This window comes from Xyrauchen texanus, chromosome 38 (genome assembly GCF_025860055.1).
Source record: "Xyrauchen texanus isolate HMW12.3.18 chromosome 38, RBS_HiC_50CHRs, whole genome shotgun sequence".
Taxonomy (NCBI): Eukaryota; Metazoa; Chordata; class Actinopteri; order Cypriniformes; family Catostomidae; genus Xyrauchen; species Xyrauchen texanus.
In genome coordinates, this window is record NC_068313.1 from 16,046,060 (window position 1) to 16,118,148 (window position 72,089).

A 72,089-nucleotide genomic window follows, 5' to 3' on the forward strand; every position below is an offset into this window, starting at 1 on the left:
GTGCTCTGGGTGGTTGCAAGGTTTTTTTGGATGGTTGCTAAGTGGTTGCTTATTGGTCCATGTCAAAAGAGCCCACCACCAGCGAAAATTGCACATTTGATGATTGCTATGCTATTGCTATAATTTTTAGAGGTTTCTAGGGTTTTCTGAGTGGTTGCTAGGAGGTTGGTAACTAGTCCAAGTAAAAAGAGCCTTCCCTCAAAAGTTTGACGGTTATTATGCTGTTGCTTTGCTAGGTGGTTGCTTACTGGTCCAAGTCAACAGGGCCCAAACCAAGTATCTATGATGTGTAAGCATTTGGGAATTTTTCACTATTATATGATAACCTAGCGAAAATAAAATGTTTGGTCCCTTACAAAACTAATAGCACGCATCTGCTTGTTTGTTTCATGATTATTGTGCTTACCACTAATTAATAAATATGATTTTGTACCTTGTTGATTAAAGCCACAGTTCTCTTTTCTTAATGTATTTCTCACCATCATCACTGTTGTCATCCACCAAGATGATCTCTTTTAGGAGATGGGCTGGAGTGTGATTGACAGCCGAATGGACCGAACGCAGGATGACAGACAATGCTTCATTTACGAAAATGAAGATAATGGAGATCTGTGGTAAGTCACTGGGATAATAGGCCTTTTTGCATCTAAAAAATAAAATAAAAACACAAATAAATGAACAAACAAATTCATATTATCCTCTGTTTTTTTTCCTAAGATCTTTTCATTATCTATGAAATGAACAACCAGACTCCTCAAGCTTGGGTACTCCTTAAGCTGTTTCTTAACAAAAGTGAAGCCAGTTCTGGCATTGCTATTTTGCACACTCTAATGGTAACAATTACAGAGCACACTGAGGCTCGAATATGAAACTTATTTCTACTATTTACTTTACTTAGTTAACTCAAAAACAATAAATGTCACTTTTCTCTCCAATCTTAGGAAATTGTAAATGTTCACATACAGTGTGATCAGATTATTAGTGATTTTTTATATATATATATATATATTGTGCAATATAAACAGTCATTTAACTTCAGCAGTTTTGTATACATCTTATTTGCTATCATTAAATTGCATTACATATATCTGCCTACCATTGGCCACCTTGTTTTCTAGACATTGGTATTTCAACCAACTTAAGTACTTGACTGTGTCATGTTTCTCTGGTCCATGAAGCTGAATCCATCTTACATAAAGAATGACTGTAGCTTTAAAACTATAGGTCTGATGGTAATGTGATGCTCACTTGCTGGGCCGATAGTCAGGAATGGACCTATCCAAAGAGATTTTGTCACTCAGAAATGCATTGTATCCGTATTTCTCCCTCAGGTACTTGGCCTCCTTTTCTTCCGCCGGCGTAAGTGTTGCTGGCAGCCCGCCTCTACCACGGCCCCCAAAACCTTCGATGAGTCTAAGAGACTTGGACAAACCTGTTCAAAATCATTTATTCAATTAACACAATGGTGTTATTGTTTTGAATGGTGTTCTGCTGTATCTTAAAGGGTTTGTCCACACAAAAATGAAAATTCTCTCATCATTTACTCACCCTCATGCCATCCCAGATGTGTATGACTTTCTTTCTTCTGTTGAACACAATCAAAGATTTTTAGAAGTTTTTTCAGCTCTGTAGGTAAATACAATGTAAAATTTTTAAGCTCCAAAATCAACATAAGGGCAAAATAAAATTACTCCAGGCAACTCTGGTGGTTAAATCCATATATTCTGAGGTAATCTGATAGTTGTGCGTGAGAAACGGATCAAACTGCTCAGTCAATTTCCACTTTACTTTCACTTTCTCATTCTCCTTCTGTTTTTGGTGATTCACATCCTTCTTGCATATCGCCCCCTAATGGGCAGGGAGGAGAATTTATGACAAGAAATGACTTAAATATTGATCTGTTTCTCATGCACATCTATCATTTTGTGTACATATTGAATACATGGACATGGTCAAACTTTTGGCCACCATTCACTTGCATTGTGAGGACCTACAGAGCTGAGATATTATTCTAAATATCTGAATTTATGTTCTGCAGATGAAAGAAAGTCGTACACATCTGGAATGGCATGAGGGTGAGTAAATCATGAGAGAATTTTCATTTTTGGGTGAACAATACCTTTAATTGACTTGTGTTTAAATGCTGCTTTTTGTGAAAATTGTTAAATGTATCCAATCCTTTGAGGATTTCCAAAAATTTCCAGGACATATTTCAAAACTAATCACTGATGTTAGTACAATGTAATTACATATATATTACAATGTAATAACAATAGACAGCATACACTGAATATGTAACTATTTTGCTGAGCTTGAAATTACAGATTTTTCTTTTCTCTTGCATTTGAAATTATATTAACATGGGTACAACGGGCTAAAGGGGCCGTCTTAAAGGAACTGTTCCCAAATAAATGACAGAATAAATGTATTTCATTTACTGAATATTGTGTAAAAAGAAATGTAAACATTTTGTTTTGATAAACAATTAAGTAACTATAAGGTTGATTCTCATGTGACCAGTCAAGGAAAGTCCTGGTTTTATTTAACCCCAAATCCATGGCAAAAGAAATATGAAATTATATTTTGGATGAAGAAAAGGAATCGTCAAGAATGTTTTACCCCACATTTTATTTAGTGATAGGGTAGGCCTATAGTTAGGTCACAAGTGCAAATTGTGATTAAGGTCAAATTTTGTCACCATATGCAAATACTTTTGTTAAAGCAAGATTTATGTTCATTAAAATAATTACCATTTAGTTGTCTGTACACCACATCTTCTAGTGACCCCAGTCTCTTTAAGAGCACATCGTGAGTGATGCTAGTCTCCAGAGCAGATCCATTGAAGTGCGTCTGTTCCCTCCCAGCAGCCGGCTGGTGACCAACATCTTTAGCTGTGCGTAAATTGCACTTGCCCCAAAAAGTGATGAAGCCGGCCACCGTAAACACATTCAGCACCAGTAAGATTTTCCATCTTCTCATCACAAAGGCCATTAAGGATTTTGGTGTTCTGAACCCAGTGAATCGCATCTTGAAATACATTACACAGAGATTCACCTCATGGTGTGCGCAACGAAAAACTGACAGAAACAGATAGAAAGCCCAGTGAGCTGCGAACCTAAACCGCATTTGGCGCGTTTTTTGCCTCGTTTGTTCGACCGTTAGCGATGACCTACAATGTCACGCGCCTACGGTGCAGTCTATGTAGGCAGCTCACTAGATTTTGAGACACGGTTTTAGAATTTTTAAACGTGTAGTATCTCTAAATAAAATTAAAACAAATACTTTCCAACAAGCCCATTTGCTTTATTTGACAAATAACAAGCTATACGTTGCACAACACTTAATTAATTGAAACATATGACTATTTGTGGCACTTGTCATTTATGGCTGACACAGTTTATTCAACGAATTTACCACAACACTCACCATTTCGGATTGATAAAATGCATCCTGCACTGGAACATAGGGAATTCTGCCCGTGAGCTTTCATCCGTATTGGTTCTAGCGTTTACATGCTCTTATTCATAAAATCGACATGGAAAATGTATGCGCATACTTCAAAGAGTCAAAGCAAATGTTCGGAAACTGCAGACATTCATCACAGGGCATCTATCAGTTAATGACAAACACAGCTGTCCTCTGCTGGAAATATAAGATGATTCAAGAGGTCAGGCTTATGGGTCCTTTTCCACGATCTCGTATTGCTGTAGGAATTGCTGTGCGTATTTGCCCTGGATCAACAGAAGTACCTAAGAGCCCTCTACTTCAGCAATGAGAGTCCACACACGCAACATCGTCTCCAACAGGATTCAGCTCTGAGCTCATCGAACGCAGCGTCATTTTCAACGTGTTTTCCTATCGCGCCTTTAAGGGAGCGTTGATCCGTGAACTGCACCTATCTCCTGCCATCCACGTTGTTTTCTGCAGTTAATGTGCCCTGTTTAAGCGTTTTGTCCACATAATGCTGGATAGCGCCTTGGCTGAGGGTGATGGAAAACATGGAGTGGATGAAGCATGTGGATCAGACACGCACGCCGAGCTGTATGGAGGACACCAAATGAGCAAATTCTGTTTAGTGAAAATGATACAGAATTACTTCCATGTTTGATATAGCGTAGCAAAGACTATAGTTTACCCCAAAATGAAAATTCTGTCATTATTTAGGCTACATAGCAGAAATGACTAAATAAGCCTACCACGTGTGACGTATGTCTTCAGAAGCCATATGATAGTTTTTCATGAGTAACAACTCGAAACACAAGTCGTTACTACTATCTGAAAATCTTCCTTTCAGTTCTCAAATTTGCGCTTAGTGTCGCTTGGTTTTACGTAATTTTATCTCACGTGTCTCGTGACCAAAATAAATAAATTTCAGAGAAATAATGGTGTGTCTTAACTGTACGATTTATAATAGGCCTAGTCCTTTACGATTGTTGCTTGTCAGACTGTACGATTCTGAACGCATTGATATCACTGTGCAACATTATGTCAGACTGCACGATATACATTGTAGCCGACAGTCCCGATCAGTGAACGTGACTCACGTTACGGGAGTGTTGCGGAATAGAAGCAAAACGGCAAAATTTGCCAACCACAGACAGAGGAGGATATTATTTCTCTCTCTGTAAGTCAGGACATCAGCATGTCCATTGCTCCAACACCACTCCATCATAAGCATATGCTAACATTTACAAGATAGATGGATTTTGTCAAATAGGCCCATAAAAAGACAGCTTGAGCACAAATACAGAAAATTACAGATGTTGAGAGCGCGGGAGGTAGCCTACAGTAATAATGAGCTACTACATGCAAATATTCATTGTGGAAATAAAAAGACTTGTGGCACGAAATGTTACAAACTTCTCCATTCACATTGGAGAAAACAAAAAAGGTGGGTTATAGTAGGTCTACGTCTTTGTCCTCTTTTAGATTAGTAACCTAATGGCCATGCAAATTTTTAGAAAATTCATAAAGGTTGATAATACATCACGCTTGCAAATTCCCTATGGATGATGCACAAACATGACGTAGATTTCTATAATTGTATCCAACTGTATTTGCTGATCTGGAGTGATGTGAATCTTAACTAAAGACGTTTACAGCTGTTTAAAATAAATCTATTAAAAGTAAAATAGTAATTATAATAACGTTGTAAAGTAAATGCATGATAAATGTAAAGAAAAATAACGAGAAAATGCAAAAATGTATTTGTTTTCATTTTGTAAGCTATTTGTTTAATTAAAAGAATAATGCTTTCATATTGCTGACGTGTTACACTTTTCTCCAAGTATTTTCTGCTTATTTAATTATTAAAATATTTTATATAAAATGAAAAGAAGAAAAAACATTGAAAGTGCTTGAGAAGAGTGATAATTGGGCACAAATGTTGCTGCAGTGTTGCAAACACGGAGCAGGTTTCTTTCCAAGTGGTGGGAGAGAGGAGCGGAATATTTCATCATGTCCTAATAGCAGTCACACTATACGGCTACGATGCTAAATTTCAGACACTGCCAGAACTTCGCCGGAGGCTGAATATCATCGCAAATGCTATTAATCTGCCATCTGTGAACATGTCACACTGAACTTTGTAAGATTGCTGATTTTGCGGTTTGCGACGAGAGAAATCCTTTAGGATTCCCGAATTTTGTCTCAGTGGCCAAAATCGTACAGTGTGCACGTCATGTCAGAATGATCATCTTAAGTTCACAAGCTCACACGAACACCAAGTCATTTTGGGAAACGGGATTTTCTTTGAGCCCTGACTTTCCGAGTTCGGGCGTGTTGTTTAAAAAATCTTGGTGGAAGCAAATTGGTATAGGTAATAATTCAGTGTTAATTGTGAATTTTGATTGTACAGTTTAGTTTATATGCATTTATTTTACTGTTAATGAAGAGCAGCGATAGAGCTTGCCAAAAAATAAGACTCATTTAGCTGGTTTATGAAGCTACAGGCTTGTGCAATAAAACTACATTTCCCATAATTTATGTTGTAGCACCAGAATTATAAATAGATAGATAATGAATCAATTACACACCTAATGTACGGCTTTGCACTTTGTTTTGTTGCATTGGTGCTAAAAAAAGCTTCTGGTCTTTGTCAGTGAAAACATAAGATAAAGATATATGAAATAACAAAATGGGTGCATTCTTATTCCGACTAAATCACATGAACACACATGAAAGACGGTAAGTACAAAGAAAGACGGATTTTCAAATCTTTTTTTATTTTAAATCAAAGTTTGTAATAGCATGATTCACCTCTGAGCTGGTTGGTTTTGATCATGGATTAGAACTCTTTTAAGAAGGATTTTATGTTATCCCAATGGAAGAAATTAATGGGGAAATTGCTTCAGAAACCAAGATGGCTGAAAAAGTGGGCAGGCACATTTGCAATCTTTTGGAACACTGATCACATTCACAAATGCATTTATCAATTGAAGTAAGGAAGCACCTTTACATTACCATGAAATCTGCCCCTAATTCCAAAACTACAGCAAACAGGAGGAAATGTTTATGAACTGTTCATCATGTAGACTTACAGGTAACCACACAATCGAGATTACACGCTGTCAGCTTCGATAAGCATACTTAATGGCTGAATGGATTTTTCACTCTCTGTTGCACCTTTAAATTCTATGATTTTGGGAGGAAATAGGTCACACAAATAGTCTAAGGAATTGATGTGCCTAGCTGCATAGCGGTAACTTGGTAGATCTCAGCACACACTCACTTAATTCCCTCTCAACTGCATCATGCAACCTATGGTGCTTTTCAAAGTACTGACATTCTTGATCTTGATTATTTGATAAACAGGAAGTGGCATAATGAGTCTGAATACTGAGTACAAAGATGAAAGTGTAAGCGAGGTCCCCAAAAATGCACTAAAATAATCTTTGTGGCTACGCCTATAAAAAATCATGCTCTGACTGAGGTCAGTTTTGAGTCAGTTTGTGATCAGCATGATTTGATTCAAACATTGTCTCTTGTCATGTTCCAGTGGAACAGACTCAAGACAAGAAATGTGTTAAAGTCAACATGAAATCAAAGTGGCCCCTATGTAGTTGCTTATGTTATACCCATTCCTGGTCTTATTTTAAATGATTCAACGGTGCATGTTAAATCAAATTAATAAGAAAGCGAGTTAAATTGTGTCGTAATCAGATTAGGGTTTTAAGATGAATATTAGAAGGTTTTATTTAGAAGTCCCAAACCTAAAACTTTAACCTAAACTTAACCAATAGTGATCTAAAATCAAATGAGAGGTAGACACAAAACAGACATCCTTACCCGTAACAACACCTAAACATAACCGATAGTGTCCAAAAATAAAATGAGAAATGAAAAGCACATTTTCTGAAGCAACCACATCATCTTGTGCAGCTTCTATGACACTTTCGTCTCCCGTGTCAGCTTGTGTGCTTGACTGGTCTAATGTTCATTCTATGAGACTATGTTGCCTTATTCTGTTTGAAACTTAAATGCACTGTCAGGTCTGTCACCAGCTGAAGCTGTGGTTCTCTACCCATCTTCATTCACAGCAGCTGGTTATCAGGTTGCTTGTTCTCATGCTGTCAGCAGCAGGCTTGTTGTGCCAATACTTCACTGCAGCCCTTCATCCTAATCCCAGTAAGATGTATTACTCATATACTTCTCTAATGTTATTGATAGATCAATAATTTCATTAATGCCATATTGCCATTTTCCTCTTAACGTATAATGCATCTAAGAGGTAAAAGCTCTTAGATTGTTTTTTAGAAAGACATGCCAGACTTGAATTCATTAAAGGCTTTGTTTGGCTCTGTTACTTAGTCACTAAGTTAATGTTATACCTCAAGGCTTTATGTGAGGATGAGCAACAGCACTGCAATTCTCCACATCATCTCTTCCCCTAAGTCCTTAATGTTCTCTTATGGATATGCATTAATTTTATATAGGAATGACATGATGATCTACCAGCATTTAAATGAATAATTCACCCAAAAAATTTTTATTCTGGCATCATTAACTCAGCTTAATGCCTTTGTTTAAATTATTTTATAAAAAAGTATTTTGTACAAGTGTTCGGTATAAAAAGTCAATTGTGAGAAGGGGCTGTCAAACTCAAAGCACAGCAATAGTCCATACAACTTGAGAATTTGGCGACAGGAGATCGAAAGTTCTTCTGCTGAAATTGGCCTATGCTGACTGAAATTTGAAACACTGCCCCCCCAGGGGCCAAAGCTGGAAGTGTTGTTGAGGTGAAATGTCCACATGGTGGTGTCAAAAGCTAACCCTAACCCTAACCCTATTTTTAGTTGTAAATGATGTAATAGATTCAACATGTATGTAAATTTTGCTAACCCTTCGCCCTAATCCAAACCCAAACCTCAACCCTAAACCTAACTATTAGTGGAGTAAATCTGTAATCTTAAAGGGAAAATGCAGCCTCTGAAACTTATAATTGATTTGGTGAACACAATTACTTCGCAATATCTCTGAGGCTGCTCATGCAAAACGCTATCCGCAGGGCCACAGAATAAGGTAAACATTTTAATTGATTAATTATTTTTTAACAGTTGATGCCAATTGTCAGTAACTCGGCAGAATGGGGTCGATTTCAGAGTACCGGAACATTAGGTAACAGAATTACCTGTTTGATCATGTTGGTGTTTTGAACCTATACAATAGCTTTGTGTGAGGAAAAGAGCTAAACTTATGTCATTATTCATTGATATCTTCTACTCTTCCACAGCGCTTAAATGTTATTCACGTTCACATATATTCAGCACCTCAAGACTTGTCATGCTTGGGTTGATATTAAAGGAGCTGTAAGCGATGTTAGCCATTCTGGAACTTCTATTGGACTTTGAAACCGATTTTGACAATCCCCCACTTTCCAAAACCCCACCCTCTAAAGATACCGTTGTTCCATTGAGACTGTTATGATTCACAGAGCAGAAGAGCAGCAGTCTTCTTACAGTTGTCAAAAACAACAGTACCACAATAGTGCCCTCAATTGGCAAATGTTATGAATGCATTTTAATATGTCGTTAAACCTGAATGATCCACTTCAACTACTACAATGTGCAAAATAAATGCAGAAAGTACATCAAAGACTTCTCATAGAAATGTGACACACATTTTTATTAGCTGTTTACAAAGTCTAGTGCTGTCACAGAGACTGGTGAGATATCTCAGGACACTTATTTTAGTGATATTTTTCAAGAAGTAGGAACATTTTCTGCATACCACTCAACAAAAAAGTTTCTTGCAGTACCTATAATAATGCTGTCATTATTATCAAATGTATATATATATATACGATTAGAAATAGAAAAGATTAGAATAGAAGATTGCAACAGATGGCATGACCCCACAAAGCTCCCTAATGAACATCATGCCAGTCTGAGATTACATATAGAGAAAGAAGCAATTGAGACAGCTGAAATAGATAGAAGAACTGTGGCGAATTCTCCATGAAGCTTGGAACATCCAATCTGCCATCAACCAAGAAAAACTGTGTCCAGGTGTACCTAGGATAAAAGGTGGTCACAACAAATATTGATTTAGTTTTTTGTATGTTTACTCAATTTTGTATGACGTTAATTGATAAATGAAAACTATTTATGTCATATTCTCTTGGAATAATGTACAGAATTTGCTCTTATGGAAAGAAATTGGTACTTTTATTCACCAAAGTGGCATTCAACTGATCACAATGTATAGTCAGGACATTAATAATGTGAAAAATTACTATTACAATTTGAATTTTCTTTTCAGAACTTCTTCAGAGTTCTCATCAAAAAATCCTCCATGTGCATCAATGACAGTTTTGCAGATCCTTGGCATTCAAGCTGTTAGTTTGTCCAGATACTGTTGGTGAAATTTCAACCCACATTTCCTGTAGCACTTGCCATCTTGTCAGGTGGCATTATCTTTCCCATTATCTGTTGTCAAATGTCTGTGTTTCTTTGCCCACTCTAACCTTTTATTTTTGGTTTTCTGTTTCAAAAGTGTCTTTTTCTTTGCAATTCTTCCCATAAGGCTGCACCCCTGAGTCTTCTCTTTACTGTTGTACATGAAACTGGTGTTGAGCGGGTAGAATTAAATGAAGCTGTCAGCTGAGGACATGTGAGGTGTCTATTTCTCAAACTAGAGACTCTGATGTACTTATCCTCTTGTTTAGTTGTACATCTAGTCTTCCACATCTCTTTCTGTCCTTGTTAGAGCCAGTTGTCTTTGTCTTTGAAGACTGTATTGTACACATTTGTATAAAATCTTCAGTTTTTTATGGCAATTTCAAGCATTGTATAGCCTTCATTCCTCAAAACAATGATTTTATAATATACATTTATAATGTATTTAGAACCCCAGTGATCAAGCCGAAGGCAACTGTGGCAAGGGACCCAAAAAGATGTTGGTTAATGTAGAAAAATAGCACTGTGTGGGCCAGTCCCCCTCTGGCTAACCAACATGAATATAATGCCAATATTAGTTATTTGTGTGCAGTTTGGTTTAAAATGCTTAAACTAAGTAAGTGTTAAGGGTCAGTGGTTAAACAAAATTTTTTTATGAACTGTAAGATTAATGACTAATGTCTTTGAAGTCCATCCTGGATTAACTGCAGAAGTTTACAAACAGTAGATGCAATTGTCCTTGTTAGTTGGCTGATGCAGGGTTTTGTTGGCAATTATATGATAGTCTATGTATTCCATTCCAAGAGTGTAGTTCATTATTAGACCAAGGTAATGCAGACAGAGATCAGTAATGTGCATCACATTTCAACTGGCAGGTCATTTCGGTGAGGTTCAGGCAATGGCAATGGCATATGAAGTATCCCATGTCTTATGGTTAGAGTTGGCATCAGTTCATCCTCTGAAGTCCATCGTAATAGAATGAAGTGATGTCTGGCTGGCACCAGCTGCATTTAGTCGTCATCACTCATGTAGCAGTGGAGTCTGACACCAAGCAGGACCAGAGCTGGATCTGGACGGCTCTGGTAACCTCGGGATATGATTCCCCAGGTTGAGACAGGGAAAGAAATAGAATAATATTAGCATACAGTAGATGCCATTCAATTTATTGCAGACTTATAGAGTATGATACATGTTTCTGGTTCCGGCAGACTTAACTAAAGCAGCCTAATTGTGAGCAATTAGGGGCAATAACTGGACTAATTGAAAATATAAACTTGATTTAACCGTTGAACACTAAATATGCTATTTTCTACCCATTCATTCCTATTACACAACCACCAAGAGAAACAAGATATTTACAAATATCCACAAGAACAAAATGTTTATTAACAATTGCATTCGGGTGAATAAACAATGCAACAAAATAAATAGATTGCACTGATAATATATTGCACAGAAAATAATAATGTTAACAAATTCACAAGCAAACACAAACAATTTAAAGAAATTATCCTTTAGTCTTTGTGAATGTGTCCTTCATGTTTGTATAATTTGAACAGGCATGACACAGAAACTGCACTTTTGATATATCCTGAATACAAGATTGATGGTACCACCAAATGCAACAGTCACAGGCAATCTGAAATTAAGCAAAAAACATATTAACTTTCATCAATATGACATACAGACACTGTAACGGTTGGTTCACTGGGTACCCAGATGTTATCACCACTTCCCACCCCACAGGCATGGCACATCTGTCTTAGGACACCTAAACAAAAAATGTGAGCAGGATAACATGAATGCTTCAATCAATACACACTATGCATCACAAAATAAATTGGGCATCATTTTAAAAATTGAAATGGTACAGGTGAAGTTCTGCTGAACTAATCTAAGCACACTGGAAAATCAAAGTTTTCTCTCAAATACTTTAAACAATTACATTAAACATACAGCTTTTTTTGTAGAAGAGTTACAGCTATTGTCATCCTTATTTCTTACACTCCTTCTTTGTATTGAGGAAAACAGTTGTCTCCTATCTGAGAACATATTCAGCAAACTAAAAAAGAAGAAAAACATAAATTAGACCATAAACACAACAATTATTCTACATTGTGTTTGCCAAGATCATGCTTTAGGGCATTAGTTTAGGAGGATAACATACATGAGCTATTTTGCATCACTTACTTTCAAAGTAAAGACACCACAGGATGTGCATTCTTGTTGTTTCAGGTGAGGTAGTGTATTGCTTGACCACCTTGACAAATTGCATCCCTTTTGTTTAAAAATATCCCTGTAAATTCACCAAAATGTAAAATACATTTTTTGGTTTGTAATAACAGATCAACATATATGTGTCAAAAATTCTGGGATTCAAAAGGATTCTTATTATCCCCAGGCTAATGGTCTTGTTGAAAGGATGAATGGGACAATACAGAGGTACTACATGTATACATAATTTTTTATACAAAGGTACTTAAATTAAAAATTTCTGTTAAATTTGCCAATAAGAAAATATATTGTGGGCATTTCTAAAGCTGTAAATAGCATTTGTAAGAACTGATAAACCTAATGTAATATTTGCAATATAGATGTCCTCTGCTAAAACTATTTGTAATTTTAAGGACTCCCTGCAAATTGGTCAAAAAAAAAAACGAAGCAGTGGGATTAAAACCTTAATACAGTCATGTTCAGACGGAGGACCAAAAACAGATGTCCATGAAGTTTTCTCCATTTTATATGATGTTTGGTCGAGAGGCACGATACCCATCTGAGGTCAATGAACATTATAGGGTGGGTATGCATCGTGTATTGTTGTTTTGTTTCATTTTATGTGTATTTCAATGTTACAATAATAATAATTTTTATATGTTATGGCAAAAACAAAAGAGTATGAAGTACCATTTAACACGTGTGCTGTTACTGTATGGTAGGGCTGGACGAATAATCGAAAAGTAATTGGAACCGAAATTCAGAACCTCTAACCGAATACATTTTCCCATGTCGTTTATTCCATTTTTTTAAATCCTGTTACTACTTTCCCCTTAAAAACATACTACCGCGTGTGTAGACGTGTGACTCCGCCCCATCCAGTCAGCAGCATGGAAGCAACATGGAGGCAAACTCAAACATCGAGTCAACTGAGCAACAGGAGTAGCTTGTACCAAAGAAAAATACAGTGTCCATCATTTGGACACATTTTGGCTTCAGTAAAGAAGACACCGAATAAAATGAAGTCAAATGTGAACACTGCAGGAAAATCGTTCAATGACCAAAGGTAATACCACCAATCTGTTTCAACACTTGGAGCAAAATCACGTTACCGAATATTAACAGTGCATGGCTCAAAAAAAGAGCTAAACTGAAGTCTGTTCAGCACTTTGCAGCCACATCTGGTCAAGAAGGATGATGGACCCATACTTGGTACTACATTGACGATGAATGGAAGCTGTGCAACAGATGCCTTGAGACGGCATATTTTACGTCAATCACATGTCAAAGATGAATGCATGAGTGAATCTGCGTGAGAACTCACGTAAGAGAACCTCGACAACGGCGCTAATGTTGTCAAAGCTGCACAGTTCAATGGATGGACACGGCAGCAGTGTTTTGGACACTTGCTGCACCTTTCAATCGTTAATCAGGTTAATAGACGCAAAGTTATAATATCCAATAATCTAATTGGGCATATTTGAGTGGCGACTGGCTGCTATATTCTACTATTTTCTTTGTTTGTATGTGTCATTAATGATTATGTCTATATGTTTTTAAATTATATGTGTTTTTATTCTCCTTTTCTGTACTGATGTTCTTGTTAAGCACATTCTTACATGTGTTTAAAAAGGTGCTATATAAATAATATAAATACTAACAAACCAGTGAACTATGAGGGCAAAAAAAAAAACAATCGTTCATTAATCGTAATCGAGGTAAAATGTTCAATTAATTGAGATTTTGATTTTAGGTCATATCATCCAGTCCTACTGTATGGCATGTCATTGGTACAGCTTTAGCCTACTTAATTAACAAACTCCCTCCCTTGGTCTGTGAGTATGCGTTTTGGTGCCTCAAACTGATAAAAAAAAAAAAAACGAATAATGCAGTTTGTTACCTCCTTTGCAGACTTAGATCAAAGTTGATATGCCTGTGTCAATTTGGTTAAGTAAACAATTATCACGCATACTGATGGCCATTGTCTGTGATAGTAAGTTTCCAAGTACTATATAAATTGTACTTTTAATTGCAATGCCACACATTCAGCCATAGTAAAAAGAAGAAGAGTTTGCATCACGATCCAATTAATTTATGTTAACATATAATAGTATTATATTTCTGGCTTTTTTATGGTGGTTTTGGATCAGTAGCTTCTTCCTTTCTGAGCAGCCTTCAGGTTATGTCGATATAGGACTCGTTTAACTGTGGATATAGATACTTGTCTACCTGTTTCCTCCAGCATCTTCACAAGGCCCTTTGCTGCTGTTCTGGGATTGATTTGCACTTTTCGCACCAAATTACATTCATCTCTAGGAGACAGAATGTGTCTCCTTCCTGAGTGATGTCTTAAACGACTTGCCAAATCTATAGTTTGCTAACATTAAATTTGTGTAGTGGTTAAAATGTATTTTTAATGATTACAACCTATTTGTATGTAAACTTCTGACTTGTCTGTCTCTTTCTTCTGCGCTAGCTTCTATACAGCTTTGGCTACTGTTGGAACTTGCCAGTGCGATACTACAGATATTGTGGACTTTTGTATGACAAATTACTGTTCTTCATTTGTGAATCTCAAAAATGTTGATGTTCATATGAAAAGGACCATAACCACTTCAGTGGACATCTTAACCCATCTTCCCCTTGTTGAGAATGCAAAAATTTTTAAATATGTATGATTGTTTTTCATAATTTACATGATCACACATTAATTAAATGTTCTATCAGGTGACAGCAATGCATTTGTTCGTAATGTAGTAATTGTGCCCCTAAATTTTCAAAGAGCTGTCCGAGCAAATCCTAAAGTGTTCATACAGTAGGGCAGACTGAGTACAGTACAGAACCTTTCTACTGTACTGCCTACCGTAATAGAAAAACAATATAAAAAAAATTATATGAAATACGTTTATCTGTCTACCAACAAAATATATGTATATAGTTCCTGTTTTTCACAATGAGCATATGAGTGCATTCGTTACAACTGTGCCCATTCCGGGTACTATTGTAACACTACCCTGGGACAGTAGTAACACTAATTTAGAATGTGCTAAATAAGGAATTATGTCACAACACACACAAACACAGATGACAGGTTGAACCCATTAGCAGAATTTTCAGGTAATTTCAGAATTATCTGAAAAGGATACTTTTCAGGTAATTCAACAGTTATAAGAGGGATTGGTAACTTAACAGAGTTAGTGTTTCCAGGGAGAATGCGGAAGGATCGCCACTCCAGGAGGTCGAAGGAAGAAGATGAAACTTTGGAATATTGAGGAAGAGGTATTCGAGGGCACTAATGTAGCTTCAGAAAGAATTCAAGGCAAGCAGGTAAGTCTGAGAGTTCCTTGCGGAGACTAGACAAGGATGGAGTGGTGGGGTGAGTATTTGTAGAAGGGAGGTGATTGCATGATGGATTGGGATCAGGTGTAAGTGATTAGTAGTCCGGGGGGAGAGAACTGAGTGTGGAGTGAAAGGGGGAGTCCAGCGTAGATGGGGAGTCCAGTGTAGATGTGAAAGAACCCATCCCAAGGGTGGAGCCATAGAAGGCTCGACAAAGGCAGGCGGAGCAACAGGAGTAGGGATTGGAGATTTAAGAGGTGGAGACCTTGGTGGAGTGGGCTGAGCCATAGGAGGTGGAGGTTCTGGACCATGGAAGGCTGGGATCAATGGGTCGTATTCAAATCTTGACGATGGCAGTTGATCAGCCAGTCCGGGGAGAGAGAACGGAGTGTGGAGTGAGTCCAGTGCAGATGGGGTGTCCAGTGTAGATGTGACACATTAGGCCTATCTAAAGTGAAATATACTGTCACATTTTATACTCTGTGATTGTTTTCAAATATTTCTAATGCTTGCATATGTAACAATTATAATACATCAGTTGGAGATACTCCTAACCCTGATATGAGGCATCCTGTAACATGAACACACCTGCAATAAAAAATATCTATCTATCTATCTATCTATCTATCTATCTATCTATCTATCTATCTATCTATCTATCCAAAGTACAAAGGTTATCTGTCTTTCTGGCTTTCTGACAGTTCATTAATTAATTTATTAGTCTTGCTTGCTTATCTAAACTTTGCTTATCTTTAACTCTGACCGAATTAAAGGTAACAAAATTGTAGCAGTATTTGCTACCATATTTTTGTGCTTATACTGAAAATGACTTCAAACTTGCACGAGAAGGGAAATATTAAGTGTTTCAACTGTACTCCGTTGCCACAGCATTCTTCCCTATGTTCAGCTGGGTGAATCCTTTGTGCTCTGTATTTTTCTCAAAAAAGTTATCAAACTACAGAGTTTAAGATATGAGCAATCAAACATAGTGGCCCCGTTTTATGGGAGACACCCTGTAGATTGCCTTAAATGTGTAATGTGTTGGATTACACTGATTACAATTTATAATCAGTACCACATTACATTTTACAATTAATCAAGCCAACATTTGTAACACAATGGGATGGTAAACAAGACACCTCCATCAGCTCCTTTTGCATCAAAAAATGCAGAATAAACCTTGTAAATAATCAAGTATAACATAATAATAATTAATCAAATGAAAGCTTAATTGAACTGTTATCCTAACATGTTGCTATATTATATTAGAAGAAGTTTCAAAATAATAATGTTTTATCACAGTTTTGATTAAGTGCACTTGCTTTCAATGTCATAAACAGCAGCTTTTTGTTTTTATTTGACATTTGATCCTTGGATAATCCTCGAGTATACCCACCACCTGTTTTTTTATGTCACAATATGATGGTATGTTGTGGGATCTGTTCTACAGACCAAAAAAAAAAGTGACTAAGTAAGGGGCATCGGGTTGTTTTGCACATTTTGCAATTACTTTCACAAATGTGTAACATCTAAATTTTCACCTTTTTGACCTACCCTGATTGATTCTGTCAGTGCATTTAAATGCTAAAATCTGTAAAGTTGAACAAAACTTTTAACGTTTTCAATGTCAAAAGAACATTGGGTATTTAAAAATTAGTTAACAATTTTTAATATTCATACACACTTTTTATAAACTTTATAACTCTACATACACACACACACACACACACATATAATATCATGCAATAATTCATTATAATTCTTTTACCTAAGAACTTGCATCTAGTTGGGATATCTCCACCAAAGATAGTCAACAAAGAATAAAAAGAGTGCCAAGCAACCCCGGTCTCCCCTAATGTAAACCAAGCTATAATTTTAACACCATGTAAACAGGGGTGGATCTAGAATTATTTTATGGGGTGTCAAGGGGGTGATATGCAGACAATGAGGGGTGGCAACACCAAAGCAAGCGCCTATGTATAGTTCTTATGGATTAAGGGACCAAGCTTCATTGCTACAAGCACTAGTTCATTAATTGGAGCAACTATCAAATTACAAATGTCCTTAAATTTGGGATACAACTGCATTCCCACAGGAACCACATGGTAACCATTTTACTACTCATTTGCCAACGTAAACAAAATTATATATATGCATTTATATATGCATTATAAATTCTTCACATATAGAACCGGCAATCTGGACTAAACTTCACCACCTTATACAGACCAAATGTTTTTATTTTATTAAGTGTACCCATAGATGGAAAATGCATGCATATCCCATGTTATTCTGCTAATAAAGTCCTTTAGGCCTATCACCTTTGTTACAGCTGAAATAAGCTGTTTGAAAATGAAGTTTAATACAAATGTAGGTCTAAATAAATATAAACTGTACAGAAATTGTACTGTGGGGGGCAGTGCAGCAAAACTCTTGAGTATTAATTATATTATGCACTCTAAAATATTATTTTAAATTAGCTGTTTTGATCAACAGTTATTCTTAATAACTGATTCAAGCACCCAAATATTTTACATAATATGGTTATTTCATCTCTACATCTACCACTATAAGTTTTGGGCTTTTGTTAGTCAGTAGATTAATACATTGATCAGCACATTGATTAAGAATATGGCTGATTGATCAAGTGGTAACTTCTTGCCTTTAATTTTTAGAGGTGTTGGATTCTAATTTACCCAAATATAAAATGTTATATTAAAGAAACAAGATTTCATCTGTACGTCAGTGGATCGGTGTTACACTTTAAAAATAAAATGCAATAACAGACGTGGGGAGATGAGAGTAGCAGAAGAAACACAGACACATTTATTGACAGTTCTGTATATGAAAAAACCCCAGCAAATTCTGAAATTCAGACAGGGACAACCACAAACTCTCGGAAAAAAGTAAATAAAACACATATTATATAAGGAGGAAACACTGTGCACCGGTGCGCCCCATCAACAATCAGCTCACCTGGTTACTGCACACCTGAGAGCGATTAAAAGATAGGGAGAAAAAGACAACACACACACACTCTACATACACATAAACAACACGGTCAAGAAGGTCATCACAATGGGGGACACGGAAAGTATGCGAACTGCGGAAAAACTGCAAACGCAAAACGACATTGATAACAGCCACAACTAAAACTTACTATAACATTCAAAATAACAAATTCCAGCACCGGATCACCAGTCAAAACATACAGATGAAATAGAATCTCATAGTCAAGAACTGGAGATGTTTAATCTGGATTATACACATACAGTGGGGAGAACAAGTATTTGATACACTGCTGATTTTGCAGGTTTTCCTACTTACAAAGCATGTAGAGGTCTGTAATTTGTATCATAGGTGCACTTCAAGTGTGAGAGACGGAATCTAAAACAAAAATCCAGAAAATCACATTGTATGATTTTTAAATAATGAATTTGCATTTTATTGCATGACATAAGTATTTGATCACCTACCAACCAGTAAGAATTCCGGCTCTCACAGACCTGTTAGTTTTTCTTTAAGAAGCCCTCCTGTTCTCCACTCATTACCTGTATTAACTGCACCTGTTTGAACTCGTTACCTGTATAAAAGACACACTCAATCAAACAGACTCCAACCTCTCCACAATGGCCAAGACCAGAGAGCTGTGTAAGGACATCAGGCTGCGATGGGCTACAGGACAATAGCCAAGCAGCTTGGTGAGAAGGCAACAACTGTTGGCGCAATTATTACAAAATGGAAGAAGTTCAAGATGACGGTCAATCTCCCTCGGTCTGGGGCTCCATGCAAGATCTCACCTCGTGGGGCATCAATGATCATGAGGAAGGTGAGGGATCAGCCCAGAACTACACGGCAGGACCTGGTCAATGACCTGAAGAGAGCTGGGACCACAGTCTCAAAGAAAACCATTAGTAACACACTACACGGATGTCATGGATTAAAATCCTGCAGTGCACGCAAGGTGACAGAAAGAGGCTCTTTCAGCTGCCTCCACTAACCTGTGCACAGCTGTCTTCATCTCCCTTCCTACTACTCCCAGGGCTGTGAGCATGTTCCACACAGATTGTGCAGGGAACCCCCTGCAGCCAACCTCAATTAGAAATAGCCAGACCTGCCAACCTTTGTCCATGCATTGTTGGAAAGTGGGTAGTTCCGAGTCCTTGTCTCCCCATGCATGGGTTCCCAATGATGTCCTTCAACTTCAGCATGCTTTCTGCCTGTGCCACTGATGTGTCAACTGCCCACTTGCATCCTGATCTTGTAGTGACACCTGCACCTCTGATCTTTGCATCGCTGGAGTGAACTCTTCCACAATTGATAATAGGGGTAGCTGTACCTGTCCAGACCTGATTTATAGCCCTACTGACAAGAAGCTTGGTGGAATTCTGAGATACCTGTGGAGGTGTTTGTTCACTCACCTCTCGACTCGTTCCACTGATATATAGGCACTTCATAAACTGTCAGTGGACACGTGAATCTTGGTAGCAGACCATGCTGGAAGAGCCAGGCCTTAAACTTCCCTGATAAGCCTGATCCCGCTATCTTTCTCAAACATTCACCTGCCTGTTTCTCTGTCCAGGATACGCTGCTTCTGCCGGTGAGAGAGGCATCATACCATTTCCCAAGGCATTTTATTGGGTTTTACACAATTGTTGGTATAACCTCCCCCTGGACTTGGAACTTGCTGTTCCCATTTCTGATTACCATGCTTCTTGACTTCTTTGGTTTGAACTTCATCCTTGCCCATGTTGCCATATCATCAAGTGCCTTCAGGATCCACCTTGCTTGTACGTGGGTTGAAGTTGTTACAGTTATGGTTACACCTGTACTCATTACAAATAGTGCCCTGGTATTTTTAATAACCACAGAGATTCAGGACCAGGGCTCGACTGGTAATCTGGCATACCAGGCATTTTCCCGGTGGGCCGATGCACTTTTGGGCCGATCAGGGCGGAATATCCATCGGGAGAACCTAGCGGGCCGGTGGTTCGCCTGCGAAACGTGCCGAATGGGCCGCGATAAGCAACAATGAGCCGCCACGTTACGCAGAACAGACCACAAAACGGCGCCGCAATATGCATTAAAGGAAGGCGAACAGTTATTACCCCACTGAATCATAAGGCTGTGTATGATAAAATAATCTATTGTATTATGGAACATACAGTTTAGCATTTATTATTCCACCAAACCTATTTTTATGACAACCTAAGCATCTATACAGAAGAATGAGGGAGGTAGAATCTTGGTCTGTGGGTAAAAATGACTCCAGCCAGTTATTACGCCCTTGAATAATAAGACAGTCTATGTCAATCCACCAAACCTATTTTATGTCTATCTGAGCATCTAGACAGAAGAATAAGGGAGGTATAATCAAGCAGGTGTATAAAAAATTAATCCACCCAGTTATTAACCTCTTGAATAATATGACTGTCTATGCCAAAAGAGACAAATGTGTTATGGAACATAAAGTGTATAATTTATTATTCCACCAAACCTATTTTTATGACTAACTGAGCATCTATACAGAAAAATGAGGGAGGTAGAATCTAGGAAGTTGGGTATAAATGACTCCGCCCAGTTATTATCCTCTTGAATAATAAGACTGTCTATGTCAAAAATATAAAATGTCTTAGGGAACATACAGTGTTGCTTGTTTCAATTAACCAAACCTATTTTTATGACTATCTGAGCATCTAGATAGAAGAATGAGGGAGTTAGAATCCAGGCAGGTGAGTTAAAATGACCCCTTATCACCCCCGAATAATAAGGTTATTCTAATCAAATGCGATATGGGACATACAGTTGTTTTAGTTTTATTCAACCAAATCTTTTTTTATGACATTCCGAGCATCCAGACAGAAGAATGACGAAGGTAAAATCAAGAGAAATGCTGAAAATGAGACTCTGCCCATAATAAACAGATTTTATTCCAATATATGATAATGTTTATTTCAACGTTGCAAGATAGGGAACTACAGCACATTTGCTGTGACTACAGCATGGATCATTTAGAACTAACAAATTTATAAAATAAAAATATTATAATTATGCATGTTGAACACACAATCTACAAAAATGTGTCATTAAATGAGTTAGTAAAAGAGACACAAAATAATGTGTAATTATTTCCTGAGCAGTTGTCACTGTAGTATAAAATCCTAATATATATATATATTACAAATCTACACCCTTGGGCACAACACCTGTTCATGGGCCTCTCAGTTCTTAATCCGTCCTTGGCTGTGGGGTTCTTTTAATATTTTGCCTGGAGGACGAGTGTTCAAAGAGTGAGGAGATATTCGGGATTTATGAGGTGAAACAGGCTGCTGGTGGGATGGGGAGTCTTCCACAGTTGCTGGCAGATTAAATATTGAGAGGATTAGAAGAAAAAGCTGACATCTGAGCATTCAGGCTTAATTATGCAGAATATTTCATGTGCATTGTATGCCTTTATCATGACATGATATATTCTCCATATTCAAATGTTTCATAAACTAAAGTAGGCCCAACGATAGTGGGGCCTAAGGATGTTGTTACCTCGACAAAATGATATTGTGGCCACGACTTATTATCACGTTCACACGAGTTAATATGACGTTCCCACAAATTAATGTCTCGTGGCCACAGCATATTATCACGTTCCCATGAGATAATATGTCGTGGCCACAACAATACTAAGTGAACCAAACATGTCCCCTCCCGATCACCGTAGATCCCAGATGTGTATGACTTTCTTTTTTCTGCTGAATACAAACAGAGAATTTTAGAAGAATATTTCAGCTTTGTAGCTCCATACAATGGATGTGAATGGTGGACAGAAATTTAAATCTCCAAAAAATCCATAAAAGTAAATATTAAATCTATTTCTTCAGAAGCGACATGATAGGTGTGGGTGAGAAACATATAAATATTTAAGTCAGTTTTTTACTATAAATCTCCACTTTCACCGTCTTTTACTTTTTGGTGATTTGCATTATTTGTGTATATCGCCACCTACTGGTCAGGGCAGGAGATTTATAATTTATAGATTTTTGGAGCTTCAAAGTTTGGTCAACATTCACTTGCACTGTATGGACCTACAGAGCTGAGATATTCTTCTAAAAATCTTCGTTTGTGTCCAGCAAAATTAAGAAAGTCATACACATCTGGGATGGAATGAGAGTTAGTAAATGATGAGAACATTTTCATTTTTGAGTGAAATACCCCTTAAAAAAGCAAAATAAAGGAACATATCACAAATCTCTATTGCAAATTGTCATTCACTTTTGACCAAAAGAGAAAAACAAGGTAATGTAGCTTTCACAGTGACAATTAAGTACACAAACTAAATAAACTTCCACAGAACAGGACGGTATTGTTGATAAAAGGTGATTTCAATTGCTCAGATATTATCATTTACAGTAATTGTGTAACTAGTGCTAATATTTTAGAAAATATTTTGTAATGTATGTGTGGCAGCGGGGGTGTGGTTAAGTGCCCTTACCGCTTCCCTCTCTCCGGACGGGCACTTGACCCCACCCCCGCTGCCACAGTATGACTCAACGATAAAAAACTATCTTTAAAAAAAACTCTCTTCACATGAAACTTGTTCGCACTGAATTGGTCAGATATCCAGACAGAGTCTGCTAACAACAAGTGATACATCTCTTCAAAACTAAATTTAAAATAAAGTCTTTGCTCTTCATGCTAAAAATTGAATAAACTAATTTTGGCCTAGAATAGTCCAAAAGAGGCTTATAAATTAAACTAAACACATATACAATCCAATATCATACAAATGTACAGGCAAAAATAGTGCCAAAGAATGATCCAAAATATTGATGAGCTCAGAAAACATACATACAAATCAGTAGCTAATTTGGTTTTAAAAGCCATGTCTATCAATGTGCCTATAACATTTAAAAGTAAGAGAAGTGCTTGGCAGACTCTAAGATGACACAGATAATTACCCGTAATGCTACTGCCAGAGAGCTCAGTCCACTAAAATGCTACTTGCTACTCTACAGCCTATAAGATCAATGGCTTCCTGAATGTTATTAATCAGGGCAGGATCTGAAAAGTAACAACAGTAGACATATGTCCTACGATTAATTAAAAAGTAGTGTTTGGAGGGGAATTTTGTTTTTATTGTAATCTAAAGCTGACTCACCAGATGAAGTGTTAAAGTGTCACTTTAGTGTAAATATTAAAAAGGTCTTGTGATAGGTTAAAATTATAATTTGGTACTATGACAATAAAAAAGTAAAAAAAAAAAAAAAAAAAAGTACATGTTCTAAAGCTCATATATTACATATGGGACAAGGTTTCAAATTATAAAAATAAAAAGATTGTGGTACATGGGAGCAGCAGTGCATGCAAATATTCTGGTCCAATAAAACATTAAGGCACCAGAGGTATCCAAATCTAAATGTTTGCTTTTTTGTTTTGTTTTTGTATTTAATAAGAAAAAATCTCTTCCAAGTATAAAGGCAGTTTCAGTGAGTGCATACACCATACCATGGAAAAGACAGGACTGTTTAGTTCCATGTTTGAGCATCTGTCAACTTCTGCAAAAGAGGGATCTGCAAAAGATAAAATTCTGTTTAATTAATCATTCTCCAAAATTACTGCCAGCTTATTGATATGAATTATGCAGGTGAATCATACAGGTGAATCATACAAAGAAATGTCTGGATCATCTTTCAATCAATAACAATTTAAATTAAAAAAATTATAGTTTGCATTAAGAAAAAGAAGCCTGATTTAGGACCATTAAGATTATTTCTCATTACTGTAATGCAAAGAAATCTAATTTAATTCTCAAATTTTCACAATAACATAAAAAAAACGTATTTTTTATAATTAAAGTACAATACTAACTTAATCTATGCATACTTTTTCATTTCAATAATAAACTTGGCAAAAAAGAAACGTCCTCTCACTTTCAACTGCTTTTATTTTCAGCAAACTTAACATGTGTAAATATTTGTATGAACATAAAACAGATTCAACAACTAAAACATAAATTGAACAAGATTCACAGACATGTAACAGACAGAAATGGAATAATGTGTGTGTGGGTGTGTGTGTTTTTGTGGGGGGGGGGGGGTGGGGGTGCATTAAGTACTGCAGTGCATCTCGTTATCATGGACTGCACCAGATTTGCCAGTTCTTGCTGTGAGATGTTACCCCACTTTTCCACCAAGGCACTTGCAAGTTCCCGGAAATTTCTGGGGGGAATGGCCCTAGCCCTCACCAGGCGTTCCAGACGTGATCAATGGGACTGAGATCCGGGCTTTTTCTTTTTTTGCTGAGTTTATATAATCTCAATAAATCATTATTTTTTAAAATATTTTTTCTTATTTAATTATACTGTACATATATTTATTTATTTCTATTTGTGATATGAGATTTTTTTTTTATTTAATTTTTTTAACTTTTGTTTTTATAAATCTTTCAGTTTTACTTGTCATGTAAATGATATTGTGATAAAAATATTGTTTTTATTTATTTATTTTTATATGACTTTAGGGGTAAAATATGACCCAGGCATGTTCGTGACAGATTTCGGAAGATTCACACATACCTTGTATCATTGGCACAGCATGCTTATTTGCCCACTCAGGAGGCAGGAAAATGGATAATGATTAAAACGTTCTGAGTGAACTGCCCATTTAAGAAAATGTGCCTGAATATTTTATCTTGAAAGGTCTGCTTTATTTCAGAGGGTTTAATCAATAGCTGATTAGATCATGTACATGAATTAACTTGAGCTCTCACCTTGGACAGGTCAACACCTGTAAGTGCATTAACGGACACTGGCAGCTCGGCCAGAAGACGGTTTACATTCCCGGTCACATGGCTGTCCTCCCCACTCAGAATAACAATCTCATTGGTCTTGGCCAGAGGAGCCGACACCTTGGCAGCGATCTGCGAGTGATGGACAGAAGTTAGGTAGTCAAAATGTGACAAACAGCATTAAATATCAATACCAACCCTGTAAAACTGTATTAAGGAGAAATACTTACATACTTATAATGCATATAATAACAGTCTATATTAGGGTTCTCAACCATTTTCCCTCTAACTTTTGTTCTTGCTGAGCAAATCCTATATCTATTAGGCAGAAACGTTGGCCACCTGAGCAGAATATTATAAAATACCAATATTTTAGTTGGTACCAATACCAGTGATATTTCACAATTGTTGATATTTGAAATCTAATACCACAGTAAAAATTGTATATGCTATTATGCTGTAAAACACACTCCTTTAAATTAAGTTAAATATTAATGTAAATATATTAAATAAAGAGAATGGAAAGTTGCCTTAGTGCTTCTTAATTCAGAAAACACTGCTTTATGTTTTTAATTATTTAGGTAAATAGTCATAATAATAAAGAAGTAGCTTATGCATAAAGTAAACTAAGAACACAGTAGGCTAATAATAACAAATAAATAAAGAACAGTCAGTGGTCTTCTTTTCAATGTTGTTGTTTGATTAATATTAACAACATAAAGAACAGCAGCAGATCTATTAGACTACATTAGTGCATTTACACTGCAACATCTTATGCACAGATCTGATATTTTGGCACATACCTGATTTGTTCCACCTGTTTGCATTCACGGAAGGCATAAGGGACTGTTTATATTAATCACACCCGGCAGCATTGAACTAATCAGCAAATTGTGTGGCAGCAGTGTAATGTAAAAAATCATGCAGATATGGGTCAGGAGCTTCTGTTAATATTCACATCAACCATCAGAATGGGGAAACAATTTGATCTCAGTGATTTAGACCGTGGCATGATTGTTGGTGCCAGATGGGATTTGTGGATTTCTGTAACTGCTGATCTCCTGAGATTTTCACACACAACAGTCTCTAGAGTGTAAAGAGAATGGAGCTAAAAACAAAACAAATCCAGTGGGCAGCATTTCTTTGTATGAAAATGCCTTGTTGATGAGAGAGGTCAATGGAGAATTGCCAGACTGGTTCGAGCTGACAGAAAGGCTACAGTAACTCAGATTAACACCCTGTACAATTCTGTGAGCATAATATCATCTCAGAATGCACAACATGTCAAACCTTGAGGTGGATGGACTACAACAGCAGAAGACTTCTGTCAGCCAAGAACAGAAAACTGAGGCTGTAGTGGGTCTACCATTTATGTACCTCAGCAGAAATCCAGATTTGTCAGAAAAGGTGATTTTTTTCCAATAGTCTTCTGTCCACTTTTGGTTGAGCTGTGCCCACTGCAGCCTCAGTTTCCAGTTCTATACTGAAAATAGTGGTACCCGGAGAGGTCTTCTGCTGCTGTAGCCATCCGCCTCAATGCTCGACGTGCTGTATGTTCAGAAATGCTTTTCTGCATAGAACTGTTGTAATGTGGTTATTTGGGTTACTGTCACCTTCCTGTCAGCTTGGACCAGCCTGGACATTCTCCTCTGACCTCTGATTTAACAAGCCGTTTTCACCCACAGAACTGCCACTTGCTGGATGTTTTTGGTTTTTCACACCATTCTCTTTACACTCTAGAGACTGTTGTGCATGAAAATCCCAGGAGATCAGCAGTTACAGAAATACTCAAGCAGCCTATCTAGCACCAACAATCATGCCACTGTAGAAATCACTGAGATCACATTTTTCACCATTCTTTACTGAAGCTCCTGACCCGTATCTCCATGATTTTATACATTACACCACTGCCATACGATTGGCTGATTATATAATCGCATGAATAAGTAGATGTACAGGTGTACTTAATAAAATGGCAGGTGAGTGTATATGTGTTGTTTCACAAATTGATAATGTAAATTTCTCAACTTGTTTACACACAAGATTTCATTCAAAGCTTCAGCTCCATAGTGGAAAAACTTAACATTCATATGTTGAAACACTGAGCATGCATACAGCTCTGATTCAGGAAAATCTCTAGGTTTTCTCACACACTTGAGTCACCATCTGAGCAGATGTTTTTTCTGTCTGCACGGGAGCAACATCAGAAGTAGAGGAGAACAGAAGTTTTCACAATTCTAAAATATCAGTAGTTCACACCAATGCAAGGGAAATTTCACTAATCTCAATATGCAACCTAGACTCAAAGTATGAACGTTTCTATAACTTTTTACAAACTGACTTTTACGTGCCGTGTTCTACGTTTTGCTGCATTTTCCTGGTGAAATTAACACTAGAGGTGCTATAACAACTGTGCTTTTTATTCACTCTCACACAAATCACAAGAACAATGGCAGATTATGACTTTATAAACACTTATTTTTCACTCTGTTAGACACACACTGCTGTTATGATATTGAAACACTTTTACTATAACGCATCATTTGAAAAACAATACATTTTAAGCTTGTATTACAGACTCACCTACATTGACACACTTATTCCAACATGATTAGCTTCTGCAGTAGCTCACCTCATTGAGTGTTTCACTTTCAACTCGAAAAACCGTGGTTTGAGATCAGTCAGGTATGCAAGCTGATGTGTCAGATGAGAGTGTAAAAGAAGCATCACTATATGACATAGTTGCTTCAGAAATTGTGCTTTTCATTTCTCATTTTCTTTTTGGACAGTAACAGTTAGGTTAAGGTGTTGGTTTAGGGTATGTCAGTTTTGTTTACCTCTCATTTTATTTTAGATCAATATTGGTTAGGTTTAAGTTAACGTTTTAGGTTTGGGAGGTGCATTTTAGTCATTAAACCTCCATAATATTCACCTTAAAAACCTTGTCTGACACACTTTTACTCGCTTTTGGCACCCCTCGCTGGATAATTCACCGGTAAACTGCAAACAAATGTGTAATAAAGCACATAATTTCATTTTTGCAAAAATGTTGCCACGGTCAAGTAATGTTTATGAGACCAGTTTTGATGCCACATCATTAAAAGATAAAGAATTTAATACATATTAATAATTTTTATTAAAACATGTTGCCTTGAAGTATTTCTCAATTTAGTTTTTTAAGTAATTATTAAAGTTAACATAAATAAATGAATAGAGTGTTTTTCTCTCTTTCTTGTCATAATGGTTTGATTACTAACATTTGTAATTTGTTTTGTTTACATTTTTTTTTTTGTATAGACCTGGTCCTGAAGTACCAGTACTTTTGACATCCCAAATCCAAATAATACATTTTCTAATCTAAGCCAGATCTGTTAAACAGCCAGAAAAGGTTCCTTCACCTTGGGCAGTGCTTCTAGGATTAGGGCAGTCTTGGCAGCATCTCCATACTGCTGGTAGGCCTCTGCCTTCAACCTCATTCTCTCTGCCTCGGCTTTTCCCACAGATGAGATAGAGCTGGCCTCTGCCTCTCCAATCTTCTTGATCTTCTCTGCCTCTGCCTGAGCATTCAGAACTTTCTTCAACCTGTCCAGGAGTACAAATACAATACACTTTATTTCAGTCAGTGTGACAGATCACCACATAAATAAAGGGTATCTGATTAATAAGACCTTCCCAACTCAATCCGTGAAGCTAACTCACTCTCTATCTTCAAAAAATGGCTAAAAACACATCTTTTCCAAAAGCACTTAACCGGTCACGAAAACAAAACAAAAATTTACAATTCTTGTTGCACTTAAATCTGTTTTGTATACTATTCTGATGATAGTGAAACGTTGTAGTATGGCACTTTTCGTACCTCTGTCTTGCTTATGTTTTCCTCTTTTGTAAGTCGCTTTGGATAAAAGCGTCTGTCAAATGAATAAATGTAAATGTAAAATGTAATAAAATGCCCTATTTGGGTTTGTCACAATGCAAAAAATGCTTTAAGCAAATTATAAAGTTTTTAGGGTGATACATTTTTTTTGTCTTGATAGGCCTTGTGAGATTCACTCAATAGGTATACATAATCATCTGAATTAATAATTAGAAAAGTACAAATGTGTTTGTAATGTTAGCCATACAAACATAATTCAGGACAATCCAAACACACTCACTTCCGTCCTTCTGCCAGCTGCAGCATCTTGTAGGCCTCAGCCTCAGCAGGGAGTTTAACCATAGCAATCAGCTCCATCTCTGTCCTTTCAATTTCTTTTTCCTCAATGGTGATCTGCTTTTTCCTTTGTACCACCTCAATCTCAATCTCCTCCAATCTGATCTTCTGCTGCTCTTTAGCTGCCTGCAGTTCATAGGCCAGCTGTGCTACAGCTTTCTGTTTGGAGGAGACAGGTCGAACATTCACTATCACTCTCATCTAAGATGAAAGGTCTATTCACACCAAAACCCAACTGAATCTTTGTTTGGCTAAATGATTGCTCAATTCACTGATTGATCGATCTGATCTAAAAAAAAAAACTAGGCCTGTCGGAGGCTAATGTTAATCCCTATCCTTCAAGGTGTGAATAAGTCCAAATATATCCTCTGTTTCTGTTCAAAATCATGTTTACAACGAATATTTGCTCTTGGTGACCAGCTGATGACCGTGGATACAGTTGAGAGAAATCAAACCAAACCTTAGTGTCCACCTCTTGATTGAAAGCAGCTTTCTGCAGCTCCAACTCTCGTTTGGAGTCGGCCATTTTTGTGTCTGCCAAGAACTTGACGTACATCATTTCTTTCCTCATTTCAGCTTCCTGAATAGGGACAACAGAGAAGCTAATGAACGTCTCACATCTAATGGATAAATGCATCTGCACTATAGAGAGTGAAGCCACAAGTCTTTTACTCTAATCCCTGCATCTCTCTCTGCCTCGGCCACCCCGATGTCTGCGTCCCTTTTGACAGCCGCTGTTTGCGTCTTCCCAAGAGAGCTTAGGTAGTCAAGCTTATCATACACATCCTGTAAGGAAGGACAAGTGTCCGGCAGTGATTTGGAAATTATACTTAACTTTCAAAATATTAGAATTATATAATTGTGATAATTTTCTGTTGCTTTTTATGCTAGAACTCCAGCATTTATACTTTGTGAACAGCTAATTAAATTCATGAATATACTGTACAACAAATGTCTATGTACTATAGGTGCACAAATGGAAAATTGATAAAGCACACCAAGCATCTTTTGGGTCTTATCACCACTGCCATTGACCGTCTAATGCATATTTTACAAAACATGGTAAGCACTTTCTCAAACTGGCAAGGTCTGATTTGATTAGCTGGCTGCAATCTCTTTCTCTCCATGTCCTTCTGGGGCAGAAAAAGCTGAATAAGTAGCCCTGAATGTATGCAGATCTCTCAAGTCATTGGCCTTTAGTTTACTCACTTTAATTGTGAAGCTCAGGATCTCAATGCCCATTCGACACACATCAGGAGCTGCGAATTCCCTCACCAGTCGAGCAAACTGATCTCTGTCCTGGTAGATTTGCTCCACAGTTAAAGTGCCTGTGGTTATAAAATCAACAAAACATTAGCTTTACAGAATCACATATGAATTAGTTTATTTTAAAGGAGGTTATTATTATAATGTTTAAGCCTAGATATTATTAACCTAAGATTGAACGTAAATGTCCCTCCAGGGTTTGCAGGACAACACCTTTGATTTCCATGACAGACTTTCCCAGAAACTGCTCACAGGCAACAGCCAGTAAGTCTTGATCAGTTATAACCTTGACCTAACAAAAAAGACATGGCAAGCATTAAAGACGGCCGATCATGTAAAATTAAATTTCCCTTGCTCTTTTGAAATGAAATGCTTGATATTCTATGTAAACTTACTGTGACTTTCATATCTCAAAAATTCCTTCCGTTCCAAAATTTACATTTATTGAAACTTCTGCAAAAATAAATTGATCTAATCTTCTGCAAATTTTTTGACATCAAACAGATGACTACATTAACACATGACCACCCACAAGTCACGGTGAGAAATAAGAAGGAAGTAGGAGAGATCCTATAAGACAATATAAGACATCAACTCCAGAAGAAGATAAATTATTTTAGCTGTAATAACTAAAGCTAAAAGTAAGACTTTGGGGAATTTCACCAAACATTGAGCTGGCAGTGTGTAACACCTGAAGATCTGTTTTTCCTTCCAAAGGATCTAAATGTCAGGAAAGAGTGGTTAAAGTTTTGTGATTGTTTCATGGCAATGTCTCACTGTAAATCCAGGCTTTACAAAGAGCCTTACAAAGAAGATGAGGCAGTGACAACTATATTGGAAACAGCAAACTACGAATGTGCAAAACGTCTCGGTTACCTACGTAACCTCGGTTCTCTCTAGATGAGGGAACGAGTATTGCGTCAGCTAGCTTACGCTACGGGAAAGATTCATCTTTTCTGAGATATTGAAGCCAAAAAATTATCCTTAATTTTGTATCATTTGTCAACGCAGTGCAGCAACTGCAGACCTTGAGCGGGCTAGCTAGCGAGCTCATTGGTTGCTCTGCGGCAACTGCTGCAGCCTATAGACGAACTTGCATGAACTCGCGCCCAATGAGAGGCCGCCATCACTGTCCCAAAGCCCGCCAGAATGGGCGTGGCTAGGGTGCATATAAGCGCAGTTCGTAGGCTGGAACCCTGGTTTTCATTGAATGAAGCTGAAAATCGCCGTGGCGCTGAAAGCACGGCCAGCTACGCAATACTGCTCCCTCATCTAGAGAGAACCGAGGTTACGTAGGTAACCGAGACGTTCTCTTACGAGAGGTTCTCTCAGATATGTAAGCTAGCTTACGCTCACGGAACCCACTGTCAACGCCGTCGCGCCAAGCATCCACTGCATGAGCCCCAGGGGTGGGGGACCCGGGGAGCCCTTGTGAGTGGGGAAATAATATTTGGCCGGCAAGAGTGCGGGTCAGTGTGTGTGTGATACATAAGCACATAGTGGGAAGGGAAAAACAGAGCGGCGGTGCCGGTCTGTGTGGAATGTGTCCCATTAGTGCAGCTCACCAGGGGAGCTGTAGCGTATTAAACCACTAGTAGTTTTGCCTGCAGAGCGGGCACTTCCAGATTGTAAAATCTGACAAAGGTGGAGGGGGAATCCCAGCCCGCTGCCACACATATGTCCTGAATGGAAATCCCGCTGGACCATGCCCACGAGGAGGCCATGCCTCTGGTGGAGTGAGCCCTAATGCCTAACGGGCATGGCAGGTCTTTCGACGCGCACGCGGCAGCAATAGCGTCCACTATCCATCTAGACAGTGTCTGTTTCGAGGTGGCGAGACCCTTGGTGCGCCCTCGAACTAAACGAAAAGCTGCTCAGCGCGCCTGAAAGAGGCGGAGCGCGCAGTATACAATCTCAGTGCTCTGACTGGGCAAAGGAGATTTGTGTCGCATTTGCTATCGGATGCTGGCAGAGCCGATAGGGAAATAATCTGTGCTCTGAAAGGAGTACCGATCACCTTGGGGACATAGCCGTGTCTAGGCTTTAAAATGACCTTGGAGTCACTTGGTCCAAACTCCATACACGCAGCGCTGACAGACAGCGTGTGAAGGTCTCCCACACGTTTAACTGATGACAGGGCAGTCAGAAAAACGGTTTTGAGTGAAAGGTATTTCAAATCCACGGATTCAAGCGGTTCGAAAGGGGGGGCTTTCATAGCTTCGAGAACTACAGAAAGATCCCAGAAAGGAACCGATGGGGGGGCGCGGGGGGGTTCATCTTTCTAGCTCCCCTGAGGAAGCTGATGACCAGCTTGTTTTGGCCGTGCAGGGGTTCGGCGAATGCCGCGACGGCCGCCACGTACACTTTGAGCGTGGATGGGGATCTGCCCTTATCCAACAGCTCTTGTAAAAACACGAGCAGTGACGACACCCCACATGTCCGTGGGTCCAGGTCTCTGTCGGTGCACCATTTTGAAAACACCGACCATTTGGACGCATAGAGTCTTCTCGTGGAAGGGGCTCTAGCGTGTATGATAGTGTTCATTACTCCTTCTGGCAAAGCGACGGGTAGTCGCTGATCACCCACGCATGCAGCCTCAGCTCTGGGTGGGGATGCCAGATCGTGCCGCGAGCTTGAGAGAGGAGATCTGCTCTCACTGGGATGGGCCACGGGCTGTCAGTGACAGCTGTGTAAGCTCCGGGAACCATGTCTGATTCTCCCAGCCGGGCTATGAGGAGCACCGAGTGACGCTGCTCCCTGATCCTCTGCATTACCTGTGGCAATAGCGAGACGGGAGGGAAGGCGTAAAGCGGGCGGTTGGGCCAGTCCTGGGCCAGCTGCCCTCGCTGAGAAAAATACTGGGCAGTGAGAGTTCTCTTCTGACGCCAAGAGGTCTATCTCTGCTCTGCCGAATATTTGCCATAATTTCTGGACTGTTTGAGCGTGCAGGGACCATTCCCCTGGGGGAACATTGTCTCTGGACAGTCTGTCTGGGCCGCCGCTCAGGTGGCCTGGCACGTGCGTCGCCCTCAGCGAGCGCAGGTGGCCCTGGGACCAACTTAGTATGCGTTTTGTCAGATGGAAGAGGTTCCTGGATCTGACACCGCCCTGACGGTTTAGATAGGATACCACAGATCTGTTGTCCGAACGGACCAGGACGCGGTGACCCTGAATGACCGGGAGGAAGCGCACGAGCGCGTACTCGACCGCTATCATTTCCAGACAATTTATGTGAAGGAGCTTTTCCTGAACTGACCATAGGATCGAAAACCGGCGAAGCCCTCGCGAGACCGCGCCCTAACCCGTGTTGGACGCTGCCTGTCGAGATGACTTTTCGGCGAGATACAGCTCCCATCGCCACTCCCCACTGATACCATTCGCCACCGCCCAAGGCTGCAGAGCTGATATACAGGTCTGAGTCACTCTGATCGGCTGGCGCCTGTGGCCTACGCCCGGCGAGACGCGTGGGTGTTTAGCCAGTGCTGAAGCGGGCGCATGCACAGTAAACCCAGCTGAAGTACTGCTGCGGCTGAGGCCATGTAACCTAACACTCTCTGAAATTTTTTCAGAGGCGTGAGGCTGTTCATCTGAAAAGACGCGGCTAGTCGCTGAACACGGCGCGCGCCGTGTAGATAAGCGAGCCGTCATTGCCACAGAGTCTAGTTCTATTCCAAGGAAGGAAATTGCCTGACTGGGCTGTAGTGAGCTCTTGGTCCAATTGACTGCAAGACCCAGACTGTTCAGATGACTGAGGAGAACTGTCCTGTGAGACAGAAGCTCCGTATGTGACTGTGCCAAAATCAGCCAATCATCCAAATAGTTCAGAATTCGCAAGCCCTGACTCCGCAGGGGTGCGAAGCGCCGCATCCATGCACTTCGTGAAAGTACGGGTGCTAAGGACAGGCCGAACGGAAGGACGGTGTATTGATAAACCTGACCGCCGAGGCTGAATCTCAAGAATGGCCTGTGACGGGATTTATCTGAATCTGAAAATAGGCATCTTTCAGATCGAGAGAAATAAACCAGTCCCCTGGCGCATCATGCGCGAGGAGTTTCCTGATTGTAAGCATTTTGAACGGTCTTTTGCAAGCACCTTGTTCAAAACCCTGAGATCTAATATTGGTCTGAGGCCGCCGTCTTTCTTGGGGACAAGAAAATAACGGCTGTAAAGCCCCGACTCGCTCAGTGAAGGCGGCACTCTCTCTATGGCCCTTTTGCACAGAAGGTTTGTTATTTCTGAACGAAGCATGCAGGCTGCTTCCGTGTTCACAGTAGTTTCGAGCCGCGCCTGAAGCAGGGAGGGCGGCGATCGAACTGTAGCAAATAGCCCTGTTTTATTGTGCTTAACACCCATTTGCATATCCCTGGGATAGCTTCCCACGCTTTGAAGCGTAACGCTAGAGGGTGAATGGCCGAAGTCGCCCTGATTGCCGTACACAGCGGGCTGAACAGAATGCGTGAGCGCGCTTATTGTGCTTATGCATGACTGCTCGCAGACAGCAGGGACATGCTGTTCTGTGAGTGACTTCCGATTGAGATGAATGGGGAAAGAGTCACATCTGTTAAGTGATGCGCGAGCATAGTCACAGGCACGGGACTTACACATAGAGAGGTGTTTGCTGGCCGTGTGACAGAGCGGGCAGAGAGGGACGCGCAGACGGGCTCGTGGGCGCTTATTGACTCTAACACTGAGCGGCTGTGCCCGCTTTATGTGAGTGTGCTCTGATAGGAACACGGGAAGTGTAATGCTTGTGTGTAGGGGTGAACACTGGATTGTGGGCACATTTTCTACACATAAGACATGTTTGCTCTCTGATAGGGACACGGGAAGTGTAATGCTTGTGTGTAGGGGTGAACACTGGATTGTGGGCACATTTTGTACACATAAGACATGTTTGCTCTTTACAAGATCTTTTGTGTCGCCGTGAAAACGGCGTTTGAGTGCAGGCAAGCCGGTAGTAACACCGGCTTGTTGGCTGCTGAATTCACCACTGTAGTAACCTGAGAGAAGGGGACTGACAGGGGCTGAGCTTTGACGGTGTTCCGGCCGCGGCGGGACTGAGCCGTCATTTTTTCAACAAAGCTAGGAGGACTTCGGTTGTTCAGGTTTCAGCGCAATCTTAGGCCGAGGCCCGCGGGGGGGGCGGCGGTCTGCGGCGGCTGTCTGAGCGCGATCTGGGGCGGCCGCCCTGTCGACGCTGGGAAGTCTGGCTTTGTTGAACTGGGCGCTGTGAAGATGCTCGTGCAGGAGGCTGGTTACGTGGGCGGCCTGCAGAGGAGCTAGCGCAGCGAGGCAGGAAGAGATTCATGGCTTGGGTGGCTTTCTGGACTTCCGAAAAACGGTCAACAATGCCACTTACCGCGGAACCGAAGAGACCGGACGGAGAGAGCGGCGCTGAGGAACGTGGAGCTCGGCTTCTCCCATGTCGGCTAGCGTTAGCCACAGGTGTCTCTCGGTTACAGTCAGCGAGGCCATGCACTTCCCTAGGGCTTGAGCTGCAGCTTTGGTGGCGCGAAGGGCGAGGTCCGTCGCGCTCCTTAGATCTGTAACAGCCTCTGGGTGCCTGCCTTTCTCATCCCATTCCCGAAGAAGGTCCGCTTGGAGGATCTGCAAGACGGCCATGGAATGCAGAGCAGATGCGGCTTGGCCGGCGGCGGAATAGGCGCGGCCAACACAGGCGGAAGTAGTTCTGCAGGCCTTAGACGGGAGCACTGGTTTAGACCGCCATCTCGCGGAGGGCGGGCAATCCTCGACCGGGGGGGATGGAAGAGTAGCCCTTCTCGGCTGCGCCGGTCACTGAAGTGAGAGAGGTGGAGACGTGGGATCGAATCCTGGCCGAGAGAGGCGCGTTCCACGATTTAGAGAGCTCGGTGTGGAGTTCCGGCAGGAAGGGAGCGGCCCGGGCCGCAGGCGCCGCGCGGTGAAGGCTTTGAAGAAAGCAGCCGTCGAGTCTGTTGGGAGCCTGCTCAGGGGGCGGTGACCACTCGAGCCCTAGGTGGTCGACGGCCTGTGTGAGGCGGCGTATCAGTTCCCCTTCGACTCCGGCGCAGGTCCTGCTGGATTCCTGGGCCGATGAGGAGGCTTGTGACCACTCCTCGCTGTCCGAAGCCATGATGGAACAGCAGCCCTTGTCCTCAGCCTCGCTCTCCGAGGTGGCAGCAGTGCGGCCGCTCGGCGGCAACTGCGCGTCCCGGGGGGGGGCAGGAGGGTGAACGCGATGCTCGAGGGAGAGGCTCCGGCGAGACAGTCGCTTCTAAACCCGGTTCCGGCAGCCTTTTGGAGCGGCGCTTCTTCCGGCGCGGCGAAACAGAAGGCGGCGCGGCGGCTTCGGTCCTGAACGCTTCGAGTCGAGCCCGCAGGGTCGACATTGGAAGCTCCTCACAGAGGTCGCATCCGCCGTCAGCGAGGGCGAGCTCTGCATGCCCCAGTCCCAGGCAGAGAGCGCAGATGATGTGGCGGTCTCCGGCGCTGAGAGGGGTGCGGCATGAACCGCAGGTGCGAGGCATCTTTAAAAAGACGCTCGTGCTCTTTTGTGAAGTTCACTGAGGAACTAGTTTGCTTTAAAAGGATACGTCGCCGGATGGCGTAGCTCGCAGGATGGCTGAAGGTGGCAGCGGCCGGCTTCTTCGAGCGCTGTCCAAGCTTGCTTGATGCCCCTCGAACGGCGACGCAGCTTCTTGCAGTTTCAGAGATGCGAAGAGCTTCGCTGAAGAGATGAAAATCAGGGTTCCAGCCTACTGAACTGCGCTTATATGCACCCTAGCCACGCCCATTCTGGCGGGCTTTGGGACAGTGAGCGCTGGCGCCTCTCATTGGGCGCGAGTTCACGCAAGTTCGTCTATAGGCTGCAGCAGTTGCCGCAGAGCAACCAATGAGCTCGCTAGCTAGCCCGCTCAAGGTCTGCAGTTGCTGCACTGCGTTGACAAATGATACAAAATTAAGGATAATTTTTTGGCTTCAATATCTCAGAAAAGATGAATCTTTCCCGTAGCGTAAGCTAGCTTACGCAATACGAGAGAACCTCTCGTAAGAGAACTACCAATTTTCATAATGGACTAGTCAGTGGGTTATCTGAACGACTTGTCTTGTTAAGGAATCCATGTGTAATTAGGCGATATACGGATGCTAAGTACCGCACATCAATGTTGTAACTAATGAATAGTCAACAAATAAATAGGCTAAACAACTATCACCTCTTATTGCACAAAACCATCAAAGTAAAAAAGTAAGAAATAAGCAAGGCTGCAATACAGTGCAGCACAAAACCACTTTTGCGCATCCTGAATGCAGAGAGACGTGCTTCAGTGTAACTGGAGTGCTTCAGGGTGATCCTCGCTGCACATTAAAAGGTGCATAACTGTAAGATTGTTGGTACTACAAGACATCTAGTTCACAACATCAGTTTAAACCTTTTTATGGCAACTATTTATTTAAACAGTTTCAGACAGAATCAGAAAAATCTTCAATCTCTCCAAAGAACCTCACAAATATGGGAACATGATTCACAGCAGAGCATTTAACGTCTGACAGTGATAGTCTTGAAATGTATTGTTGATACGGCTCATTGCTGTGACAGCAACGGTGCATAAAAAGACTATACCTAAAACATTAAAGAGACAAAACATCTTGCAGAGGGTTTTATTGTGCTGACTGCTATTCACTGTTAAGCACAGCAAGCTATAATCATGCAAAAATGCTCTCTGAGAAGTGGTCTCGCTCAATTCATTTGAGAATGATGTCTCCCATTAAAACCACCAACACTAAAAATATTAATGTTAGTTGACCCCACTAAAAAACCACCCTGGCATGTCCCTAAAGAAAATCCACAATCCTTAAGTATTGTTACTCATTTCACATGTGAAAAGGGCCTTTGCATACAAGTCTTAAAAGAATATCAAAACACTGGTTGTTTAAGAAACATTGACCAGCATAATAAATGATATGATTTTATGTTGTGTAAGTATGACACACAATAGCGTAACAGTACCCGCCCACTTTTTCAAATGCCTTGAATCCGGAAGTATTTCCATAAATTTCTTCCATATGGATTTCATAAAATTCTAAGAGTTCTAAGCCATGAACCAAACTGGTGAGCTCCAAGGTGAATAAAACCATTACAAACTTTGATTTGAAGCAACAAAGTTTTTGAAAATCAGACAAAGGTTAAAGAATGTGTACTTAATGTGTTTCCTGGGGGCATGAACTACAATCCCATGAAGCATTGCGAATGACAAAATTGCATAAAAAAAATTATGGAAAAATACAAAACTATTGGTTTAAAGGAACAATATGTTTTGAAAGCACAAAGTAGTGTGTAGGGAGACCAACTCAATTGCATCATTCACAGTACCTGATGGGAATGGGCAGTCGCTGCAAAGCTGGTCTGGTGCACTTTGTTTACCGCAAATATCTGATTGCTGGATCATTTCCCGTCAGGTTCATGGGTAGTATAGCTCTTCACAAGATATTCCATTATTAAACATGATTTTTAAATAATTAACTGGTGGCCTTAAAAGAAGCACATACCATCGATTGACCAACTCAGGACTCCCAGTAGGACTTTAAAGGTTATTTTGTTTTTTAATCTATCCCCCTATGTAGAAAATCATGGGATTTATTACTTCCGGAACCTGACTATTGCGTTGATATTTATTATACTTGCTATTTATATATTCCGGGCTATATAAATCTCATAGCTACCTTCCAGCAGAGTTTAAGACACATGAGATTCTTGATGAGTTGGTCAGGTGTGATTCGAATTCGAACTTAACTCTGCAAGATGGTAGATCTCCAGGAGTAAGACTGACCATCCCACCATATACATTTGAGTGTTTATTTACATCTAAGAACAGAAATGTAATTATAAGTGTAATAACACAATAACAAATATAGCTCTGGTTGGACCGTGGCAGAATTGCTATGTTCGGAGCATGCTACCATACTCTTAATATTTCTTAGGAATATACATATGGCAGAAATAGTAAGAGTCCTAGTATGCTATTCCGAACTTAGTCAATGCTTACTTGAGCGACCCCTGTAACTGTGATAGCAACTCCCTCGGCTGTCTCCACATCTTCACACTTTGGCTGTAATGTCATAATCTCGAGTGTAATTCTGGGGACAAAACACCAGAGGGTAAAAAAACATACCCTCAACCACAAGTAAACTATGGTTAAAGCAAGAAAAAACGGATTTTCAGTGGGACAACAAATGGCATGGACAACAGGTGGAGTTGACTGGAAGAATGCATTCAGTAAATTTTAAATAGAAAAGCATGATCGATCATAGATACATTCATAGTCCAGCCAGTTCAGCTGATCATGGAAATTACCAAACAGGAATAATTCCAAATTACTGTTTGAACAACAGTGGATGCATGTTAAAGTTACTGCAAGTAAAGACCTCTAAAAAGCATGCACAGCTGAACTGGATTAACAAACACCCCTGGCAAGGTGCAGCCTTTAGTTTTCTACAGTCAAGCAAAACATCCATTGTTAAAGTGAACTTCTAACTACTGAAACTGCAGCACATGGTGAAATGTGATCTTGTGATCCTCTGTTTATTTGACTGGCATTACCTTTGAGTGTCAGATATAAGCCACCATGCCCACGCCCAGCCTCCCACCACATATGTCTTCTCATCAGAGTCACAAGAGGCACCTGCACAGGAAAAAATAAATAAATAAATCATATTCAAATCTACAACAGTTAGACTGCAGTGATCATCTCCATTGAAAAAAAATGTAAAGTGTGAACAGAGATCAATACTGAACTAAAATTACATTAAATAGGAAAAGGTATTGTGGCAGTACCATGGCTTCAGATGGTAATACCAATGTACTTTGATATAAATCAGGCACTGAATGTTTAAATATTTATGCACTATGTGTTTACATGACACATCTGGGTACTTTAAAGATTACATGGAAAAGGCAATACATAAATAAATAAATAAAGTACAGGCAAGGTATTGCCATGTCCCAAAAAATGTATAAATAAATAAAATGCATATTTTTGGTTAGACCCATTGCTTTTTGAAAATCAGTGTCGCCACAATAGAATACTAAAGTGTCTGTTTCTACGACTGTATGAGTTTAATCTAATGAATGGATTTCAGAAATAATAAATACTAATGCTATTAGAGTGTAACATGATACACCTAGCTAACATTGTGGGAATTAATGAGGGAAATTATTTCATATCACTGAACATCACGAAAATAAATAAATACAAAAGTCGCTTGAATTTAATTCCAACTTTTTGGAAATTGTTTGATTTTTGGGAATCTAATATATAAGCGACTAATATAAAAACAGGAATGCAGCTAAATGAAGCTAGCTAAGACAACACAGTTTGACATTATTTTCCTCATAATTCACGCGAAAGCAATCGTTAACACACACTTTAATACGTATTCACTGCAGGAATCGCATTTTTTTGTTTGTTTGTTTTTTAAAGACCCTCATTACAAGCACATACATCAGGATACCTGATACAACGAGCGCTTCATTCGGTCCAACAGTCAAGCAGCTACCCATTCTGGCGTTTAATACTAATTATTAAGTACTATATCGTCAGTATATCTGTAACAGTTCTATCTTGTGGCCTTTTAGGAGTCCACAGCCCTAGTGAGAGAATACATGTTTGTCAACACAGGCGACACTGCCCACCACAGGAAGCGATAATGTGTGCTGTGTGTTAAATCCTAGTGAGCTGCCTAACTAGACAGCAGTACTGGACACTCGTTTAGAACGTTCGAACGCTCCTAAGTGCTGTCTAGGTAGGCCGCTCGTTAGGTTTGAGAATATGGTCCGTGTAAATACTGACTGTATGCCTCATGTTCTATGTAATATACATACTAGTGTATTTTTACAGATATATATAATACGGATAAATCGCGTGAACTGCACAAATTATATCATGTTTTATTAGTTCTAAAACAGTTTATAATATCTTCTATATTATATACTTCTATATATCCATTTAAAGTTGGACTCAGTATTGTATTGTGTGTGTGTGTGTGTGTGTGTGTGTGTGTGTGTGTGTGTGTGTGTGTGTGTGTGTGTGTGTGTGTGTGTGTGTGTGTGAGCATGTATTTATCACTTTGAGGGGACCAAATGTCCCCTAAGGATAGTAAAACTCGAAATCTTTGACCTTGTGGGGACATTTTGTCGGTCCCCATGAGGAAAACAGCTTATAAATCATACTAAATTATGTTTTTTGAAAATGTAAAAGTGCAGAAAGTTTTCTGTGAGGGTTAGGTTTAGGGGTAGGGTTAGGTTTAGGGGATAGAATATAAAGTTTGTACAGTATAAAAATCATTATGTCTATGGAAAGTCCCCATAAAACATGGAAACACAACATGTGTGTGTGTGTGTGTGTGTGTGTGTGTGTGTGTGTGTGTGTGTGTGTGTGTGTGTGTGTGTGTGTGTGTGTGTGTGTGTCGTCTTGGACTTACACTGAGGTGTGGATGCATTGACAGTCTTATGCGTTCCTAGCATTCATGTTCCAATCGTTCATCTCATGTAAGTTGATACGATTTTATACATATGTACATATTTTTAATGAGGAAAATACTCCGCACCTTTAATGCGTGTTTTGATTTGAGATGCTTGAAAAGCTACATTTTACAGTTGAACTGTGGCAAGTTATGGCCCTTACAATAAGTAATGTGGTGGGACCATAGTACGTTGATTGTATCTTTTGGTAATAGTACCATGACACTTTGATAAATTGTACCATGGTATTTAATAATTACTATATTCATGTACCAAGGTATTTACCATGGTGTTGACAAATGTACTTTAAGGAAAATAATGGTACTATCATGGTATATTTCCAACAAAACATTGAAGTACCATTGTACCTGTCACGTTGCTGTGTTGTCTGCCCCGTGTTGTCTGTTTCACACGCCACTTCTCACATTCCATGTTTTCCTCGAACTGGCCCGGGCAAATTTTCCCATCCGAGAGTACTCACGACTCTTCTCCATGGTCGCCATCCACACCGGGTTCGACGACGACACCCTGAAGACCATCTACTGGGTCGGGTTACCGTCATCCCAGCGGGGAGAGGCGCCGGAACCCGGAGACCACCCGTGGAGGGAGTACGTGAGTCTCGTTCTGAGGAAACTCGCGCCCGAGGAACCACCCCTCGTGACTCCGGCTGTCGAGCCTGAGCCCTTGCCTACCCGGATCGCTGAGCCAGCGCTGCCAACTTCTTCTGCCCGGAGGAGGAGGAGAAGGAAAGCCTCCGCTCTCCAGCTCACATCTGCCACGGTCAGCGAGCCAGCGCCCACACCTGCCACGGTCAGCAAGCCAGCACCCACGCCTGCCACGGTCAGCGAGCCAGCGCCCACGCCTGCCACGGTCAGCGAGCAAGCGCCCACGCCTGCCACGGTCAGCGAGCCAGCGTTGCCAGCCTCGACCGTCCCAGAGCCAGCACCTGTAGCCTCGACCGTCCCAGAGCCAGCGCCTGTAGCCTCGACCGTCCCTGAGCCAGCGCCAGCAGCCATGACAGTCCCTGAGCCAGCGCCAGCAGCCATGACCGTCCAAGAGCCAGCGCCAGCAGCCATGACCGTCCAAGAGCCAGCGCCTCTCAAGCCTCCTAGGGCTCCGCCTCCCAAGTCTCTCAAGCCTCCTAGGACTCCGCCTCCCAAGTCTCTCAAGCCTCCTAGGGCTCCGCCTCCCAAGTCTCTCGAGTCTTCCAGGGCTCCTCCTCCCGAGCCTCCCAGGGCTCCGCCTCCCAAGTCTCTCGAGCCTTCCAGGGCTTCTCCTCCCGAGCCTCCTAGGGCTCCGCCTCTCCAGTCTCTTGAGTCTTCCAGGGCTCCTCCTCCCGAGTCTTCCAGGGCTCCGCCTCTCAAGTCTCTCGAGTCTTCCAGGGCTCCGCCCCTCAAGCCTTATGAGCCTTCCAGGGCTCCGCCTCCCAGGGCTCCTCTCGAGCCTCCCAGGGCTCCGCCCCTCAAGTCACTCGAGTCTTACAGGGCTCCGCCCCTCAAGACTCTCGGGCCTCCCAGGGCTCCGCCTCTCGAGCCTCCCAGGGCTCCGCCCCTCAAGCCTCTCGAGCCACCCAGGGCTCCGCCCCCCGAGCCTCCTACGGCTACGGCTCCTCTCCCAGAGCCTCCCGAGCCTCCTACGGCTCCGCCTCCCGAGCCACCTACGGCTCCGCCTCCCAAGTCTCCTACGGCTCCGCCTCCCGAGCCTCCTACGGCTCCACCTCCTTTAGCTCCGCCCCAGATCCTCCTACTGCTCCGCCCCAGATCCTCCTACGGCTCCGCCCCAGATCCTCCTACAGCTCTGCTCCCAGAAACTCCAGAGCCTTCTACAGCTCCGCCTCTAGAGCCTTCTAGAGCTCCGCCTCCCGAGCCTCCTACGGCTCCGGCCCCAGAGCCTCCTACGGCTCTGCTCCTAGAGACTCCAGAGCCTACCAGGTCTTCGCCTCTGAAACCCCCCACGGCGCCACCTACCTCAGCTCCACCTCCAGAGCCTTCCAGGCCTCCGCCCCTAAAGCCTCTTACGGCACCACCTTCCTCGGCTCCGCCTCCTGAGCCTTCCTCGGCTCCACCTCCTGAACCTTCCTCGGCTCCGCCTCCTGGGCCTCCCTTGGCTCCGCCTCCAGAGGCCCCCTCAGCTCCGCCTCCTGAGCTTCCAGAGCCTCACTCAGCTCCGCCTCCTGAGCCTCCAGAGCCTCCCTCAGCTTCATCTCCAGAGCCCCTCTCAGCTTTGCCTCTGGGACCTGTCCCTGTCCGATGGCCTCCTCCCAGGCCCCCTGAACTGGCCCCTGCTCTACGGCCATCTCCCAGACCACCTAAACCTGTCCCTGCGCGGTCGATACCTCCCTGGCCTCCTAAGCCTATCCCTACCCTGTGGATGCCCCCCAGGCCACCTGACCCGGTTCCCTTCACACACCCCCAGAGACTGCTTGACTGCCCTCTCGGCCTCCCTGGTCTGCCTGTCTGCTCTTTGTGCCCCCATGGACTGCCTAATTGCCCCTTGTGCCCCCGTGGACTGCCTAATTGCCCCTTTTGCCCCCATGGACTGCCTAATTGTCCCTTGTGCCTCCTTGGTCTGTCTCTGTGTCCCTTGTGCATCCTTAGTCTGTCTTTGTGTCCCTTGTGGCCCCTTTGGTCTGTCTGTTTTCCCCCTTGTCTAGCCCCCCTCTCCTTGAACATTTGTTTATTTTTTCTATTCTTGTTAGGACCGTCTGGAATCCGGTCCTTTTGAGGGGGGGCTATGTCACGTTCCTGTGTTGTCTGCCCCGTGTTGTCTGTTTCACACGCCACTTCTCACATTCCATGTCACGTGCCTTGTGGGCCGGTCCGTATTTTCTGTTTCACTCAGCACGTCACATTCCATGTCACGTTTTCCTTGTTGTCCGCCCCGTGTTTCACTGTCTGTGTATAAACTACAATTCCCACAATTCCTGGCCTCTCTCACTGCCTGCACTCACACTTGTTTTCGCCACAGTTATCCCTGTGTATGCCTTCCGTGTTATGTTAACCCTTGGTTTGCCTTTTGTGTTTTGTTTACCTTTTCCCATCGTGGATGTTTCCTTTGTTCGTGTTCTTTTGTGTTGCCTTTTATTTTTAATAAACCTTGCTGCGTTTAGATCCTCGTCCCGTGTACCATATTGGAGTACCATATTTTTGCCACTTTTTTTGTTGTGCTGTCATAAAAGCAGCTGCCAAATACAAAAGCTTTGGTGAATAACAAGACAATCAATCCATTTGTTATTTCTAGGATCAGGATTAGAAAAAGGTGGTCACATGTGTGGTAGGATACAAGTCATTTAGAAACAGGTTAATGGCAGAGGGGACATTGGTAAGCATTTAAGTGCTGAAGGAAACTGGAACAACAGGAAGTGTGTGTGTGTGTGTGTGTGTGTGTGTGTGTGTGTGTGTGTGTGTGTGTGTGTGTGAGCGTGTATTTATCACTTTGTGGGGACCAAATGTCCCCATAAGGATAGTAAAACCCGAAATTTTTGACCTTGTGGGGACATTTTGTCGGTCCCCATGAGGAAAACAGCTTATAAATCATACTAAATTATGTTTTTTGAAAATGTAAAAATGCAGAAAGTTTTCTGTGAGGGTTAGGTTTAGGGGTAGGGTTAGGTTTAGGGGATAGAATATAAAGTTTGTACAGTATAAAAACCATTATGTCTATGGAAAGTCCCCATAAAACATGGAAACACAACAAGTGTGTGTGTGTGTGTGTGTGTGTGTGTCACACAAAAACCTGCAAGAACATATCCAGGTCATATTTCAGCCAAAGTCAAGAGAAAAAAAATAACACAATACTTCCCATGCAGATAATGGCTGTTTTAGGACTATTAATAGTTTTTGAATTGTGACAATATCTATAATGCAAAAAAAAAGTTAAGAAAATAAAAGAAAACCATATTATTTAAATTGTGAAGCGTGATATAAACTGTTTGTAATCATTTAATATGTACATTTACATGTATGTTTAGTCATTTAGCAGACGGTTTTATCCAAAGCGACTTACAAATGAGAATCATAAGCAATTCGTCATACAAAAGCCAACCATATCTGCAGTATTGCACTGCCAACTTCTAATAGTAGAAAGAATAGAACAGAAGCTATAGAGCAGAAGAAGAAAACAAGGATTTTTTATATTAAATAGTGCCTTATGCTTGTGTATAGGTTAAGTGCTTGTAGAAGCGAGGTCTTCAGCTGTTTACTCATTCAAAAATATATTTTAGCCTAAAGTATATTTTCTGTTTTTATTTATATACATCCAACACTCAGAAAAATTATTAAAAAAAGACATTTCAATTTCATAACAAAATTCCATCATATTGAATTGTGTAATTAAAAAAAAAATAACATTTATATAATAGGAAATATACATTTGAGAAGACATTTATTTTTAGGTTTATTCAAGTATGCTGTAGGCCTTGTTTTGTTCACAAATGGTTTATTTGTAAGATCTTAACCATGTGAAAATATGGCCCTAAGGAATTTTAGATTGGCCTCTTTGATGTTGGTTACTGGTTTATTGTTTACTACTTGTTGTTGCTCTTAAACTAAATCGAAAGTCACTTTAGTGCACTGTCAGTGTCTACATAACTCGCACACAATGCTCTACCTCAGGTCTTCTCTCAGTACCTCCTTACAAACGTGTTTTCTTTAAATTTAGAGATTTGTTTCCAAACAATGTTTAACATCTATTTACTATTCAAGCCTACATATATCAGATTTGTATTACTCTTATACCTTTATATATGTATACTTAAAATGAAAGTGGAGAGTTATAGTAAAATATTACTTAAATATTGATCTGTTACTTTTTCTTAAACTTTTTTATGCATTTTGCAGACACTTTTATCCAAAGCAACTTACAGTGCAATTATTACAGGGACAATCCCCCTGGAGCAACCTGGAGTTAAGTGCCTTGCTCAGTGACGCAATGGTGGTTGCTGTGGGGCTCAATCCAGCATCCTTCTGATTACAGTTATGTGCTTAGACCACTACACCACCACCACTCCACTGTTGCTTTTTTGGAGCTTAAAAGTTCTGGCTACCATTCAGTCGCATTATAAAGACGTACAGAGCTGAAATAATATTCTCTGGGATGGCATGAGGATGAGTAAATTATGAGAGATTTTTTTTTGGGGACTGTCCCTTTAAACTGGACAAAAAACGATTGATAAACCAACATGACAATGTTATTCCAATTCGATAGGTGGCGCTCTGAAGTTATATTCACTTCTCGACCTCAACGAGGAAGACGCGTGGGAAATGCGTATTGCGCATGCGCTGGTTATAGGCTGCAGCAGTGGGCACTGGGCAGCAGCAGTGACTAGACAAGTGCTTTTTCGACACAAGGAGAGCACAGGTGCCGAATAACCCACCAAAATGCTCGTTTAAAGAATCGCACGTCTCATCCCGAAGCCAGAGAGTAAGTTTCCCTTTTCGACACATCAGATCTGATCATTTTAATGCGATTTTAAGAAACTGCGAGTTGAAAGCCGGGCAGTGGCTCGCACAAAGAAGACAGAGGCTATATGCTAGTGGCAGTAGCAAGTACAGACGCTGAGATATCAAGACAGGCTCAGATCTCACTCTGATCACCATTTACTTTAGCTTTAGCCTGCTGGCTAGTTAGCTGGGCTTTATATGGACACAGCAAACATACAATCAGCTGGTTATATCACTTCCACCGTTGGTCCAAAGGATAGATGTGAGTCCAGTGTACTGCATTGACCCAAAATAGTGTGTCTGTGTGTTTAGATCATTTTTGTGTATGTAGCTTGTGGCTAAGCAAAGTTAGGTGGCTAGCTAATTTATTTTAGGGAGGATGATGCAGCAAGGTTACGATCTGCACTTTCAACTTCAGATGGTTCAGTTTTATGCTTAGCTAGTCATATTGATAATGAGTTGTATTCCAGGTTAACACATTAAAGCTCAGCTCCTTCAAAGCCTCTTTTGTCTTTTATTAAGTAAGTGCGTATTTACAGTATGTGCCAGACATATGGCTGAGAGTTGCTGGCCATAGTGTATTTGATTTGAGCTGTGAGTTTGTCTACATTTTGAACTCTTTTCAAAGGTTTGTGATAAACTACTTGGAGATCACCAACTAAAAATACCTCTCCCATTTATTGGTCCATTTTGGAGGTGATATGAGAAGGGATACATGGGGTGGTTCTCTGATTCATAATTGATCCAGTATACCTGAGTGTTTTAGAGCTTGTGTGTCAAAGCTTCAGCTGATAACACCTCCTTCACTGTAAAATTAAAAGCAGCTACCAGATGATAATAGCTGGGGGCAGGTAAGTTGGAGGAACATGTCAGGCTCTGTCTCGACTGCACATTTTGACACCTGCACATCTCAGATTGGAGGAGTCAGCTGGGAGCATGTGGCCTGTGGTCGTGTTGCCGCATCCCCTGCCGTGCCCCTGGGCACCTGCCAGGCTGATGGGAGGATGCATTTGCAGTGCACTCCTGACACTCAAACTGCAGGGTGTGCACCGTGGGCCCTGACACCAGCTGTTTCAGAGAGCCATTTAAAAAGGTCATGGATGAATGCATGATATTTAAATAAATGGCTACAATAAGGCAATTACAGAGTTCTATTGCTCCAGCGTTTGATGGATGTTCAGGTAAGTTAGCTTTGGTAGGGCCTTTGAATACTACTGTGATGGCTGTTTTTCTTGCAGCGGGCTGTAAATCATGTCATTTGTTGACCATCAAACTAGTATACTATGGACCTAGTACATCAAAAAAAAATTACAATTCTGTTGTTTATTCACACTCATGTTCTTCCAAACCTGTATTTCTAAGGAGATATTAAGCAGAATGTTAGCCTCAGTAATTATTCACTTTTATTGTATGGAGGAATGCAATTAAAGTAAATGGCGACTGATGTAGGGCTGGGTATCGATACAGATTTCCAGGCTTTGATTTGATTCTGATTCAGAAGTTTTCTATTTTGAATTTATTTTGTTGTATTTCGGTTATAATGTCAATTTTGCCTACATATGAAATACATTCTCTCAGCTAATGCTGTAAATTATACAGGAAAACTAACTTAGTACATTTAAAAAACAAAAATAATAATTTACTCAGGGCCCAAACTATGCGGTTGATTTGCAATTTATTTAACAGATATAATAAACACAACCAAAACTGAAGTAAACTTTCTAGTATAAGATCGATCTTTGGATTTTAAAACTCAATATTTGAATTGTTCAAATGAAGGTTAATCAGAAAATCGGTAATTTTACTCAAACCTAGACTAAGGCAATGTTTTCCAGCTGCCTAACATCTCCATTGGATATCGCCAATGTTCCCCTCTGAGAAGAGCTAATGTTCCTTTTTTACTCCATGTATTTTAAGAGATGGATGTTATGAATCCATTTTTGCTCCTGATGTGACCACTTCCTTTGCAGTGTGATGAGGAGTACAAGTCCAATGTTGCATTAGTCTCGGTGTGACATGCTGGCCTGTCTGCCAGTATCAGACCCCTCCCTCGAGCTTCTCTCTCACACGCAGATGAACACTGGACTTCAGAAATGTAAGCTCTCATTAACACCCTTAGTTTCAACAGAAATTAGCATTGTTCTGATTAGACTACATGCTTTGGAGAGAAGTATGTACATTTGACCTAGTTTATCTTTCTATGCCTTTGTTAGTGAATAAGCTTCTTGGCTCTGTTCTGATTGGGCCCTGATAAGCAGTTACTGTAAATGCTACCATATGAGCTCCACATTCCTTGAATTACCCTTCATTGTCATCTTGTCTCGCTTACAGGGGACACTACACAGAGAATGAGATCAGCACACTATCCTTCCCCAGCGGAATTGGATGCCTATGCTAAGAAAGTTGCCAATAACCCACTGACTATAAAAATCTTCCCCAATAGCGTTAAAGTACCTCAGAGGAAGCATATCCGCCGCACCGTGAACGGTCTCGACACTTCTAGCCAGCGCTACAGCCCCTACCCGCCTCAGGTCAACACCCGGACGGGCCTCTTGGCCATTGTCAAAGTCCCCGTCAAAGGGATTCTCAAGGACATTGAGGGCGGCAGAGCCCGATTTCTCCCCAAGCTCATCATGAACCCGCACACTGGGCTTTATGCCAATCCCAGCACTTTAAACGTTCCTCACACTGTTCCACACCTTCAGACTCTGTCTCAGTTGCAGCCTCCTTTAGGCCAGAAGAGTCTCGCTCACTCTCAGGTCTTGCAGGCCCACTCTCAATCCCTGCAGCAGCAGAAGGCTAGTTTACAACCACAGCCGAGCCTGGCCCATCAGGAGGCTATTCGTCAGAGCCAGGCTCACCAACAGCCAGTACCGCACCACGCCCTAAACCACCAACAGACTCTCATGCAGCAGTTGCCCGGTCAGCAGGGACTCCGGCATCTGCCTGATATGGCGCAGACGGTAAACATGCAGCATTCCCAGGGTTTCCCTCAATCCCAACTGGTGCCACAGGCCAGTTGCGCTGGCCCATCTGCCCCCGGGGTCTTACAGCCGCCCCTGACGGGCTTACAGATGCCACGCAAGCTGCCCGATGCTGATGCCCCTCCCAATGTGACTGTGTCTACCTCAACCATCCCGCTATCCATGGCTGCCAGCCTGCACCAGAATCGGCCCAGCGATTTGAACCACATCGTCAATCAGATCAACCAGTTCTGCCAGGCACGGGCTTGCATGGGCTCTACCTCTGTTTGTGAAGGACAGATAGCCAACCCTAGCCCCATTAGCCGCAACCAACTCATTAGCGCGAGCTCCCGGGTGTGCACGCACAACCCTGTCATGGGCCCTCTGCCTTCTTGCATCCTTGGTAACTCGGACAAAGCTGGTCCCACCCCTCCCCTACCACTGCCCGACATTACCTCCATGAAAAGGATGCCCGTTTACCATAGTGACATGAAGCAGCAGCACACTCAGCCACAGTTACCACAGCTTCATCAGGGCCCTTGGGCTGGCCAGCACCAGCTGGCACACCTTCAACACCTTCCTGAGGGAGCTCACCAGGGCAAGAACCTGCCCAGAGAAGCCCTGGTGGGGCATAGTGGGTTCCTGACTAAGGGCATGAGCTACCCACAAGAAGTGTGCATGGGTCATCCCTTCAACTTGAAGCCCCCTACAGACAAACCGACGCCTTCTCCTCCAGTCAATGGGATGCCAGGTGGCATGAGTTACAGCCACTACATGCAGCCTCCTTGGAACAGCATCTTGCCAACACCAAACAGTGACAGCTCAGGGTCCCAAGACCTGGTGGGGCCGTTCCATGGGTGCCTCTCAGGAGCCTCCATAGACTGTACCCCCGGAGTACAGTACAGGACTGGGGCGGCCACCTCTAGCCAGACGAACCTGATGCAGACCATGGAGTACATGGGTGGCGACTTCCAGACGGCTTGTTTCAGAGCACAGAATACTGGCACGATGGCAAAAATGCGCAGGGTCGCAGATTCAGGTGATAGTAGAAATGTGCACATTCACCACCCAGGGTACAGATGAGCTGCGGCCATTCGCACTAGTCCTGAGTTAGTGGAAGTCAGGTGACGTAAGGAAAAGTCCTCCCCTCCCCATTTTGTTCTCAGTCTTGTAAGTGATCTACTGAATGTTTCCTGTTCCGTGACTACCGCAGAGCTGAACCACCCCACCCCCATGTGCCATTTTGATGTAATTTTATTTTGTTTAGATTTGTTAATTTAAGTAGCCTCTGGACAAAAGTAGGCATGTATTTATTATTTTCTTTTCAGAAAACAGCCATAAAAGCATAATTTTGTTAGATTAGCACTATTTTGTCCATTGCTATCTGGTCTGTATACACCGATCAGCCAGACCATTAAAACCACCTGCCTAAAATTGTGTAGGTCCCCCTCATGCAGCAAAAACAGCACCAAACCTGTTATTTGAGTTACTGTAGACTTTGTCAGTTTGAACCAATCTCTGTTGACCTCTCTCATCAACAAGGCATTTCCATCTGTATAACTACCGCTCACTGGATGTTTTTGGCACCCTTTTGAGTAAATTCTGGAGACTGGTATGTGTGAAATCCCAGGAGATCAGCAGTTACAGAAATATTCAGACCAGCCCGTCTGGCACCAACAATCATCCATGCGGTTATCTAATGTCAGTCATGTGGCTGTAGTGCATAAAATCATGCATATACAGGTCAATCATTTCAAAAACATCCAGTAAGCAGCAGTACTGTGGACGGAAATGATTTGTTGATGAGAGGTCAACGGAGAATGGCCAGACTGATTCAAACTGACAAAGTCTACGTTAACTCCAATAACCACTCTGTACAATTGTGGTGAGAAGAATATAATCTCAGATTGCTATTCTGAGATGCGGGTTTGTGTTGTTTTGGCGGCACGTAGGGGACCTATACAAAATTAAGCAGGTGCTTTTAATATTGTGGCTGATTTGTGTCATTTGAAAGGAAAAATGTACCACAAAAAATGCACATTAATTTGCTTCCTCCTTGGCAAAAGCCATTTGTATGTAGTTTAGGCCTACTTGAGATTTGAAGTACTAACTCTTAACAGGTTGATCTTATTCACTGAAGGGGGGTGCCATGATACTGAGATATCTGGCTGTTTCTTCCATCTAAGCTAACAGCTTACATGTACAATGTACAGAGTTTGATTTAATTTTTCCCCTGTTAATGTTTACATATTGTACTTTTGAAACTAATTCTGAATCGATATGAAAGTGCAAACTGATAATGGGATGTGCACACATGACAAGACTGTTTCTTTTTCAGACTGTTGAACATGAATCAGGTTAAAGTCTTGGGTGGAAATGTTACACTAGGGCTGTGTCAAGCCACATTGTGTAAAAGGATGATCCTACCTTGAAGTGTCAACTAATGCTTTTTTTTTTTTTTTTTTTTTTTTTATCATTTATTAGATTTCTATTTAAATGCAATTGCATTGGGACTTGTGCTGTGCCCTAATTGCATAGCTTAGAATTTTATTTTGTCTCAATTTAATTGTTACTACTTGAATTTCATTGGAGAGTGTGTGACATCAGGCTCCCACTCACTACAGGTCTTGAAGCGGACCAATGTTTAAAGGATGACCCAAATGTTCCTTTTGGAAGAATTCTATCATCCTCTCATGTTAGTTCGTTATGAAAGGAAAGATGTCCTTGATCATAATTGGATGGAAGTGTGTCAATGTCAGCGTAATATAAATGAGCACCACAGGGTTAGCCTGTGGCAGCACTGCTGTGCTACTGTAACTAAGAGGTGTGATTAGCCGGTGTGAATGCTGTGTGTCAGGGCGAATTGGCTCCCTGCTTTTGCTCCATCAATAACACCATACTGCTGCTCCCTCGCGGGATCACTTCCATCTCCGTCACACGCTGTTGTCTGTCAGCTGAACCTTGCCAATGCATTTTCCACCCACCCCTGGCACTTCATGTGTCATGTTGTACTTATCTAAAATAGCTGAAATTCACAGCCAGTGACAGTCTGGTTCTATTTAATTATGGGAAATAACCTAAACAACAGATGTTTTTTTTTTTTTTTTTTTAAAGGAATAGATCACCAAAAATTATAATTCTGTTATTTGATCATACAAATATCAATCCAAACTGTATGCGGTTTTTTTTGTGTGTGTGTGTGGAACATATGAGTAGAATTTTTTTTATGAATCGTTATGCAGTTGTTGGATCCAGAATTAAAAAATGGCACCATTTTTTAAACTGAACATGTGCACAATCAGAGATGAAGATTAATAATGAATAAATCACACAAGTTGTATGGACCACTTTCAAGGTGTTTAATTGTCCTTAATTGGAGCTTGACATTGTAAGAGCATAACAATTCTTAAACAATTTCTATTTTTGTGTACCACAGACAACATCACGACAAACAAGTTTGAAATGACACCATGGTTAATAGTTAAGCCCAAAGTATACTTTGATTTTGACGCGAACGCTCAGCGTCTGCGAGCCTGTCAAAGTATAGTCCATTTGACGGTGCGCGCATACACAGGCAGTTTGCGCATGCGTGCCATGACATCCAGACCTCCTCACGTGCAAATTTACCGTTGTTGTTGTTATCCTGTTTTTTAGCGCTGATTACATCTAGCGTTTCTTTGTGACAGCAATGGCTCAAATGTGAGTTGCCACCATGTGGATTCATGAATTCGTGCAAATAATTCCAGGCAAATGCGCATTCTGAGACGTTCAAAGACATGTGGTTAAGGTCCTGGTATACTTCGTTTTTGCGTGTTCTGGATAGCCTTGCGCGTGGTCGACCGTGTTGCCTTTCTGAGTATACTATTCTGACCGCAAACAAATAGGAACGTGTTAGACGCATGCGCACTACAACTGCTTTGTGGTACTCTTTTAGTACAGTCAATGACCAGCGCTTGCACAGACGATGCGCACAACCGAAAATCTAATAGAAAATCTAGGCGGCACAAGGTTAAACTGCGCTGATGGCGCAATTTGCGTCACACATACTGTGCATTAAATGATCTGCAACATGCATACCCGAAGTATAGCCTACTTTGGCCTTTAGAAAATCGGGTTGCGTGTGTTCAGTGCTTGCGCACTCTGCTGATTACGAAATTTGCTTCACGCGTCCTCTACGAGTGTTCACGTTTGAGTATTTAAGTATACTTTGGTCTTTAGTTAAAAATGGTTCATGATTTATAGAAGTTTTGGGGTGAACTTTTGAGTGCCCGCTTTAGCTTCTTTTAGATAAACAGCCTCTTTGGTTTTTAGGTGTTTTCCATATTATACACCACAGTTTAACTCCCTTGAAGAGATTTCTCTCTTTCTCAGGTCTACCTGTGCCTCTTCTCATATTTTCCCTCGACTCAAGCTTGTAGAGATGTTGCAAGAGTCTCTCCACCTCTATCAGGGCAGGCCATCTGGCAGTGGATGACGGGTATTTTCAGACATTATTGTAACGAGTGGAGCAAATGCAGATGAGCGAATGGGTGGAGCTGTGACAAGTAGTATCATAGCCTCCCTGTTTGCCCCTCAAAAGCCTTAAATATTTGATCCTTGAAAATAGGCATGGTGTAGAATATAAATTAATGATATTTAGCTACATTTGTTTTTGTGAAACTGTAAATCAGGGGGTGTAAAACTCCTAAGCGAATAATTTTTTGTATTTAGCAATGTATGTGTAGTACTGGGCTGTAACAATTGTCGCATTCAGACCACGCCATGTTGTATTTTTTAAAACTTGCCTTTTTAATTTGATTTGTTAACCATTACAGCAAAAATATTGAAGTCCTTGATCTGTTTCCTTTCATGGCAAAACACATAAATTTGGCATGATATATAAAAATATAAGCTTCAATGCGAATAAACATTTGGCGACAAGGCTTTTTAGGCCTAGTTTAAGCTTTCAATCATGTCACTTACTTTGCTCATGAAGCTGCTATTTCATTCCAACAACAAAAGAAATACATTTCTTATAAATGTTGTGAGGATAGAGATGAGATCTAATTTAAATTATACCTCTTTTTTTTTTTTTGCAATGCAATATTGTTAATAGGTTGAGCATTGGCAGATGTAATAAGTTATTCCATTTGCCTGTCGACTGTCATTTGTAAATCTTGAACGTTTAGACTCTGTATTTCTCTCAGTCCTCATTTCATGCCTTGTTACAGCTCAAGAGTACAAAGCCAGGTTACTCTTTTAATAGTTACTATCTCTATGTGAAGTGCCTCCTCTGGGCTGATGTGGACTGTGTGCATGTGACCGTTGGAATGGAAAATTGACTGGCGCTAGTGCACATTCCATAGATGTAGTGCACAGCTCAAAATTGGGGGACTGAGCTACTTATATTGTTAAAAAACTACTGATAGTAAAAAAAAAAGAACGTCACATGCTGCTGCAGGTGCGAGATCCATTTGGATGAGAGAAGTTGCTGCTGAATCGCAAGTTTAGGTGGCGAGTGTTAGGCTGTTGAACTCCCTAGTGTCCTTGAGACATTGGAAGGAATGCTCTAGAAAGTTTTTGTCTTTTGGAGCACATGCACTCCTGCCCCCCCCCAACAACACAATGGCAGTTTTGACCTATGGGAGTATGTTATGAGGATTCGAGTGTGTCTCATCTTGTTCCACCAATAAAAACTATTTCACTTGAATGGTAGCAATGCGCACCTGTTTTGTGTAACCGAAAACTGTCATTCCAGATAAAAAATTCAGGAACGTGTTGCACAAATATTCCCCTCTAACCAAAATAAAGTTTGACTTGCATTTGCAAAATGTGGTGTGTCCTTTTTATTTTTCTTCAACAGTTGGGACTTTATGAAAATGCTGGCATTTTGATCACGAGTAGCTGCAGGGACAAAACTGCCTTAGCTAAAGTTTATGTGCCAAGGAATTATTTTTGATTAATCGCTAAAATATGTGCAGTGATAGATTTATCTATGTATTGGTGCCACCTTCTAAAAAAAATGTTGTCGCTAAATATGTTTTCCTTTTGCTATATTCAATATCATCAGTCTCCAGTGACTGATACAAAAATAATGTCTTGTCAAAACTTGATTGTAAATATTAACAATTCTAGCAATCACTGGAATGGATGGATGAATTGAGTATGTTTATAAATCAAATGTCCGCTTTATCTATTTACAAATAAGGTTGTCTGAGGTGTTAAAAATTTTAAATGTAGTTTAAAACACATGTATTAAGTTAAGAGAAATTTAATCATTGTGTTCATGTTTCATACATCATTGAAAACATTTTCTTAGCTATTTCTACAAACAAAAAGATCAAGTCAGAAAATATTTAAAAATGTCAAGTGGTGTTACCATTATGTAAAAGTTTTAATAATTCGAAATAAAAAAAAAAAATTCAACATGATTTTTAAGGGGAAAAAAATATTTGTTTTACAATTATCTTGAAATGTTGAGTCATGAATATCAATAATTATGTTTTTATATATTTACTATACAAAATGTAAATTTTCATAAAAATGTAAATATCTGATATATATTTTTTTAAACTTCAAGCACAGTCTTGATGGTATAAAGCAGGGGCGGGGAACATCAGGCCTCAAGACTTACGAGACCATTTTACCCCACCCATGAGGCCATCGAAAAATAATTTGAAAAGCAAAAAATGGCCTTGATTGAATTAATCTGAAAAACAATTCCTTTCAAATAATGTTGAAACATATTTTTAAATGATAACAACACCAGTGGCAAATTATCAGGTCCAGCAAAGGCCTAACATGCCAAATAAATACATATTTTACATCCTTTCATCACCAGCCTTTTCACCAGCTCCAATCACCTTTTTGCCTATGTATTTTTAATTGCTTTCCACTCTTAATCTACAAACAAATAGAGAAAAACAAAAAGTTTATCCAGTGTGAATTTATTCCTTTGTTTACAAGCGAAGTGTGACAACTATTTCACAAATCACATGCCCACGTTTGAGCTCCACCCCGTCAGGCCTTCAGAATTTCCACATCCTCAACAGTGCAAGTGAATGAGCATCTAAAGTCAATAAAAAGTTTAAAGTAAAACTAATGGCAGGAAACATTTTGGGAGGTTTTTTGTTTTTTCCTGTTGCCTTGTGACACTTTTTCCTGTCATATTTGTTAAAAATACCATGAAAGTGTTGCTACATCACTGTGTTACTTTGCTCTTTTGGGTTCAATAATAATCTTGTCATGGGTGTTCAGTAATGTCTACCTTCTACATGGATTACCACCCACAGAATCTTGACTGATTTGGCACTTGAGCTCTTAGGGCATTTATCTGACACAGATAATGTGAACACTAGAGAGATGCACGAATGTGCACAAGATGGCAAAATGGCTTGTATACATTTACTTTGCTCATACGAAAAGGTAGGATGTTTATTCCTATAGAGACAAACCAATCAACAAAATAATTTCACATCAATACAGGCATCACATTTTAGCCAGCCTCCTATTTAATACTTTATTTTAGGAAAGGATACATCTGTGAACAAATTTGGTAATTCATTCCATATTTGTTAATGCAATGCATACAGCTGAAGTCAGAAGTTTACATAAACTTAGGTTGAGGTCATTAAAACTCATTTTTTATCAACTCCACAGATTTAATATTAGCAAACTCTAGTTTTGGCAAGGCGTTTAGGACATCTACTTTGTGCATGACACAAGTAATTTTTCCAACAATTGTTTACAGACAAATTGTTTCACTTTTAATTGAATATAAACCAATTCCAGCGGGTCAGATGTTTACATACACCGAGTTAACTGTGCCTTTAAACAGCTTGGAAAATTCCAGAAAATTATGTCAAGCCTTTAGACAACGAGCCAATTAGCTTTTGATAGGAGATCACTGAATTGGAGGTGTACTTGTGGATTTATTTTAAGGCTTACCTTCAAACTCTTTGCTTGACATCATGGGAAAATCAAAAGAAATCAGCCAAGACCTCAGAAACAAAATTGTGGACCTCCACAAATCTGGTTCATCCTTGGGAGCAATTTCCAAACACCTGAAGGTTCATCTGCAAAAAAATAATATGCAAGTATAAACACCATGGGACCACGCAGCCATCATACCACTCAGGAAGTAGACACATTCTGTCTCCTAGAGATGAACGTAGTTTGGTGTGAAAAGTGCAAATCAATTCCAGAACAACATCAAAGGACCTTGTGAAAATACTGGAGGAAACAAGGTAGACAAGTATCTATATCCACAGTAAAACAAGTCCTATATCGACAAATCCGAAAGGCTGCTCGGCAAGGAAGAAGCCACTGCTCAAAAACCATGTTCGTGGTCCTTTTCTGCATATCACGTGCTGTTTTGTGGTCTGTTCTGCATAACGTGGTGGCTCATTGTTGCTTATCGCGGCCCATTTGGCACATTCCGCGGCCAAATCACCGGCCCACTCGGTTCTCCTGATGGACATTACACCCTTGATCGGCCCAAAACTGCATCGGCCCACCGGGAAAATGCCCGGTATGCCAGATTACCAGCATCATATTGTGGGGGTACTGGTGGGACTGGTGCACTTCACAAAATAGATGGCATCATGAGGAAGGAAAATTATGTGGATTTATTAAAACAACATCTCAAGCCATCATCCAGGAAACTAAAGCTTGGTTGCAAATGGGTCTTCCAAATGGACAATGACCCCAAGCATACCTCCAAAGTTGTGGCATAATGGCTTAAGGTCAACAAAGTCAAGGTATTGGAGTGGCCTTCACAAAGCCCTGACCTCACTCTGATTGAATATTTGTAAGGAGCAAGGAGGCCAACAAACCTGACTCAGTTACACAAGTTCTGTCTGGAGGAATGGGCAAAAACCTTTTGTTTTGTGAGAAGCTTGTGGAAGGCTACCCAAAATATTTGACCCAAGTTAAACAATTTAAAGGCAATGCCACCAAATACTAACAAAGTGTATGTAAACTTCTGACCCACCGGGTATGTGATGAAAGAAATAAAAGCTGAAATAAATAATTCTCTCTACTATTATTCTGACTTTCACAACTGTAACTGATGACTGATAATCTGAAAAAATGCATTACCCTCTTTCTTCCATGGTACACAAAAGTTATTTTCCCATTGGAATCATGGTTAGCTTTAGGTTTAGGGATTGGGTAAGGGATTACACTTTGTGGTTAGCTTTAGGTTTAGGTTAGGTGTTAAACTTCAAAGAAAAAATAATTCAAAATTTCTTAATCTTTATTTTCTTCTGAATGAAATATTCGCCATCATGCATTATAACAACTTGTCACAATGACTTGGTTTGAATATTATATATCATTTTTGTATGCTATCAAAGTTCAAGTTTGGTATATTATGCTGATATGTTCTGATATGAAAATATGTTAGACAAATAGAAGATCTAAATGTCACAGATTGACCTCCTGGAGGATTTTTTTTTTATTTTTGGTGGTTTAGCATCAAATTTAGCATGCAAGACAAGCTATTATATTTTTTAAATGTTTAATGTATTGTGGTTAATTAAATACAGAAGCCCTGGATGAGGGTTCTTTAACCTTTTTCTGGCCATGTACTAATTAATAAAGAAATGGAGCAGGGACCCCTTGTTGTATAAAATTGTAATAGGATTTGATTTTAAGCATGGCCTAGAATAACATTCTTACACTAACCTAATTGTTATACATACAACCTGATAAAATAATCATTATTAAGTTACATTTGAATGTATTAATATTTTGTATTTTTAAAATGACTAGTCTAATTAGAATTTTGATTTGTGTGAAAGCACTTTGTATAACCCCCTATGGGCTTTTTTGTTTGTTTGTTTAACTTTCCCAGCACTAATATTTTCCTATACTATTTATAATTAAAAATGTATATAATATGTTGTGCGTAAATGAATTACATTTTAATTTGACTTTCAGTAATACACTTCAATGTGAGTGGCAACTTTAGCTTTAATTAAAAATAACTCTTTTAATTTTTGTGTAACACATTTTCATTGTTTCACAGAAATGTGTTTCAGATTAAACCATCATTGACAGAAGAATCCTGTTGAAAACGCCTGGCTTAGAGTTTAACACCATATCCAGTTTCCCATAATCATTGCTAATTCCCAAAATTTAGCTTGCTTAAAATCTAGTGTGACCACCCTTTTAAACCTATAATGAAGATTTAAGACTTGGCTATGTCTACAGATCAGGTGTTGTTGAGGAAAGTGGAGTGAGCTGCTCAGAGGCCTTTTTCTTCAGATCTTCTGACATCTCTGCTGCATGCTGTCATTCCAAAGGGTGTGTAAAGTGAAGGTGAACAATGATCTCAAAGTAACGTACAACATTTTTGAGAAACACATTACTCAATTAATTACTTGTTTTTTTCTTTTCAGAGAAATATCTCAACTCTGTTGATCCATTCAATGCAAGTGAAAAGTATCCATTGATTAAAGTAATCCAGTGGTTTAATACATGTCTTCAGAAGCAGTATCACATGCGTGGGTGAGAAACAGATCCATATTTAAATCCTTTTTTACTATAAATCCTCCTCCCTTCCCAGTGGGTGGTGATATGCACAAAGAATGTGAATCACCAAAAACAAAAGAAGAATGTGAAAGTGGAGATTGACATAATAAAGGACTTGAATATTTACCTGTTTCTCACCGACACCTATGATATCACTTATGAAGACACTGAATAAACCACTGCAGTCATATGGATTACTTTTATGCTGACTTTATATGCTTTTTGGAGCTTCAAATTTCTGGCCACCATTAACTTGCATTTAATGGACCAACAGAGTTTGTCCATTCAGTGTTGACTTTAAGTTGATATCACCTTTGCGGTTTCAACTATGATTTGAGTTTTATTTGTAACAATGAAGGCCACTTCTGGTAACTGTGCACCTACAACTAACTCCTACATTCACAGAGCATTGTTACAAAATTGTATAAAGTAGTAATTAAAACACAAACAGCATAATCATCGGAACATTTAAATACTAAAAGCACCAACTGAAGCAAGACCTGAGGTTATGTTGATGATACTGGGAATATTACAGAATTTTCAAGCCTGGAAAAGACTTGCATTGTTTTTATGTATTTATATACATACATACTGTATATTAAGTATTTATCTTTATGCACTCAGGTACCTTAAACATAATCATTTTCTTTTCGGCCATCATGTGCATTTCAATTGCATACCGTTCCATAAAACATCATGCCAAAATGAATTCTAAACACTTTATAAAGAGTTCTGTCTTCAGTATCATTTTTTGAAACAACGAACATATCTGAGAAGACAATCTTTGGCGAAATTAAGCCATTACAACAGCTTCCACAAGAAGCACTCAAACCAATTGTGATGAGCATCAGTGCAGTCTATATTGATAATTTTCTAAATACTGTGTAGGACAGTATGGATGAGCATTCTCATAATACATTTCTAAATATTTTTCATTATGTATATCTAGATAATTTGATCTGAGATGAATCTCATCTTGATATACTTGAGATGGTAGTGTTAGAATGGCATGGTCATAATACTGTTATATTGAATCATTTGTTTAATATGTTTACTGCTGTAAAGTTTCTACACATAATTGGATGTGAATTTTGATTAGTCAACGCTGGGAAATCTGATGAAGTTCTTTACATGCAATGTGAAGTTTTCAGCATATCTCTGCAAAGACTTGCTAAAAAAAGGAATTTTCTGGCATCCTTTTACTATCTATATAGTCATTATTGTATATCAGTCTCAGTGACACAGAGAGGTAATGGAAGCTGTGAATTCAAATTGTGGTAACTGTAATAGTCTATCAATGTCAGGGCTGGATGGCAAAAGAACTGTCTGTTTATGAACAGACTAGCACAGGTGTCCAAACTAAAAAGTGGCTTTATTTGCATCTCCCAAAGTAGCAACAACCAGCTGGTAGCTGTTAAACATATTCAACCTGGTGTCAAATGCCATGGACATCTCACCAGGAATGGGCTTGGGAATAGCACCATTGCAAAAAAAAAAAAACATGTTTACTAAGTTTGTGTGTAGTATGGCAGTAATTTATAAACGATAAAGGGGCCTAAATTAAATAACTCAGTAATATTTTAGTTTATGTTGCGCTGGCACCTAGTGGTGTAGATGCAACATCACTCAAGAGCAAAAGTTCTCATTTCTCAGGTTTACAGATGCCATTGTATGCTATTTGCGTCCAGTTATTGAGATGAAGTGAGTAATAATTGTCTGGTCATATGATCTCAGCATAGCAGCACTCATGAATGTGTGCCCAACACCATGTAGAATAAAGTAGCTTTTTTCTAAGACTGAATGACTAGAGAATTCACCTCATGTTTGTACAAAACTTCAAAACACATTTTTCAAAACATATATTTATTTCATTATTTTTAAACGTTTGGAAATAAGCAAACAATTCACTGAAGTTCACCTTTAACTCTTACAACTCAATAATAATATAGTAGGCTACATGCACTGGTCCGAAATCTTACTGTCACGGATGTACTGTATTTTATAAAGGACGCACTTGGCTGGTAAAACACTACGTTCTTTATGAACCCATGCGAGGAGACTGGGGGGACATGGGGGGACCCGAACATATGACGTAATAACAACAACAACCACAAACGAATCTACATGAGTTTTGTTAAACAAGCACCTTTCAAGCACAAGGAACTATTTTCTTGGTATATTTATCACTTGGAGTTGACAGGTAATTTCTGCAAATCCTTCAACCCTCTTTTTTTATTTCAGTTTACAGAATTCTTTACCGCCCCCTAGTGGTGTGTATGTATTGAACTCACAGAACTGTAACTGGCTGTTACAGAAAATATTATTCCCTCTCGAGAGGTCTCTCCTATTGCGTAAGTAGCTTAAGCTATGGGAAAACTCTGTTTCTCGAGAAATATTGAAGTCTTTATGTAAAACACATTGCAGCTGCACAGCATACAGCAATGAGCGAGGCAGCTCGGTCATTGGCTGTGCTGCGGCAACTTGCTCGAACCAATGACGGGGCGACTCTGAACGCGCGACCAATGGGCGCTCGCGCGCTCAGAGCCCGCCAAGATGGGCGTGGCTAGGGCTATATATTAGGCGCCCCGTCATGAGAGTTCTTTAGATTTAATCTCCTTCAGCGAAGACCGGATTGTTGGAGTCTTTTCGCCCGCCGTTGACAAGCCTACAGCAGGACTGCTAAGAGGACGCCGGCGTCTTCAGCCGCCTTCGAAGCCTTCTGCTACGCCATCCGGCGCGCATCACTTATATCCTTTTTTACTTACAAGTGTTCGCATCTGCGACGCTTTTGATTGAAGTAAAAGAGCAATTTTCGAGGCGTTGTTCCAAATGCCTTTAACCTGCGCCTCGTGCAGAGTCCGTATCACCTGGGCACTATACCTCAAAAGCCCCCCCCCCCGAAAAAAAATCAGACAAGACACAATCAAGGTGATTTCTCAAATGTAATTTCCTAACTCGTCAAACTACATACATGTAGGCATATCTATAATAGATCAGTGTCTCTCTCACACACACACAGTTCGATCGCGCGCACGCACTAATTACTAATTACATTATGCGAAATAGAGCGATATGTATCGCTATTTAGTTTTATTTATTTTTATACCGTGTATTCTCCGTGTAAATTCGTGCACCGAGATGTGACACCCGTACCGTTTCGGTTCAATACGAATAACTTACATGTACCGTCCCACCCCTAATATTTATCTTCATTAATGTCCTCTTCCTCACCCGAGTCTTCCTCGCTCCTGTCTCCCCCAAGGACAAGGAGAATATCCTCATCGCCGACGCCCTGACTAACATTAGCAGCGCCAGCGGTGTCAGACTTAGCGCTGCTGGTGTCTGCAATTCCCGTGTTCTCCCAAAAAACTAGTGATTTAACAAAAAATTTGTCGATCCCTGGAACATTTTTTATTGTAGCTAAACGTCTAGCGTCCTTCTCTTTCTTTAATCTTCTTTTTGCGAAACCACTCAATTGCCGTCTGTCCATTTTGGATTTTGATTTATTTTCTGTAGCCGTTAAAAAAATGACACATTTGCGCCGTAATTGTTGTGGACCAACTCAACTGTGACAGATTGGGGAGGGGGAGTGATAGTGGTCATGTAATCTTCATTTATTTATAATTTATTATTATTATTATTATTATTGTTAAATTAGTGTTCATAAACAAGTTATGTATGGTCTTTCAAGAATTTCAAGTTAATAATATAACAATTTACGAAAAATATTTTTAAAGCTTGTGTCATGTGGTGCCCCCTAGTGGTTGTGAATGGTTGGTGCCCCTGGGCACTGGCCCAAGTGCCCTTATGGATAATCCGGCTGTGCTGGGCCTTGCCGAGCTGCGCGCTCACTTTGCCGCCTTTGCCGCAAACAAGCCTGCTTCCACCGTGCTGCCGTCTCCTCCGTTCGAGCCGCGCAGAAGAAGCGCCACTCACAGAGGCTGCCAGAGCACACGGAATTCAGTGACGTCACGCCAGGCCAGTCTCCGCGTGCTTCACCACTACCCAAGATCTCCCCGCCGCCAGTCCATTTCACGCAGGCGGACCAGCACCCCTCCAACAGAGCGGTGGGTCTCGTCTCGTTCGGCGCGTCAGGGGACAACGGTGAAAAGGATGACAGCCTTTCTATTGACGCTACATCCGATGACTGGCCGGGCTCGGCCTTCGACCCCACGCCGTCGACATTAGCGGACACGAGCACGGGCACCAGCATGGACTCTGAGATCGTCCGCATCATGTCCAAAGCCGTGGAAGACCTCGGGCTCAACTGGTCTTCTCGGAAGAACCCGTCCGCAGCCGGCTGGACGAGTGGTTCCTGCAGGGGCGCCGGCAGGCCCCTCAACAGAGACCCTCCCCTTTCTTCCCCGAAGTTCACGACGAACTCACAAAGTCGTGGAAAGCCCCGCACTCTGCTCGCCTGAAGCCTTCTTTCTCTTCCTCGCTCTCCTTGGTGGACGGCGTGAGAGAAAGAGGCTACGAGGGAACCCCGCCCCTCGAGGAGGCTGTGGCCAACCATCTGTGCCCACCCTCCACCGCTGGATGGAAAGCCAAAGCTTCTCATCCCTCGAAGCCCTGCCGATCTACCTCAGCTCTCACCGGCCGCGCGTACGCCGCCGCCGGCCAAGCTGCATCAGCGCTTCATTCCATGGCTGTTCTACAAGTTTATCAGGCCAAACTTCTCCGCACCATGGACGAGTCGGGACCTGAACCTGAGGCTTTCAAGGACCTGCGCAGCGCCACTGACGTAGCCCTGCGAGCCACAAAGGCCACCGCCCAATCCATCGGCCGGACCATGGCTAACCTGACTGTCCTTGAGCGCCATCTGTGGCTGACGCTAACAGAGATGAAGGACGCGGATAAGGCGCCATTTCTTGACGTGCCTATCGCTCCAAGCGGCCTGTTCGGACCGGCGGTAAAAGAGTTTGCTGAACACTTCACTGAAGCTCGGAAGGATTCGCAGGCTATGCGTCACTTCCTGCCCAATCGCTCCAGCTCGTCTCAGAGCCGCCAGAGACCGCTTCAGCAGCAGCAGCGAGCCAGGGCAGCGCCTCCCGTCTCCCAGCCAAAGAGCAGACCTGAAACGGACGCTCGACACCGCTCACATTCCGCTAACCGAAGGAAGCCGCCTGAGCAACGGGGTCCTCGGCCCAAGATCGTGCTGAACCTGGAGCCTCGTAAGTCTTCCTAGCAATAGGAAGAAAAAGAGAGAGTGCGTGTCTCGCAAAAGCCGGCCCACTCTCTCTAAAACGTGTGAAACATTACCCAGTCCCCTTATAGGCGGCTGGAAATGTCTGTACAGCAGTCAATGGGGCAGTCACAGAACTCGCTCACCTGCAATCAAACGCCGTTTTAACGGCAACACACAGAAATCACAAAAAGAGTCATTTTCTGCCTGTGTCACTAAGGGGTCACGTGTCCACACTAAAGTGCGCATTCCCACATATCAATACTGTCCAAACAGTGCCGAATACTTCCCCAGCTCCAGCTGGACGCACCATATATGTAGATCGTGTGCCTATTGTCATGTATGCACCACTACATGCAAGCACTGTTCCCACAGTTATAAACACTTCCCCAGTAAAAGCGGGAAATACTATATAGGTAGCGCGCGTGCCTGCTGTCCTGCATGCACCCCTACACACAAACACTGTATGCATAGCCAAAAAAACCCCGCCGCGAGCGGGAGGCTTTATGAAAGTGGCGCGCGTGCCTACTACGGTATATGCACCCCCACCCATAAGCACTGCCCATACAGTTTCAAACAGTTCTCTGTCTCATGCCGCAAGCATCACAGATGCGACGCGCAAGCCAAGAAACTCCCCGCTAAGAGCGGGATGCTTTATGAAAGTGGCGCGCGTGCCTATTACAATGTATGCACCCCCACCCGTAAACACTGTCGATACAGTTTCAAACATTTCTCTGTCTCATGCCGCAAGCATCACGGATGCGACGCGCGAGGAAACTCCCCGCTAAGAGCGGGAAGCTTTATGACAGTGGCGCGCGTGCCTATTACGATGTATGCACCCCCACCCGAAAACACTGTCCATACAGTTTCAAACATTTCTCCAGCTCATGCTGCGAGCATTTCGGAGATAGCGCGCGTGCCTGTAATCTCACACGCACCCCTGCACTCGGCACTCAACAAGGCTGCTCAGCGCGCGCCCGCGCCTCTGACAGCTGTAAGCTCAGTGTTAGCACAAGGCAATTTGCCGGTGGGGCCCATACGTCACTGCGACACGCCCCCAGTCAGCATTCAGCCCATATCTGTGCGAGCAAAAGCCTGGGAAAAAATCCCTGACATGCCGAAATGGGTTTTGAACATAATAAAACACGGTTACTCGCTTCAATTCGCCAGAGACCACCCCGCTTTTCAGCGGTGGTCGAGACGAAAGTGAGGAGAGATGTGTCACATGTTCTACGCACCGAGGTGCTCAAACTAATAGAGAAGGGCGTTATAGAAACTGTTCCACCCTCTATGAGCGAGGCAGGTTTTTACAGCCGCTATTTTCTCGTCCCGAAAAAGGACGGTGGCCTCCGCCCCATCCTAGATCTCAGACATCTGAACAAAGCTTTAATGATTCGCTCATTCAGAATGTTAATGACCAAACATATCCTCGTGCAAGTTCGCCCCGGGGATTGGTTTCTATCAGTGGATTTGAAAGACGCTTACTTTCACATTCCGATAGCGCCTCATCACAGGCCTTTTCTGAGATTCACTTTCGAGGGACAGTCATACCAGTACACAGTACTACCATTCGGCCTATCGTTGGCCCCCCGTACATTCACGAAATGTATGGACGCAGCACTTTCCCCCCTGAGACAGCGGGGAGTGCAAATACTTAATTACCTCGACGATTGGCTAATCATAGCACAATCAGAGGGTCAGTTAACGACGCACAGATCTTGGATTATCAGCCATCTAGAATGCCTGGGTCTGAGAATCAATTTTGCAAAGAGCGTGCTATCCCCCAGCCAGAATATCTCCTTTCTGGGAATAGTGCTAGACTCAGTGCAGATGACGGCGCGCCTCTCTATTCGCTCTCTATTCGACGCCTTGCAACATCATTCAGACCGGGCGCACGCGCTCCCGTCAAACAATTTCAAAGAATGCTCGGTCTCATGGCCTCGGCATCAGCTGTACTCCAGCTAGGATTGTTGCACATGCGTCCTCTGCAACGCTGGCTCAAGAGCCGTGTCCCCACTCACGCGTGGCGCTCGGGCCACTTTTTAATCAGAGCAAATCACGGCTGTATAAAAGCCCTGACGCCCTGGAAAGCCGTCGACTGGTATCGAACCGGCGTGAGTCTGGGCGTGAACACACGGACAAAAATGATCACGACAGATGCCTCCAAAATAGGATGGGGGGCCCTTTACGAGGGCAGGCCTGTCTCCGGCTTTTGGTCAAACCCGGAAAAGCGCCTACATATAAACTGTCTGGAAATGAAAGCTGTCGCCTTGGCTCTCAGAGCCCTGCTTCCGTACCTGAAAACGAACACGCCCTGGTCCGAACGGACAACATGACGGTAGTATCGTGATATAAATCGCCAGGGTGGACTCAGGTCGAGCTCCCTGCACTCTATGGCCAGGGAGCTCATCTCATGGTCATAGCACCACTTGCGCTCGCTGAGAGCAGCGCATGTGCCAAGCGTCCTGAACCAGGGAGCGGACATGCTATCCAGAGACAAGGTTCTCCCAGGAGAATGGTCTCTCCACCCCCTGACGGTTCAGTGGTTATGGCAAACCTTTGGCAAGGCGGAGGTTGACCTCTTCGCCTCCAGGGAAAATGCGCACTGCCCCTTTTCTTCTCAAATAGCACGGACGCGCTCGCCCAAGTCTGGCCGAGCCGCCCCTTGTATGCTTTTCCCCCGATCGCGATGCTACCTCAGGTCATCAGTCGGATCAGGGAAGTGAAATGTGCAGTGCTCCTTGTAGCCCCTCTCTGGAAAAACCAGACGTGGTTTCCAGAACTGATGCAGATGATGCAATCTGCCCCATGGCCGATTCCGCTGAGGCTAGACCTCCTCAGGCAGGCCAACGGGATGATTCTTCATCCCCGCCCGATCTGTGGGCCCTCCATGCATGGCCCCTCAACGGGTTCCCGAGAACCTCCCCAGTGGAGTTTTGAGAACCATCACGGAGGCGCGAGCGCCTCTACGAGACGCTTATATGCCCAAAAGTGGAAAGTGTTCAGTGACTGGTGTGATACCAAGAGCTTGAACCCCAAATCGTGCGAGATACCAAGTGTACTCGCCTTTTTGCAAGAGCTGCTGGAGGCGGGCCGCACACCCTCCACGCTCAAAGTCTATGTGGCTGCCATAGCGGCGTCACACAATCCTGATAAAGGACGTTCATTAGGGAAAACGACCTAATCATTCGTTTCCTAAGAGGTGCTAGGAGGATGAACCCCCTCGCCCCCTCGGTGCCGATCTGGGACCTGGCCACGGTCCTGGACGCACTCAAGAGTGCCCCGTTCGAACCTCTCCGAACCGTGCACCTTAAACAGCTCTCGCTCAAAACTGCGCTCTTGCTGGCGCCGCCTCAGTCAAGAGAGTGGGCGACCTGCACGCGCTGTCATCAAGCGCTGCTTGCCTGGAATTTGGACCTAACGACTGCAGAGTTGTCCTTAGGCCAAAGCACGGGTATATTCCTAAAGTGCTCTCCACACCCTTCAGAGTACAGGTGATATCTCTGGCAGCGCTATCGTCCCCAGCGGACGAAAGCGACGCTAATTTACTCTGCCCAGTCAGGGCGCTCAGAGTATATTTGGAACGTTCTGCCCCGTTCAGACAGATGGAACAATTATTCGTATGCTTTGGCGGCCGCACTAAAGTTCTCGCAGTTTCAAAGCAAAGAATATCGCGCTGGATAGTGGATGCTATAGCGCTGGCTTATGAAGCCAAGGGCCTTCAATGCCCCTTAGGTGTCAGAGCTCACTCTACGAGGAGCATGGCCTCCTCGTGGGCGTGGTCGAGTGGGATACCCATTGAAGATATTTGTGCGGCGGCAGGCTGGGCCTCGCCTTCGACATTTATCAGGTTTTATAACCTACAGGTCCCCTCATTGCATTCCAACATTCTATCAGCCTGACTGTAGAATGGACTGGAGTATGTATATGCTGAGCATTATCTCCTCCCTTATAGGTCCGTCTCTGACTGACTTAGAGGATTTTTATGCATATCAATACATAGAAAAATCAGTACATAAGTTATATGCTTGTGTTTTTACAATGAGCTCCCACCATGGACCTCCTTGGGGCAAAGGCGCTCTGTATTTTCCCATTATATAGCTCGCCGTTGGCCGGCTTGTTGGATAATCACTTTGCTTTAAGGCTCAGGCATCCGCCTCTGGCTTTATAGAGCGAAGTCAGCACGCACAGAGTTTTGCATGGTGTTCCCATAGCGTAAGCTACTTACGCAATAGGAGAGACCTCTCGAGAGGGAACGACTCGGTTACTAACGTAACCTCGGTTCCCTGAGAGGAGGGAACGAGTATTGCGTAAGCTGCCGTGCTTGTGCTTGGTCAGTTCGCTTCAGTCGATTGAACCTAAAGAACTCTCATGACGGGGCGCCTAATATATAGCCCTAGCCACGGCCATCTTGGCGGGCTCTGAGCGCTGAGCGCAGGCGCGCCATTGGTCGCGCGATTCAGATCCGCCCGTCATTGGTTCGAGCAAGTTGCCGCAGCACAGCCAATGACCGAGCTGCCTCGCTCATTGCTGTATGCTGTGCAGCTGCAATGCGTTTTACATAAAGACTTCAATATTTCTCGAGAAACTGAGTTTTTCCATAGCGTAAGCTACTTATGCAATACTCGTTCCCTCCTCTCAGGGAACCGAGGTTACGTTAGTAACCGAGTCGTTACTTTGTCCACTGGCTCGTTTCAGTGGGATATCTACGGAAGAGGATTAGGGCCAAGCAATAATAAAAAAATAAAACCATCTCAAGATTAAAGTCATTATAATGCGAGATTAAACTCGTTAAATTTCGAGAAAAAAGTTGAAATACAATCTTGAGAATAAACTCATTAAATATCGAGAATAAAGTCATTATAATGCGAGATTAAACTTAATGAGTTTTTTCTCGAAACACAACGACTTTATTCTCGATATTTAATGAGTTTATTCTCAAGATTGTATTTCGACTTTTTTCTCGAAGTTTAATCTCGCATTATAATGACTTTAATCTCGAGATGGCTTTATTTTTTTTTATTATTGCTTGGCCCTAATCCTCTTCCGTAGATATCCGTCATACATTTCACAATAATTCCTGATTAAATAATAAATAAATAAATGAAGAATAAAAAAAAAAGAATCCCTTTAGAAGGTTTTACACCTTTTACATTTAAGGATAATCCATGATGGAGAGCTTTTTCAAAGACAAAGAATGATTTATTGTCTTTTTTTCTTACATAGCAAAGAGGAAATGTAGTTTCCCTGGAAAACCTTTCATTACACAGTTTTGTGAATTAAGTGTCTTCAGGCCTCATGAAAGATAAGGTGGTTATATCTTCTCACAAGACCTATGTAAATACATTCCTTAAAGGGATTGTACAAACAGAATTAAAAATTCTGTAATTATTTCCCACCCCATGTAGCAAGTGGAGCTGTCAGGCCCCAAAAGGTACCTCACAAGTTGTCAAAACAATGAGTGTGCTGTATTAGCAGTCTTCTAAAGCCACTACAGTTTGTTAATCCTGTTTCAGGTGGCATGAGTGTGAAAAGACCATACCATGTCAATGAATCTCTAACCATATGAGGCATTGTGCACCAACCCATACCAAGCAAACCACAGTGTTTTTAAACTGTTAATGGTTTATACTGAATATACAGTCTAAAAATTTGCTAGATTTCAGAGAAGGTATGCCATTAATAACTGTGTGCTTATGAAGGCTCTATGTGATTTTTTTTTTAACCAGTCCTCAGAGTCAAGAAGAGTAATGTACAATATCCCCCTGATAGCAAGCAGTTT

General features: G+C 41.5%; 3 protein-coding genes across 3 annotated transcripts in view; 1 reads left to right on the forward strand and 2 right to left on the reverse strand.

Moving 5' to 3' along the window:
- The window catches only part of LOC127631798 (polypeptide N-acetylgalactosaminyltransferase 17-like), a 19,719-nt gene extending 15,805 nt beyond the window's left edge, over positions 1-3,914 (reverse strand). The window contains exons 1-4 of the mRNA XM_052110144.1: positions 3,427-3,914; positions 2,751-3,027; positions 1,249-1,432; positions 480-646 (exon numbers count right to left, since the gene is read on the reverse strand). Of these exons, the coding sequence (XP_051966104.1) occupies positions 480-646; positions 1,249-1,432; positions 2,751-3,027; positions 3,427-3,429 (631 nt within the window). The 5' untranslated portion in view covers positions 3,430-3,914. The remainder of the gene's footprint in view (positions 1-479; positions 647-1,248; positions 1,433-2,750; positions 3,028-3,426) is intronic.
- Positions 3,915-22,212: 18,298 nt separating this feature from the next.
- On the reverse strand, positions 22,213-41,320 carry LOC127631793 (flotillin-2-like). The gene is made up of 11 exons (XM_052110134.1): positions 41,195-41,320; positions 40,284-40,365; positions 39,730-39,820; positions 30,874-30,997; positions 30,649-30,767; positions 30,112-30,225; positions 29,900-30,019; positions 29,384-29,598; positions 28,628-28,811; positions 25,212-25,361; positions 22,213-24,013 (listed from the first exon to the last, which is right to left on the reverse strand). Exons 1-11 carry the CDS (start codon positions 41,241-41,243, stop codon positions 23,969-23,971), a joined length of 1,293 nt encoding a protein of 430 aa, XP_051966094.1. The 5' UTR covers positions 41,244-41,320; the 3' UTR covers positions 22,213-23,968.
- Positions 41,321-47,526: 6,206 nt separating this feature from the next.
- LOC127631386 (protein FAM222B-like) lies at positions 47,527-56,375 on the forward strand. Its single transcript, XM_052109492.1, has 3 exons — positions 47,527-47,624; positions 49,615-49,739; positions 49,976-56,375. Exons 2-3 carry the CDS (start codon positions 49,661-49,663, stop codon positions 51,688-51,690), a joined length of 1,794 nt encoding a protein of 597 aa, XP_051965452.1. The 5' UTR covers positions 47,527-47,624; positions 49,615-49,660; the 3' UTR covers positions 51,691-56,375.
- Positions 56,376-72,089: the final 15,714 nt, after the last annotated feature.

What these genes read in the sequence shown, in the direction of transcription:
- LOC127631386 (XM_052109492.1), top strand. Translation starts at nt 49,661, where the DNA reads ATGCTGGCCTGTCTGCCAGTATCAGACCCCTCCCTCGAGCTTCTCTCT. An exon ending in GAACACTGGACTTCAGAAAT is followed by an intron (nt 49,740 to 49,975) that starts GTAAGCTCTCAT and finishes TCTCGCTTACAG; the next exon opens with GGGACACTACACAGAGAATG.
- LOC127631793 (XM_052110134.1), bottom strand. Translation starts at nt 41,243, where the DNA reads ATGGGTAGCTGCTTGACTGTTGGACCGAATGAAGCGCTCGTTGTATCA. An exon ending in CTTATATCTGACACTCAAAG is followed by an intron (nt 39,821 to 40,283) that starts GTAATGCCAGTC and finishes TTTTGTCCCCAG; the next exon opens with AATTACACTCGAGATTATGA. An exon ending in AGAGAGATGCAGGGATTAGA is followed by an intron (nt 30,020 to 30,111) that starts GTAAAAGACTTG and finishes GTCCCTATTCAG; the next exon opens with GAAGCTGAAATGAGGAAAGA.